This window comes from Ylistrum balloti, unplaced genomic scaffold, assembly GCF_031769215.1.
Source record: "Ylistrum balloti isolate Yb309-2 unplaced genomic scaffold, AGI_CSIRO_Ybal_v1 Utg370192, whole genome shotgun sequence".
NCBI lineage: Eukaryota > Metazoa > Mollusca > Bivalvia > Pectinida > Pectinidae > Ylistrum > Ylistrum balloti.
The window spans coordinates 287,957-360,045 of record NW_026782171.1 but is presented as its reverse complement, the minus strand read 5'-3'; the positions used below and the strand labels follow the sequence as shown (position 1 = coordinate 360,045).

At 35.0% G+C, this 72,089-nt stretch overlaps 4 protein-coding genes across 4 annotated transcripts in view; 1 reads left to right on the top strand and 3 right to left on the bottom strand.

Moving 5' to 3' along the window:
• LOC132551298 (transmembrane emp24 domain-containing protein 6-like) overlaps positions 1-2,379 on the top strand; it is a 12,511-nt gene extending 10,132 nt beyond the window's left edge. The window contains exons 3-4 of the mRNA XM_060215425.1: positions 1,402-1,547; positions 2,146-2,379. Of these exons, the coding sequence (XP_060071408.1) occupies positions 1,402-1,547; positions 2,146-2,379 (380 nt within the window). The remainder of the gene's footprint in view (positions 1-1,401; positions 1,548-2,145) is intronic.
• Positions 2,380-4,920: 2,541 nt separating this feature from the next.
• LOC132551297 (alkaline phosphatase-like) lies at positions 4,921-21,382 on the bottom strand. The gene is made up of 10 exons (XM_060215424.1): positions 21,253-21,382; positions 18,838-19,058; positions 14,955-15,129; positions 13,763-13,935; positions 10,618-10,725; positions 9,416-9,518; positions 8,093-8,245; positions 7,666-7,857; positions 6,198-6,356; positions 4,921-5,219 (listed from the first exon to the last, which is right to left on the bottom strand). The coding sequence occupies exons 1-10, from the start codon at positions 21,380-21,382 to the stop codon at positions 4,921-4,923; spliced, it is 1,713 nt and encodes a 570-aa protein (XP_060071407.1).
• Positions 21,383-46,871: 25,489 nt separating this feature from the next.
• On the bottom strand, positions 46,872-51,282 carry LOC132551308 (uncharacterized). Its single transcript, XM_060215434.1, has 5 exons — positions 51,083-51,282; positions 49,808-50,089; positions 49,233-49,248; positions 48,101-48,203; positions 46,872-47,447 (listed from the first exon to the last, which is right to left on the bottom strand). Exons 1-5 carry the CDS (start codon positions 51,204-51,206, stop codon positions 47,007-47,009), a joined length of 966 nt encoding a protein of 321 aa, XP_060071417.1. The 5' UTR covers positions 51,207-51,282; the 3' UTR covers positions 46,872-47,006.
• Positions 51,283-55,951: 4,669 nt separating this feature from the next.
• On the bottom strand, positions 55,952-68,985 carry LOC132551303 (arylsulfatase B-like). Its single transcript, XM_060215429.1, has 14 exons — positions 68,916-68,985; positions 68,007-68,118; positions 67,744-67,795; positions 66,728-66,831; positions 65,663-65,769; positions 65,284-65,348; positions 64,634-64,735; positions 63,697-63,760; positions 61,433-61,530; positions 60,423-60,559; positions 59,580-59,644; positions 58,914-59,040; positions 56,535-56,689; positions 55,952-56,124 (listed from the first exon to the last, which is right to left on the bottom strand). Exons 1-14 carry the CDS (start codon positions 68,980-68,982, stop codon positions 55,952-55,954), a joined length of 1,428 nt encoding a protein of 475 aa, XP_060071412.1. The 5' UTR covers positions 68,983-68,985.
• Positions 68,986-72,089: the final 3,104 nt, after the last annotated feature.

Below are 72,089 nucleotides of genomic sequence, written 5' to 3'. Positions count from 1 at the left end.
ATGTCTGTCTAAATATCAACACTAGAAGACTAACTTATAGATTGCATGGCTTCCTTTTGTTTTAGGTACTTAATAGTCACTCTGAGGAAGTCAATGTTTTTCTAAAAGACCCTGATGGTGGTATAAATGATTCAAGTAGTATATATGGTCAAAATAAAGGCAAGGTTTCGAGAAATGCTGAATATGAAGGTAACGTTTCAAAAATGCAGTATCTATTTTGATTTCGTTTTTATTTTAGCCGAATATTTCATCCCAGCCTTTTTAAAACATTTATTTAATGGTTCGGACTATTTTCCACTAACATATTTTCTATTGCTTAATTCTTTTTATAATCTTTACTCCAACAAATCCGTTTTATTTTTAGGAACCGTGAAAGCTGCTTATGTTAACAATCAGAAATCATTCTTTATTCGTATCGGAAAGTACTAAAGTACGACCATCCATCCCCCCACTCCCCTCCTTTGATTTGGATTTCATTTAGTGGACTCGATTTATACACTGGATTCTTTCTTATATAATATTCCTGATAAAGTATTTTTTCTTTATGTCCTCTTTACACACCTATTTCACCTCGTGGCATGCGTTAATTTTTTCATGTTTTCCTAAAACCTTATATATGCTTGCTTTTTGTGTTTTGTTGTGACTGGCTAGAAGTCGTTGAGGTGTTCTGTTCTAATTATCAGCTTATAGTAATGTTAACGGTTATGGAAACGTATTCTTCTTTTAGTTGGAAGGAAAACGTATTTATAATTAAAGAATGACATATTACAAAAATAGTATTTAAAGCTGTTAACGAAGTCGTAATTGCTCACCTTCCTGACGATATTGCTGCAGGAATTTAGCTCATTTCTCAGTCAAAGTAATAAAATTATACAACTATAAATATTTGTCAATTTCCAACAATATTTTATATGTTCTACTCTGTATATCAGGAAACTGAATTACTTACAGCCATAATACATCATATGTAAATCATTATATTTCGAAATAGAGTGATCCATAATAAGTTTATGTTAATGGCTTTTAAATTAATGGAATATACAATCATTAAATATGCTGAATTAGATTACAGGTTTCTGCTGAATATCTAAAACATATGTCATATTTTATCTAAAGAATATATGAATGTGTGGGAATTCAATTTCATTTGTTTATTTTTATTTTAACCAAATTTGCATAAGATTAGATCCTCACCATTTGTGATATTTGTAAACTTGGTTCTTTTGGAAATGATACTGAAAAATAACCTTCGGAACTACTTACGTTATCATCAACTGTACGTAAATATGTATCTTTCCGCGGTTTTCTGTATTATCTATAAGCACAAACGTCTCCTACTTTAGAATTCATATCATTTAACCACAAGATGATTAATTAATAAGTTTCTCGATATTTTTTCAGGTGTTTATACAATATGCGTGGATAACACGTTTAGCAGGATGGCCTCTAAATTAGTATATGTGTACATAATTACTTTTGTTCCTGCTGAGTGGACAAAGTACGTCCAGGAGATTGAAGACATGGATATGACTGTTTCCAACTTTACGGTTCGTCAATTTCATAATCAAAACATTGTGAAACTTTGTTGTTTAACATAAAAAAGTACAAAAATATAACGATAATTGTATTACACTGAGAAATGATTGGACGATTAAGACTTGACTTTTCGCTGATATTTTGCTATTGTGATGCTAATTGTACAAAGTTAGATAATTTTTAAGACAGTCTCGTGTCGACGTTGCTGGTTATTTTATGTTTAAAACACAATAATCTACTGGATATATCGTCGGCAAACATTTTCTCAAAATCTTAATGTATAATAATTAAAAACCTTTGGTAATCTTATACATTTTTCAGATATTATCATTAATGCCATGAAATACACATGTCATGGAAAAAATTGAATGTTATCTTCCCCATCAGAAGCGTTGTATTATTCAAAACCATTCCAAGACTCAAAAATTACAAATTTGGCCATTATCATCATAGAACAGTCCTAGAAGGACGAGAAACATTATTATTTAAGAGTGCTGTACATACACTTACAACTAATTTGTAGATAAATAATTTTAATGTTGTTTTTCGCCTTTATGTCATTATCAGCCTTTACCTTATTGTTTACCTGTTTTAACTGCTTTTTTGTAGCATTCTATATCTGAAGTACAGAAGTCGTTGGAGGAGGCCAAACTACATCAAGCCAGTAGCCGTATGAATGTTGTGAAAGACTGGTATTTGATAATGGGAAACAATAGTTACATAGTGAAATGGTCCATAGCTCAGATTTGTGTGGTTGTTTGTTCATCTGTATTTACTGTAATTTTCGTCCGTAGATTATTTAAAATTCCAAATGTGACACCATCTCAAAAACCACGAGCATAACATATTTATACTTAAAAAAGATATGTTGTTTTTTTGTTTTAGTTCATATGTATACATGTAGTTGGCATTCTGGCAATAATAAACACGGCTTCATCTCAAACATAATAATTTCTTTTGGCATTTTTACTAGAGGGCATTGTGGCAACCATGTACACATCAAAACGATTCATGAAAAAACGAATGTAGGTCAAAACATATTAAATCATAATGTTATAGTTCCAGTCGTCTAACAAATTTATATGTGCATTATGTGTCAGATGTAATCAAAGTTATTAAAAAAAAACCATAGGCGGATATATTTGTATTTTTGCGCGGTATGTTATTGGCAAACCATAAAACATATCATAATCATTCATTAACTAGTGATTCTATGTTAATTTTGTTTATGGTAGAATAAGCATGGTTTGCTTTGATATGTTTGCGATTTCTGTGAATGACGTCACAGTGTTTACAGCGGAGTTTCTGCATTGGTTGACATTTGACAATATTTTGTGTTTTTCATCGCATTTGCTTGTGTTATTATGTTGAAATTGAATAGATGATATTAAATATTACCATACAAAAACAGCACATGTTATTTTTTTCAAAATTGTTCGAAACATAATACATATTATCGGATTACATTGCATAAGAAACAATGAAATATACTAAACTTTATTTCAAAAGTCGGGATATCTTTCTTAAAATGTATATGATGTGTCGAGATATCGCAGTTGTTGGTATTACTGCGCATTATTAACACTGCAACATAGTTTTTTTTTAAATCTGAAAATGTACTGTATGTTTCTTCCGTTTAAATGCATCCCTAATTTGTATATCAAGTTTGTTTTGTCGAAAAATATCGTTAATCAGGTTTTCCGGCAAGGTTTAGAGACAAAGTGTTAAAGAAGTCTCACGCGACAGTCACATGACCAACTGAGTACATACGAACTGGTTCATACGCCTTGGTAGGAGTCAGTGCATCGTGTATTGTGGTAACACTATGGAAACAGTGCCGGGTTAAAAGAAATCATTGAAAGAATTACCATAATTTTCAAAATATGTTTATTTTCTGTGTTGAGTTTTGAAATAAAAAAGCATTACACATACGTGTCGATAAAGAGTTATAATGCACAAAGCCAATGATGCAAACGTATTAATCTTCTTATATTTTTAGGAGTCTGTATAAAAATCTTTCTTTGTTTATACTCTGCCTTAGTTTTCTAGCAGCAAACTTGCATAATTAGTATTATATATCTTATTGTAAATCAAACATTCCGATCATAACATCTAATGGCAGTATTAAAATCAAGAGTGCACAGATAATTGAATATTATAATACTACATTTACGTAAGCTCAACAATATCATATGTTTAATGCAACAAAACAAGTCATTCTTACAGATTTCATTAAATAGAAAATAAGAATTTTAATCTTATATTTTGGACAAAATTCAAATTTAAAAGAAGTTTTTGATGCTGTATCTAGATATGTCTTGAGTAAGAAAAGAGAGTAGCTAAAGAAAATTTTTGATAATTTTTCCTTTGCTTTATTTCAATGTTTTGCTAAATAACAATGCTTTCTACACATTCATGTATTGCCGTTGATCGGTATGTACTTTATCTCATTAGAAAATATTTGTCAGCATCACCTCCATCAACAGCTTTATCATTTCATCTAAATATATTATCCAATCTAGGTGTTAACTAGTTTACAACGTATTTTGAATGAATAACCTGTGAAAGTATAGCCCACTTTAAGTTTTCCCCGAAATCAACTCAATTTTGTATGAGGCAATATGAGCCCTCAATTATTTTTGTAGAAATTCTTCCACAAGAACTACAAAGTATTTAACTCCTGTTGCTAGAAAATGTCATGCATCCATACTCTGTTATGAACGGTTCCAAATGATAATTTCATGACTTCCTACATCAACATGCAGTCTTAAATGGGATTAGTTCTGAAAAAAATGCTTGGCAATTTCAACCAACTTGAAGTATACTTGAACTTATGCTTTCCTTACATACACATTTTCGAATCGTAGTAATTTGAAGAAATTAATTTCGTTTTTGCCAAATTTCGGCAAAATTAATCTTTATTATTGATCCAGTGTTCTATTGCCATATATTGCTTTCACTTTATAAAAACAAAATGACGTTTATACATGACGGGTACTTATTATCATAACATAGTGACATTGCCCTGTGTTTTCACAAGAGGAGTCTGAGCAGTAATACATGTAGAATTTGAGCTATATTTAATGTTTGGAAGTTAAGTACATTCTTAATCTATCTTGTTTCGTTACCATTTTAATGCCATTTCTTGAAATACTTTTTTGATAAATGACAACAAAAATAATTGTAAGATGTTATCACCAATTATATATTCTGTGGTTATAATACACAATGAGTTTCTTTGGTTTGTCTTTGTTCGTCTCTGTTTCTCATCAGTCTGTCTTCCATTCTTGTTTTACACTATATTTCAAACATATATCTACGGAATCGTATGAAATAGATATAAACATGACCCATTTTTTCATTTTGTATTTACAAGCAATAATTTCAAAGCAGTTCTAATAAAATTACAAAAAGGACTGTGCAAATATGAATCAAATGACCTCTCAATGATTCTGCGGCATTCACATCGGTATTTTCGCTAACCAGGGAAGCTGCGCAATTAGAATCGTCTCGGTAATCACCAACACAGGAAGCGAACGCCATAACGTGTGGAATATAGTGCTGTTCGTGTACTCCTTGAAAGAGATGTGACATCGGTCCTCTTGCGTATATACCGACATCTTCTCCCGCGTGAGTCTCGTAGTCTAGAGGGATTGCGGACTGTGTGGTAAAATCCTTAAATTCTGTTGGAGAAAAGGAAAAAAATGAGTTTATAGTAAAATGGGAATAAAATACGGAGAACACGTCCTTTACAGACGAATTTTAAACCTGAAGGAGAAAAAAGTCTTATATCAAAATATGAGAATCTGGTCGTACGTATATATTCTTGGAAGTAAAGTAGATGCAAGAAAGATCTCTCATATGAATATGTACAATTAATGTATCAGAAAACGCCAGATAGGAATGAGACAATGTAAGCATAGAAAACACAATTAACATGAAAGCAGTTTTGTTTCGCGGCGTTGAATATGCTTTCTTCGATATTGGCCAACCTTCCAATGCTCCGGTTTACTTTCATTTCCATCAAACTGTAATTTCGTTTGGTTTTATATTATTTGACGTCCTATTTACAGTTATGGTCATTTCAAGACGACCTATATATGTTTGTGAAGTGAGGGCATGCGTTAAGTGCGTATGTCTGGGATGCCCGATGTGTTTGCTTAAGACTTTTTATGATAGTGCAAGGCTGATGATGACATTATAGTGCTACCTGAAGTATCGAGGCGAAGGCTTCCAACAGGACCACCCGTACCGTCAAATTATATTGACGACAGTCAAATCAGTCGTTTGACAACCACAATACTGAAAGTTTTACAGGGAGTAAAACTAACATATTTAAACATCCTTGAATGACTCGGCCAGGAGACAGAACCTGAAGCCTTCCTCATTCTATCAGCATGTCAGTATCAGCAAAGTCAACTACCAAGTTGCAAAAGTTGCATCAATTACTTTTTCTTCTGTCAAAAGCGGGATGGAAATTAAATTATTTTTGTGAATCTGTTTGTATATGATATTTTTGCCGACTATACCATTACACAATCTAGTTACAATGAATATGTAGTATTTAAAATTTTCATCTGTCACATGATGTGATGTCATCTATCTTTGGCAGCTAATTGTAACCAAGACCTGTTTAACTCAATATTACTCTAAATACATACCAGTGTGAACAGCAGTGAGATTATGTCTTCCAGTATAAGTTTCATTCGCCATCAGCGACTGCATCTCCAGTCCTCCGGGTCCGTTTGTATACTGGAGAGTGGTATAGGGTTTGTTATCTTGTGCAAGTTTGACACCACCTTTCATGTCATCGACCAGACCTTCAGAGAAATTATTATAATGGTCATTCATAAACAAAACCTCTCCGATAACAGTAATGATTTCCTAAATGATGAAATATATCTGATACTTTTTTAGATATCCCGATGCAATTTGACATTGTATTTAGCAATAATTATCGGCAAGCAATCATACCGGCTACTCCAGTTGACAATAATTCTGGACATACAACATTTTGTCGTTATCATTCATTTATTCATTCGTTATATTCATTTAAAGTGAGCAACATGGAAAACTTCAGTTTGAAACCCTTTTTTGTTTATGTCCAGTTTAACGTTCCGTTGGAAGTGATGAATATAATGATAATTTCGTAGCATAGTACTGTGAACATTAAAATCATACCTTTATATTCCCTTCTGTCACCCGATGGTAATATTAGAATATTTGTCATTTGATTTTAGTGATGCTGGATCAATCAATGATTCTATTACCGCCCAAGCATGACGAAACAGTGAAATGGTTTATACTCATTAATAAAATACAATACAACATCCAATAGTCAGATATGAAAAAATTGCAAGAAAGTTACTCTTAATGAAACAAATTATAACTGGTGATAGTGCAACATCACTTCTAACTTTAGACTTCTAGAAACAATTTGGAGATTCACTACCATAGGTATGTGAGGAATTTTTACCAACTGGTGAACAGACCAATTGTTATTGTTCTGTTTCTAATCATTATTATTCTTCTTCCATGATTTTGTGGCGTCGAAATTTCGGAATCGGTAAGAGATATGTTTATAGTCTTTTTTAATTACAAAAATGAAATTCCACTATTGCCGATATGACGTCATATGTCAAACGTTCAAAACACTACTCACTCAATAAGTATTTACTGTCCGGGGTTAAATTTTATCATTCTTTTTATTTGAAAAAATTCTTTTTGTAGTCGACAGGGTATTCCATTCCGATGAAGTCTTCAGCTTGTTTTTGACAATAACCGTTAACATGGAACGCCATTTTGAAAATTTGAAAAAAATGGATCGTTTTTAGTTAAACTTTAAACGATCTCTTCCAAATAACCAAAAGGCCCAGACTACTGTTATTTGACCTTGACAATGTTAGAATGAAGGGCTACTTCGTTGGGTTGGGAATAATTATAATCGTACCACAGTGAATAACGAAGCACCACAAGCTACTCTAACAACCGTTCGATAACTGAACAATTTGGTTTTTTTTCTGTAACATATAAGGCAATGTGAGGCCGCTATTCATATGAATGATTGCCTCATGAGTTATGTGTCATTTGATAGGTATAGGACTATCTCGTTAAGTTAAATGTTCTCACCAAGTATCGGATTGCCTCTAGACGGGTATCCTGACAAAACAAACGTATGAGAGTGGTCGGCGGTGACTACGATCAGTGTGTCTTTCTCACTGGTAAGGTCCATTGCTGTTTGTACAGCTTTCTCTAATGCCAACACATCGTGCAATGCCCTGTCAGCAAGATTTTCGTGATGGGCGTGGTCAATTCGTCCTCCTGGAACAAGCATATGCTTTCATTTTACGATTTTCAAGCACCTGTTTACCTGGTGCTTAGGATATCCTTCATAATGAAATATCGGTTGAAGAAGACAGACATTTTAACACATTTGAAATTTGCTAAATATTCATTTTTCGACAATTGCATCAAGACCAAAATTACGCGATCGCATTCGTTTTGACAACGTAAGGTTGTATAATATAATGTTTACATTAAGCGTTGTAATCCTTACCCTCAACGAGTAAGAAAAAACCCTTCTTGGTGTTGCGTTGTAGTATCTGTATAGCCTTTCCCGTCATCTCCGCTAGAGAGGGCTCCCCTGCTGTCTCATACGCCGGATCCTCTCTGTCAACTTCATATTGCATATGGTCAGCTTCAAATAATCCTGAATTCATCAAAAGCACAACAAAGCGATCATGAAAAAAATCATCCGGAAGTATTTCATAATACGAAATTTAAAAAGTAATTGTCAAGATTTTTCATAATTCGATATTTCAATCTACAATAAAGCAAAAATATGTGTAGTCCGCGGTATCTCTCGGCACACAGATGCAAGTTTCTTGTCCTTTGAGCTATGTCTAATGAATAGGCATATTTTGAAGGCAAAATAAGGCCAAGATAAGCGTAACTTAAGACTGTTACTTTTTCTGTTTAGTAGACACGCTTACACACGACAGGCTTATATCATATGCGTTCAAAATCGCTTATACTAACACTTATGCTAAAACTATCGTAACGTTTACGTATCGTCTGTCAAAACACGCGATGGACATTAGTATTTAAAAACATAAAGGGAAAACAATTTTAAAATTAATTTTGTTTTTACGTCTTTAATGCTGTATTGTTACTGCATAACAAGTATTTTGTTAACGATACGAATATAGACACACATGCACATCATATGAAACTGAGTACGCACGACATCCTGTGTAAATACTTTTGTTAGAAACCAGTTTAATACTTCCGAAACTGACGAGCCGTAATAAAAAAAATCATTATTATCTGTATGACTTTATGCATAATCCACTTCCGGTGAAAAAACTTACCTGATGCAGTTTAATTTATTATCTGACTCTATCTAAATCTTATTTTTACGTTGATGACAAAGTAGGTCGGGTCAGTTAAAAACATCCACATGGTCCTTGTCGATCCATGAAAGGTCTTGCTTTTGTGCATTGAATACCGTATAGTCGGTTATTTTTGCAGGGCTATTTTCGCTACATATTCGGTACATAAGAGTGATCGCGAAAATTTGGTCCTTGAAATAATGAGACATTTATGTACAAGATATCGTTTATACATCCAGTGCCGCGAAGTTAAACTTTGTTAAAACTGTAATTCGGACGTTTTAAATGAAAATCACGAAAGATTTGACCCGCAAAAAATACCAGTTATACGGTATATTTTTCTCGTAATCATCACATGCATCAATCACATACCAAAAACTACATTTTGTGGGGAAAAAAAAAAACAAAAAACAAAAAAAAAAAAAAAAAAAAACAAAGAAAAAATAAATCAATTTAAAAAAAAAAAAAAAATATCGAAGTTTCCTTACCCAGTAAGTAGTCCGTTTTGGTTGGGTCGACAGAGTTGAATTCAGTCAGATTCCATACAAAACGATGGGAAAGTTTTCTTTCTTGTTTGTTATTAATCCACTCCTGTTGATATAATAAACTATCTATATTTATCACTTCAAAATATTCTTAATATATAATAAACGTATAAGTTTGTTAACAAGCTTTCTTTTTAGTTTGACTACATTCGTAGGGTCGAAACAATGCTTTTAAGCATATTGTATTGCATTATGAAATATCATATAATTATAAAAATTTGAAACCCTTCTTTGATAACTCTAAAGTATAAGCAAAATATTTGTCGAGTTACTTCCCTTATAATATTCTGATTTAGGCATCACATCTTAGCTGTTTAAGTTATAATCTTTAAAGAGAGCGGCTGGAATCATTTAAGAAAAATTGCTGAATCGATAATCAGTGTGAAAAGAGATTATCAGAATCTCTTCTAATATTTTAGATTAATTACGAAGGATTTAACGAGAATGCAACAAAGGGTGTTTCTAAATGTTCTGTTCCTTGCTTTGGTTTGTATAATCATTTATATTTATTTAAAAAAGAGTATTCCACAAGTAAAATGTCCTTTAAATGGTTGTATCCTATGATTGATACCGAAAGTGATTTACAAGTTTTGAATTGCAGAACATTGTCATTCACTTTTCGTCATATTTAAGTTACAAATGCTGCGGTCATTTTCAGTAATTAAAACGACTAACAGTTGCAACGATACCGAAAACTTGATAGATCAGAGTACACCTGTATCAAATTTTGTCTGATACCTTTAGAGATCAGAGTACACCTGTATCAAATTTTGTCTGATACCTTTAGAGATCAGAGTACACCTGTATCAAATTTTGTCTGATACCTTTAGAGATCAGAGTACACCTGTATCAAATTTTGTCCGATACGTTTAGAGATCAAAGTATACCTGTATCAAGTTTTGTCCGATACGTTTAGAGATCAGAGTACACCTGTATCAAATTTTGTCTGATACCTTTAGAGATCAGAGTACACCTGTATCACGTTTTGTCCGATACGTTTAGAGATCAGAGTATACCTGTATCAAGTTTTGTCCGATACATTTAGAGATCAGAGTATACTTGTATCAAATTTTGTCTGATACATTTAGAGATCAGAGTAGACCTGTATCAAATTTTGTCTGATACATTTAGAGATCAGAGTATACCTGTATCAAATTTCGTCCGTCCTTTCGTCCGTGCGTTGTAATGTTTCTGTTTTCCGGGTCCTTATCCGTGTTCCGTAATAAGAATTTCCTTCCTCCGCCCATTAAGACCTTAAAAATGAAACAGATTTCTATGATAAAATAGATATAATACTTCCAAAATTAGTTTGGAATATCTTCATTCATAGTTTATATAAATGAAATTCTATACGGTTGAAACATTTCCAATTATCACGATAACCATTGCTACGGGCTTATCTCACTTCTGCCGATGAAGTCAATTCGACCCATATATGTAATATGTTGTCTGTTATAGACTCTTTGGTCAAGCTGACCTTCGGGGAATAATCGTCTTAATGGTCTTAATCCTCAATATGTTTTTTTTTAATCTTTATTGTTGATATCTCTACTGGGTAAAATGCAGTTAGGGTTATGTGAGGACGGGGTCAAGAGGGAAACCAAGAATGGGAGATCGGAAAATAAGATCCAAAATATAGCAATGGGGCAGTAGATCAGGTTTGGTCTCCAGAATGTCCCCTTGGTACAAATGACAGAAGAAAACAATTCCAAATCCACTTGGCTACGTCTTCTACGATCATGAAGCAGTATAATACAGCAGACCATTTTTTGGCTCTCTGAAAAACAGCTGCGACTTCACCAGTCTTACAGGTAGAGGTGCCAGTATAGGCCATATTTTACGATATGCGAGGGGAAAGCAAATGAATCTCATGTTGTAAAATTCTTGTTCTTTTTTCATAGAATGTGACACTAACGTGTATTGCAAGCTATTGACATTTCTGCAGCCTGTATTATATCGACTGGCCCTATCACCAGTAAACATCGCATTTATATAACCCAAGCTGGTCTTCTACGTTAATTTTGTTTAACGATAATGAATAAATTGTGATTCATTCGAGATGTAAACGTGGAATTTTACTGATCATCGAAAATAATTTGAGACAGCATTACCACGATGTACCATCCGCAAATGTTTGTGCATTGTTAATAACATGGATGACCCTAACGAACATATCGCCAGAAGCTAAAGCCTCATTCTGCTAAATTCATATAATCAGAATCTAGTCAACGGTACGTCAGAAAAAATTGCAGCATTATAACTACGAAAAAGGGTTATATTAAAAAGTACGTATACAAAAATAAGGAAAAACCTTTTGTTTGTTTATAGGACCTTACGCCCTCATCACGGCCATAGACATTAGAGGATCATGGCACCACTGACACGTGCTTTACCTGGGCCAGAGTTCAAAGTTCAGCTTAGACATAAATAGATAAACTTTTATCTATTCAACAACAATTGCGAAACAATTTTTCCCAACTTATATTTATCACTCTTGTTAGCCCGGATGGAAGCGCGCGAGGGCGAGGGAGGAAACCGAAGTGCCCGGGGAAAACCACGTGGTCGGGTAGCTGACACCATACTGATTCTGGTAATCGAACCCCGTATGTCTGGATGAAAGTCGAGTGCGTTACCACGGCGCAATCCGACCACACTGGACGTGGTAGAATGATACCAGAACCGGTGATATAACACCGACAACGGTCTAACCAAGTATTTGAGTATAATTCAAGACTAAGCACAAACTACGGAGCCTAAATACCACCTCAATCACCTTGATACGGCTGCGGATAGAACCTCCTAGAAATGACCGAAAGCAAAGTAACATCAGCTGAGACATTGGGCAGCAATATGACTGTAAACAAGATAGTTATTCAGGCGCATTCGTCTTTAACGGTCATTCACTTTGGCAGCAAGCACAATTCTAAGATTTCTCGGTGGAAAAAACTCGGTGTTTCACGCGTTTTTTTAAAAAGTATTTTCTTGTTTTTAAATGTTGCACAATGATATTGCAAATAATTCTAAATATGAAATATAGATTCAGTATGCGAATGTGGGCGTATTTCCCGGCAGATGCAACCTTTGAAGTTCTATCAACAAGTAGGTTGATTTTAGGATGACCTTCCGGCGCATTCGAATGGAGTGTTTTTGCTCGTGTTTATCGGAAAGCTTTGATATGTTTGTTTAAGTCTAACTGTGATAGTGCGCAGCTGTTGTTATGAAGCGAAACAATATGAAACCAAAGTCATGGAATAAAATTTCATACACAGCGCACGAATGGTATTAACGCCATGAATTTGGATTAGTAGAATCTTTCACCCCCTTTGGGATAAGACAGGGGGATCTCGACCCTCGGGGGGATTATTAAGCTGTTAAAAAAATCTCACACCGGTAGAAACTGTGGATATCCCTGTCCGGGGTAAGAGAAAACCAGTTCTTAACATTAACATACTAAAAGTACATTTTTTGGTATGTTTCTTTCATGACACAGTCCCACAAACACTTTCGAATGTTCGGCGAAAAGGTCAAAGTGTTACCAACAGAGGCGTTTCAAGGAAAGCAAAATGACAATGAATTAGAAATAGGTGATTCATTTCAGTTGTCTTTAAATACAGGTGAGGACAGTAACGAAAACAAATGCATTGTTATTTGTCCTGGCTCGTCCGTTTAGATTCCACACAACAACTTCGACTGTTTTGTTCGACCATGCCCATACTTGGTAAACATGTCGCTTTGTTTATGAATATTCTATGTCGGATGTTGTTTCTTTATCGTCATATCACAAGTTATTGTCATCTAAAGATAACCACCTGATGTAAGTAAAGTGCATATTTTGAATACGTTTGTTTTTGGGAGATTGTAATATGTATATATAAACTTCCTTGTGATAGAGTGGAACTGATGCCGACTCCATAGTGCTACCACACTGAAGTATACTGCTTAAAGTACACTGCCGGACATTTCAGAGAGTCACATTATACTGAGAATAGGCATGTGATCATTTTCGGAATAAACGTAACACCAAGCAATTACTGCATATACGCTAATTTTCACGGGTCAAAAATTTACTTGTAAAATTGAAAGATAATATTCTAATTTCGCGATCTGTATGTAAAAACATATCTACTTAACTCGAGTCTCATTACGTCACAGATTAATTATTGGCGATCACAATAAGAATCGTCAAACACGTGAAAATATCATACCCGCGAATATAACCACCAATACGATTATCAAATTAACCAATATCGGTTGTAAGGGTATCAACCATAATGAGCTCGTGACTCTCACCTTAATGTCGGCGTTTTCCTCCACTAACTGTACGGCTATGTCTTTACAGCCTTTCCCAAATACTTTCCCCATGGGAGTATCCCCTTCCCAGTCCCGATCAGCTACGTTGGCGTATCCGGCGGCCGGAGTTGCGTGAGTGATACGTGTAGTAGTTACCACCCCAACTGCCTTTCCTGATAATAATTTTTTTTAATATAAAAAAGAATCCGATGATATCTTTGTCAGCACAAAATCGGAATCCAAGTCCAAGATCTCGGAACCATTTTATGTATTTAACAACAATATTTCAGCTTTTCACGCTGAAATATATTTAAATATTTGTATGGTGACTATGTAAAGAATAATTTTGATATGCTAATACCGCATGAGAGTCAAGGGTGCTTTAAAGTCCGTGACTGATTAGTGTACTCATAAAAAGATACATTGTTGCAAAGTCAGCATTCAAATGATGTCACATCTTTCCCGGGTATGTGCCACAAAACTTAACATTTGAATAGAATCTGCATACAAAATCATAAATAGGAATATATGTATGAGAAGGTTTAAAATTATCGGGTTAGTATGTATTATTTTTGTCTATTTTGTTGAAAATTTGCCCTTTAATACTGGAAATCTTCCTGATTGTGATATGAATAATAAACTTATCTACAGTGAATCTCAACTGCTCTTATATATAGATGTACTTTATCTTTAATAACTTACCAAGACAAATGAGGCCGTGTAATATACGGGAAAAGTTTCTGAACGGTCTTTATGTTGCTTTAATTCAAAGTCACGTGACCCAATTGAAGGCAACATAACTGCATTATGTTGTGTATACCAGCCTATATGTACCATAGTATGTTAAGCGAAAGATAATTTTGTGACGAGTGGACAAATAAATTGTCGAGAGAACTTGATTCATTTTACGTCAACATTTACACCTATGCGTCATCATTGCATCAATTTGCCAAAATAACGCGCTTAACCTGGATACCGGCAAATGTTATTCTAGTACGGAATGATAAAGGAAACAAGGTGTGATATGTTAACTGAATCCTGTCCCAATGATTAAGGAACATCTTAATTACGTTAAAATGCATTACGTTTGTTCTTTGTTGCTACGATAAACAAACTACAGTAGAACTTTTGTTATTATTCAAATATAATTTAAATGATATATGTTTAAAGTTAACTTATCATAAGGCGTTACCTTTTGCCATTGACCAGTCATAAATAGACGTTAGATGTGCATCCTTTGAGGCTTCACAGTCCCCTCTTGTGACCCGTGCCTCCAATCCAAGCATGCCCAAGTTAGATTTGACACCACATAGGTACTGAGTTCCAGTTCCAGCAGAATCCGGGGTAGTGTGGTCTTGATTATATGTCTAGAAACACGAGAATGATTTTTGGCACAGGTACAACAATGAAGGGCTAGCATGTTATACCACGAGAAAACATTGAATGAGTAATCTTTTGAGAATCATCATCGTACAGTTACTATAATATCATAAAGAGCATAGAGAGATTCCGTTGTTAATCTCACAACCAATCAGAGGACAAAGTAAAAAAAAAGTCGATAATGAATACTATGTATTGAAATATTTTTTCCGCGTGACACCCTGCATGACGTAATTATTACTGATTTATCACACTGCAATAAAATTTCCCCATTACTATGACAACGATTTTCTTAAAAATAAGAAAAAATTCAATATTTCATTATACAAAGAGCAAAGCACATAGCATGATTAAATGAACTCGAATAACGGGTGCTAACTCTTCAGAAGAAACAATTGAAGTGTTTTATTTTTTGTTAACTGTTAAGGTATTTAACGTCCTCGCAACAGCAAGGGTCATGTAAGAACGGGTGCCGGGAGCGACGTCAAGAATTGACATTACGGCCCATGAAGGAAGAGCATGATCGCAAAGAAATAGCAAGAATCCAAGTGTTGCAACCGAGCCAGCGTATCTATCTTGATCTCTCCAATGTTCACTTAGAAGACCCTGACGAAAACCCCGACTCTGCTGAGGTCCACTTTAATTACCCATCAGAATTTTGAAATCAAGTCACGACAGACTCTCCTACATCAGCCGCGTATTTCGATCCTTTACTACAACGAAACAAACATGGACAGCTTTCCACCAAGCTGTATGATAAGCTTGATGATTTCCCTTTTGTGAATTTTCAATTTCTCGTTAGAAACACACCTGCATCCCCAATCCATGGTGTTTACATGTCGCAGATGATTCGATATTCAAGGTTTGATACCATTATCACGATTTTCGAGGAAACTGACATAAAAACTCGTTTCAAAAGATGCAGGCTGGTGAAAAATTATGGGGAAGTTTTAATGTCGTTATAATCATCTCGTTGAGAAATATTTCATTTCTTTGTGCGATATGAAGCAGGCCGTGTTTGATGCTCGTTAGTTTGCCTTTTGGTTCCGTTGTTGAATGCATTATTTACCTGCAATGAATAATGTTTACATGGCAGGTGTCAACGACGAAGCCGAACATGCCTACTCTTCCGGAATACCTGGTCTTATTCGCCATGCACTTTTTTGTGGAGTCTCCATGCCAATCCTTTGTTCATTTTTTGACCTAGTTGTATTGAATTTAAGTTTGGATTATGAATATTTTGATATGTTTGTATTTTCTTATCGTTTTCCTCCTCCGAACATGTAGTGGAATACAGACAATATCCGTGAACCTTCCTATGTCCCCTTAAGTAGATGGCGTAAGAGAAGTAACCTCTGATCTGCAAGCAGTGACCAACATAGCCGTATTTTAAGACATGCTGCTAGATACAGCAGTCAAATTGATTCACAGTCATTTCCCCTGTTAGTCAACCGTCTGAACTTTTATAGAATTAAAGCACTTCGCTCGGGACATTTGTAAATTATCAATGAGTAGTTGTATTTCACTGTAGGTAGTTACTACTTTATATTCAGTCAGGTTTGAGACAAGGCCACATTTTATGTCAGCTGAGACAAAGTTTCATGGTGACCTATATTGCGACACCCTTTTGTCCGGCGTCATCCCTCGTGCGTCTGTACACTTTTTATACTTTTGACTTCTGGAAAATCCTTGATCTGATTTCAATGATACGTGACAGATATCTCACATGCCAAAAGGAAAAATAAAACTGTAAATTATATAGTGCGAATACCCCAGGGGCCTGAGAGACGAGGTCAAAAAGGGTTAAAATTCAAAAATTTTCTCAATACCCAACTACGGTAGAATCAAATACCCATTGACGGAAGGGTCTTAAGGGGCATTTCCAAAATTATAAATTACATGACATCATAATCTCACTACTCCTTCTTCGGAGGCGGGGGGGGGGAGGATTTTACTATAGTTTATTTAAGAAAATTACATTTTAGAACATAGTTTGTTTATTTTCTGTTGGAAATAGATCATACGTGGTTAGAAATATTAGAATAGGACAAGGGGCTGTGGGCGAGACAAAAAACCAATTGACTGAAATTTCATAAACTCGTCCCAATACCCAAATATGACCAAATCAAATAACATGCCCCTTGTGCAATTAGCGTGTTTTATTTTCTGTTCTATCTACTGTGCATTAATTCCAGTTGTGTCCGTTTGTGAGTTCACTAAGGCGACAATTTAGGACCTTGGGTCTCTTATTTACTGTATTAACACAACTTTTCATAATAACACTGTAATGTTAAAACTGCCCTCAATTATTACTCCATTATTTTGGATGCAGTTTCCAATTATTGGTCTAGTATAGTGACACATACTCGGGGAAAAAAGTTGCGCACAATTATCATTAATGCTGAAAAAATATTTTGGACCTCTTTTTCTGTCATTTGGATATTACAAAACCAGTACCGTTTTTGTTTCATTCCAACCACCGAATATAAAGTTATATATTTATACAACGTACATGAAGTTTAGTGGCAAATATGCAGTGTACTGGATAGTTTATGCTTAAATTGCATTTATTGGGGTACTGTCATACAAATATTATCAGAAAATGACATACACACAAATGACAAACACTCAAAGAAACTCGTTTGTAAGCCGATGCAAACTAAACACAGCGGGGTTAAACAACACGATGTCCTTTAAATGTTGACACTGTAAAACTGTATCTTTAATGTATATAATAATGACTCCTTGGAAAGGTGTTAACTCCCACGTGTTGATGAGAATTGTGTATACAAAGAGGTGCTCTCTTGTCTACATAAGCTGTTGTGTAAATTTGACTTCTGCACATGGCGCTTAACTTTTATTTGTTCTCGGGTTACTAACGACGTGATATTCTGGAGATAACAGACGGTTGCTAAGGTCTAAATCTAATCTACACGCGATCGTGCACTGTTCAGTATAATGCCAGAAACACCAACTATAACTTTTTATCAATTTATTTCGTATCATTTCTTTGCTGTGTACAATAGGCCATTTGATTTATTCCAATGAAACATATTATGTTTATATATACAAGGTCTAATACTCGAATTCTTGTTCCCTGTCGAAAAGATATTCACAGGAGCGAGGAAAGGAAACACTAGCTGTATATTGCTGCATTTTGTAGTATCAGGGATAGGGGAACCTATTAAGGGGATATCGGTGAGTTCAAGAATAAGGTGTTCTGCATTCCACGTGTGCCGTGTGCAGAACTGTGATTTTTTGTCTATTACACAAGACACATTAAGGATACCAAAACCGACGAGTTAGCCCCATTACAACATCTGGATTGATGACATTTCCCCTTCTTTTTTTCTGCAATTTGTTCTGCACTTCATGTGACCCAAACATTTATATATGTTTTCCGGAACATTTACAATCCATTTTGCCCGCTTTTGGATTGAAAATTAATTTACTGTTGATGGCAAGGACTGAGTGTTCTGTTGTTCATCAAATACCGAATGGGATCTAGGTATTGACAATTCATAGTGATTACATTATCCGTCAGTGACCCATGCATTAATATTAACAATTTTCAAAAGACCCTTGCTGTTGCGTGGACTGAAATCTTTAGACAAACTTTACAACTACTTCTTGTACATTTAGGTCGAATAATCAACAATTCACCCAGAAGCTCGTCTACTACTTAAAACACTGACCCTGCTTAATGCTGCATTAGGGAATTCATCCCAGGCCAGCTGTCCTTCCTCTCCAGTCCTGTTCTGCAGTTGGCCCTTCAGGATCCGTGCTGCGGTCACCGTGGATATACCCATTCCGTCTCCAAGAAAAAATATCACGTTTTTTGCAACGCCCACATTTGGTTTCCAGTTAATGCGCCTGTTCAGATCTTCCTTAGCTATGTTCCTCCAATGAAGTGGTGCTATGAGAAAAATATATATAGTTATCTAGAATATAAGCCGTCGACGCAAATAAACAACTCGTGATTTTAGAATATTTTCAGACAAAGAAATGCCAAAGATTAATATTCCAAGTATTTAATGGAAAATACTGCAAGCGTAAGCAATTTCCACGTTTATCGAATGAATTTTGTAAAATAAATAAGAAAAGTAGATCAATTAGAAATTAAAAAAGACATCACCAGAAAATATGTCCTTTCATGTAAACTTATTAGAGAAGAATATACTTCGATACTGAATATTTCTTTCTGGGTATATAGAATACTGCGTGATGGTGTTGGAATCACTCGTGATTGTTAAATGGACAACTGATAAATCTAAACAGTTGCTATTAGCACTAGTAGTATTACAGGGGTGGAGAAGATAAGAATTGAGTTGTAACACAAATAGGACAATAACTCGAACTTACCGGCGAACACCCATGATTATCGCGAAAATCAAAGGTGACAAAAATATCTAAATACCTTCGATACATAACATATTAGACATAAAATAAATAAAACGATTTCGCTCTTCAACACGGTCGTGCGGATAGTCATTTGATGGAGTCACAAATTCTGTAGGAACCTGTCTCACGTATGATCACGGTGGGCCCTTAAATGTGATAAGTTAACCCGATAATCACTTCTAAAACTAATAAGAAATACTTCACACGTGCCTTTATCGCAGGTTTCAGATAACTCGAGTTTTTGTCTTAAGCCATACCCTTGTATGTGGCAAATTCTTGCTGATTAATAACGTTCTATGATTTATAATATTGTTTACCGGATATTGACTGAATGAAATACTGTAAAATTATATTTGTTCGCGGGGTTAATATTTCGCGGTTTTCAAGAAATAAATTTGTCTTTGGCACTTGATTTCGCGGATAAATATTGCTCGCGAAATCCATCAGTATTAAATTCTATGTGGTCTTATTGTGGGATGAAACAGGAGTACCCTTGGAAAACCAACATGGTAGAGCAGGTGACCGCTTACTTTTCCATGTCCGTTCCGGGAATAGAACTCCGGACGGCTAAGTGAAAGACGAGGGCGTTACCACTGAGCTACCCGACCACCCATTTTCTATTAGTTTCTACTGAATAAAAGAACGAACAGAACCTTCAGATTTATAGACCACTTATAGCCAATTAAGTGACATCATGATCAAAAAACATTTACCTCAAGAAAATAACGTCATATTTCCAACAAAAAATGAAATTATCAAACAGGCTTAAAGAAAAAGACATGGAATATGGAAAGTGACGGGAAGATTCCGTTTTATACTTTCAATTTGATATTTTTTTTTGGTGAAAATGACGTCATATTTCCAACAAAAAATGAAATTATCAAACAGGCTTAAAGAAAAAGACATGGAATATGGAAAGTGACGGGAAGATTCCGTTTTATACTTTCAATTTGATATTTTTTTATGGTGAAAATGACGTCGAAGACTGAAAAATGACGTCACGATACCGCAATGTTATATGGTAATGTACAGAACCTTATTTCATTTGATTTAAATCAGATATATTTATTTAATGGGACAGGGACTTTTCAGCCGACGGGGAAAAGATGGTACAACGATCGATAAATCAGTTTAAAGAGGAAAAACTGAAATGACGGGATAATCGTTCGTACAATTTCTATGACAAATTTGAAATTATGAGTAAGGGAGTTTAAGGATTAAAAAGATTATATAAAAGACACACAAGTTAATAGCACATTTTCATACTTAATAGTAAAATACAGTAGAGTCAAACAATAAATTAAACTGCATCATACAGCTGTTTTTGTCCTTCTAGGACTCGTCAGTAATGTTAAGGGCCTAAATTTTGAAGGACAGGAGACGAGTAAGGAAAACACGAAGAGATCAATAGAAAAGTCAAGATCTAGAGGGGGAGGTGCAGCAGCCCAATAAATGTTATCATATCAAAGATGTGATAATTTAGAACAACGTCAAGTACATGTGTATTTTGAACCGTGTCACTAATCGAATGAATTAAAACGTGGCAAGCAGGTTACGCCAAATCTCATTGACTTAACGTCTACCAACTACTTAACTTATTTGTATGTACATCTTTATATTTTAAAATGATACCACACTCACATAGCTGTGTTTTAAAGATAAGATATTTACAGTGGTCTCAATTCCGTTACATTAAGATATATACTTACTTTCTTGGTTCCCACTGAAACGGCCATCAGTCATCTGTCCATTTTTGTCAATCGGTACCAGCATTCCATTACAACAGAAAAAAAACAAGAAAAAACTCGTGAAAATTTTCGTTAATTCAAGCATCGTCATTACTAGATGTTAAAGTTAGCCTTACTTCGTCAGCTGATTCTCCAATAATACCTGGAATATTCGCCGGGACGAGTTGTAGATACCCGAAGACCTGATACCACGTGACATAATACAAGCCTGGTGAGTAGGATATGTGGATCAAAATTAGCATACTTCTTTGTTATAGGGTTGTAAAAGGTGACGAATAGACATATATATCAGTCATTGTAAACACGATAACTTCTATAAGGGATCTTTATTGGAAATGGCATGAATTATTGACAATGAAAATAATAAGATATTGATTTCAGGACAGTTTGGTATTTATGATGTTGATTTTTCTAATCTTCAGTGAACAGTTACATCACTGTGTCCGTATTGGCATCCAAATTAACATTTAAAACACGATGCTATCTAACATAATGGCTTTATCTTTGATACAATCATATACAAAGTCATGGTAAAATGAAAAAAAAATTGGATGATTATTTGTAGATGACTGTATCAATTATAGACCTTTGATGAGGTTAATAAGTTGTTATATCAACTTAGTGGAGATATATTGACCGAGTGCAATATTTTTACCAGATTGACACAACAGCATTTTAACAGAAATCAGAACCCTTAATCAATACAATATATTTGTATCAAATGCATACATACATAATGATATATAATCGGGTTAAATTGTTTAAGAGAAAATCTAACAAACTCAGTGTTTTAGATACCTCCAAGTTTTTAATAAAAGCTGCCATTCACTAATTGAGATTAGACTATAACAAATGTTTCCTCTTTTCAACAGGTAGGGTATAAGAAATGTACCTGCTGTACCCTATTACATGATCGTAAGAGGCGACTAAACTTTGGAGTTTAGTATTTCCTCCCATTGCAAGTCTTAATGTCTCCCTTGAACTGCCCCTGTAAGGAGGCTTAGGATACTGTACCCAGGTCAAGACATACCAGTCTTTGAAAATGGTGTTAACAACTTACTGCGTAACATGGAGCATTGAGGTAACGTAAGAACTGGTTTGGCCGTTATCAGTAAACGTTTTTATCCATTGAAGTTAAAAAAAAAAAAAAGGGGGGGGGGGGGGGGGTTGGGTTGGGTTGGGGGGGGGGGGTGACAGTAAGGGTAATAGATAATAATTAATGTGTGCCGTAAAAAAGTTCGTTCCCGTTGAATTTTCGTCCATTGACTTGAAGAGCGAGAATTTAAGATGGAGGCAAACATCTGTTACACTTAAATAACCCTTTCATTTAAAGGGCGAAATAGGAAAAAGATTAAAGATAACTTGTGGTGAAAATACCCCGGAATACATTACCAGGTCCATAAGCTATTTACATGGTATGTTAGTAGAGAGCAAATATTATGTTTCCTTTGTCCTTATTCGGACATTACTATTTACGTGCAGACGTACTGGTCTGTCTTGGTTATTGATGGTGTAATATGGTTACCTGTCTACATATCATAACATTTCATAACAAGTGTTTTACGGAAATTATCATCATAACGTGTTCCTTTAACGCCTACAAATCAAATCCTTTTGTTTACTTTAAATTTAAAGTTCAGTGATATTTCCAATGCAACAAAAGCATGAGTCCCGACGTTCTAATGTATAGTTAGATTTAAGGATCAAACACTAAAAAAAAAAAAAATAAAATTTGTCAAGGCGTCTTAAAAGTATGTTATGTATGTATATGTTATGCTTGTCTTCGGAATATATATAGGAACTCGTAGCAGGCGACATAACTTTGTCATCTTTTTATTATTTTCATTTTCTTTATTAAAAATAAAATCACGTTTACGATTTATTCTTTAAGCTGTTTGTGAACAAATGCGTTGTTGCCCTGTCTGAAAGAGTTGTCTTTGCATGGCGATATACCTATGTAAGCGTAGTATACATGTCGGTGCATACAGGTTCAACATGGAATTCTGTATCACCAAGTATGTAGCAGAAGCTCAATTCAAAGTATATCTAGGGACACTTGGGCAACCCATACCGGGTTTGAAGCTTTTTTAAAATCTGTTGCTGTTATTTTGAAAGATACCTTGAAACTGCCGACGTGATTATATTGTATACAATAATATGGGACTTAATAATACCATGTACATGTAGCTGCTATTTTTCACGGGTGAAAATTTTCGCGATATATGGAGTTGTAATACGTACATGTGTCATTATTTCATGTATTATATTTTCACGACAATGTACCGCGAAAAAGCGAAGATATCAACCCCGAGAAAATAACCGACTGTACGATAAGTCGTCCAGGAAATCTGACCATACCGTGAGAGTTCCGATCACTAGTCTAATTACTGACTCTGACCATACAGTCTGACGGACTGACCATACAGTCTGACAGACAGAACATACAGTCTGACGGACTGACCATACAGTCTGACGGACTGACCATACAGTCTGACGGACTGACCATACAGTGTGACGAACGGACCACACACAACACAGTCTGACGGACTGACCAAACAGTCTGACGAACGGACTATACAGTCTGACGAACGGACGATACTATCTGACGGACGGAATATAAAACAATAGCTCGTGAATTTGAAGTATAATATAGTCATGATATAGCCGATTCAGTTGCATACATAATCAAGTAATGTTATGAGACAATACTAAAAAAGTCACATCTAGTGTCCTAGCCCTCTTTCCGTCAGTCTGTGGCATTAACATAATAAAACATGACGCTGCAATCAACAACATGTATATTTTAATAGCATAAGACGTCCTTAGGACCGGGAACCGTTTTCTAAAATAATTTTATTTCTACACTGCAGCACAGACGGTTCGAACCAATGGAAGGGATGCAGGTCGCGCCTCATGTTGCTAGAACACTGATGATAGTTATCTAGACAACAATATGTTATATGTATTCATACAGAACCAACCTGATATGTCCTGATTATAGGTAAGACGTTTATGTTATATGACATACAGAGATTTCTCAAGACGATTGCCTTTTCTAAAATAATTCTAGGCTTCAAAATTAATGCTCTCAGCATCACTGACGAATCCTAAAGGACGAAGCAGCTGTATGATGCAATTTAATTTATTGTTTGGCTCTACTATGACTAATTCTGAAAGGTCCTATTCACCTCTGTGTCTTTTGTAAAATCTCGGATAATGTTTTCTGGTTATCAGCATGTTTGGCAAGTTTAACGAGAAGCGAGGAAAACTTTTCGTGCGACAAAAATGAACATATATAGACTTTACTTTTCAATAAAAACCACTCGCGATGCGTTTCTCATTTGATACAAATATAAAATGAAATGGATTATCCTATGTTTGTCTTAGTCCTGCACTTAACGTTTGAATAGTATTGAGTATTAAATCTAACAGATGACAACAGTATCATAAGCGCTCTACATCGAAACCGAAAGTTCTGTATACCTGTGAGCACACTCTGTGCGACCTTCAATCACTGATAACGGGCGATCACGTCATGTCCAGTGTCAGTGCACATGCACCAATCCAAAGGTATGGTAGTTTACCGAAATGTCACCGCTGAGTCACCGAGTCCTAAATTGACAGACTCCGTACGTTTCGCACCAGCCCGAAAACCAATCAGTGGTATTGTTACGGTGGCTCATTCGAGACATCGTAATATCGCTTTGTTAAATGGAACGCGATATTGCGAGTCTAAGATATCGCAAAGCGAGACTCTAACTCAGGGCGGCAGCCCTACTCGCTTCGCGGTATGGCAGTCTCGAAATATCTCATTCCATTTAACAAAGCGATATTATCGTAGACTACCATAACGCGAAGCGAGTAGGGCCCTCGCCCTCGAGTTAGTCTCGCTTGGCGGTATCGTAGTCTCGCTTCGACGTATCGTGGTCTCGTTAAGCCTGTTTCACATCAGCCGTGCGATTTTTTCGTCGTATGATTTCCGCCGCAAACACAATCGCTACCTTGTCGCACCCGTCGCACATACTTCAAATTTGCAAAGCGATTTCCGTACGTTGGTGGCACGGTTAACTCACGAACCGTACAGTGTTCGCAGGTTGAACGTACGAAAAAAACAAAGCGACGTGTTCGCATGGCTGTCATGCGGTTATCGTTAGGCGGCTGCACAAATTCTGAAGGCACCCGCAAGACTGCCATAAGAATCCGCAAAGTTCCTTACGACCACCGCACGGCAAGCACGAATTTGCAAGACAGCTGTTCGGTGTTCGTGCGATCGCCATTAGGAGATTTGGATATATATACAATGGTATGCGGCAACAGTATCATTCTGCTATCCAATGATCTTTTCTGCTGTGAACAGAAATAAAAATGAATACATTATACCAAGGATTATATCACATTTTGGCTATCATTGTGGAAAAAATGACACGAAACAAATCGATACATATATAGTACAACTACTTATTTTGCGTTAAAGTCTCTAGATACATTCGAACATGAAATCAACGTAGACACACATCTTTGTTTTGGAGGTATGACCTCTTCCTGAGATCTCGACAGCGACTGATGACTGATGACGAACAAGACAGACAAGGACAGAAAGAGGAGGGATGACGCTAACTTTTCGCAAGACATTTGCGGGGCAGCAGTTCCAATTTATGCGTTGTTCATACGTTCCGCAGCAGTCTATAGACATAATTTTCACCAGACGCAAGGCATTCGCAAGTCAGCCGCAAGATATTCGTACGATCACCGTGCAGCCTTCGCAGGACAATCGCAAGTATAAAATCGTACGATTGACGTGCGATGGTCTCAAGGTAGCTGTACGGCTGCCGTGTGGTAACCGCACAGTGCCGTACGAACTCCAAAAATCGCAAAGAAATCGCAAAGAAAATGAGCATGTTGAAAAATTTGTACGGCAGTGGTGCGGAGTCCGCACGAAGTCCTGCGAATTGCCAAACATGTTCCCGTACGGCTGTCGTAAGGCTGATGTGAAACAGGCTTTACGCTGTATCGTAGTACCGAAATATCGCGATCCATTAAAAACTCATACTCATCCTGATTACAACGAAGCATGGATACCGTGTCTGGTAGACAATGTGAGACGTGTCCTGGTGATCGTAAAATAGTTTCCTAGCTACATCAAGTGTTTCTTATCACGCTTGCATAACCCAACGTCCCCAATAATGACAGAAATATATGGTACATAAACATTTGTTCACTAATAAACAAACAAATGTTTGTATTCGACTGTCCAATATCAATTCAAACGCGAAACGACATGTTACATTTTGTACTAATTTTATACAATGCATTATATCATTTTCATTATCGAGTAGTCACTCCAACGGGATAGATAAATATAAAAAGCGTAACGATAGCAGTTTGTTTGTTTACCAATCGAAAAAAGCTTATCATACTTCAAAGTATATTTCGGTGGGAAAATATTTTCATCATTTCTTTACAAAATGTTTAAGTATACACTACAGAAAGGTACAAGAGCACAGCGACAACACAACGGTTTGGACGATACCTGACTACATATAATTAATATACGGGAAACAGAATAAGATTGTGCAAAAGCACACAAGATACGATTTATTTATTGCAGTAATACTAGAGAGTGTTTGTGTGTTAAGGGTTTAACAGCTGCGCAACAGCCAAGGTCATACATGTACATATTGTATGAGTACAGGTTTCCAGATTGGGCGGGGGGGGGAGGGGGAACAGAAGATAGAGGGAGATCTTGTTTACATCCCAACAGTTAAAATTGGGTTGGTAGGTAAATTTTATTGCCTTTGATGTCCCCTGAAAATGAGATAAATGCATAGAAGTGGCCCGCGATTCACCTTGTACTGTTTACAGTGTTATACAAATGTACCTGTACATCCCGGTCAGAGTAAAATAAGACGTAAAAATGGCCTGATTGAAAATGTATCGTCAGTGCTGTTGAAGCTTTGCACTGAAAGATGAAAATAAGAAAAACGATTCCGATATCTCTGGGGAGACTTCAAATAAATGTTAAATGCCATGTTTACATTCACTTATCAGCAGCCGCTGAGTGCAGATAAAATGGCGTCTACATGTACACCCGTATTATTTCGATGAGGAACAGATAAAGAACAAACGATTGCATGTTGACCTACCACGATACAATGTAATGTTACGTTAAGGAACACAAGCAGTCTATTGCCCTTCTTAAAATGCACCCCTGCAAGTCCGATGTTTATCTGTATTGTTTTTACGACTGCTAGAAAATGAGTATTCCGTTTCGTGTAATACTTACAAATATGTAACTATTTTGATCGAAAAATAAATTTAAACATAAAATGTAAAGACAGTTAGATTAACCTTTAGATGGTGGTTCAAGTTTGAGAATGAAAACAGAAACGCGTCGAGAAAACGAGGCTGCTTACCAGAGCATACAGCATAAATCGAAATAAATGTGTATGCATTTCGGAGTCGCGTAAACTCATCTTGAGAGCCAACGTGCAACATTTAATGGTTTGTATAAACAAATAGGGCAGGTTTGTTTGTAGTTTCAGGTTTCCCCAAAGCCAATGTCATATTGATACGATGTTGGGTCCATAAATGGTTTTGCTAGTGTCATCATACTGAAATGTCGTTAACTGGACACGGTAGCCAGTTAACCCACCCGGTCACAATATATTGACTAGAGGCTAACGCTTACCTGTCCTTGTGCCTCTATAATCAGCCTTGGGTGACAAAGAAGGGACTACCATGACTGATGCAACTCTGAAAATGAACTCAAATCCATTTTTACTTCGGCGGACGTTAATCCTGGTTACGGTCTTCTCATGGTGCTCCGTACAGAAGGCCAGACACGCACTGTACAAATGTATATATCAAATACATATGTAGTCATGATCTTGTCTCGCAGATAATAAGATTGAGATTGCACAGCTGTTTTGAGCTCAAACCCTCATTTCACTTGATATTAACATTAGGAATCGCCATTTCGGCTCCTTCGTTGGCTACCAAACGGACGTTCTGCAAAACGGGCTAAAGTGAGGTAGTAAAAGAGGCATTTGAGTGATAATAGAAAAGAGAGGAAATAACAATTGGGACGGAAAGTGATTAAGACTATTCTGATGCCTCATGTTTCTAATAATCTGCCATAAAAGACAGAAATTCGAGGCAAATCATTGAATAACACTAAACTATCATCACTTAATAACTTTTTATATAGACACTATTTTAATACTCTGTACATGTGATTATTAAAAATTGATGACGATAATACACGAAATACATGTAATATGAAATAATTTTGTATAATCATATGTTTGCTCTAACCCAGTGATTTTCATTTAAGACAAATATTTTTTTCTTCGAAACGGCCATTTTCTGTATAAAATCCCCTTAGTCATTGTCTCACTTTTGGCCTGAAGGTGAACGTTCGCTCCGGTTAGAAAGTCTAAGGTATTCCTCCCTGGCCGAGACAAACCGGATGTTTCATATATAGTATTATAGGTGCTGCTTCTTTCTTAAAGCTAACCATTGTGGTAGTGTAAAGCTAGTGTTCCCTTGTCTATATATTGTGACCATGTCCAATGTCATGCTGGTTGCTGTAACTTCATTTTTAAAAACTGCTCTAGACTTTCGAACGTCTCCGGGACTACTCAATCGGAACAATATATACTTATATTCAGACACACATATATATACACTATGCAACATATCCCTTTCTTATTTAGTCCAGGGAACAGCGAGGACAACAGTACGTTTCCGAGAGATTTGATTCCTCTGATGTAATAAAAAAAAGGTACCATGAAACCATTGTAGCAATAATAATACCGTATCATAGGGGTTCCACCGCCTGGTTCACTGCAGATAGTGTTGAGTCTCTGAGCTCTTTTGCTACCATTCTGTTACAGCCTTGACTAACCATTCTTGAACGTTGCGATCAAAAACACTTTCGGTCATGATTCACAACCGTCACTGCATTCAATAAGCAGTCGCGATATACGCAGGGCGATGATAGCTCAATATTAACACCAGACCCCTTCCTTGTAGGTTAGTTTTTAACACGTTCAGGTAATCGTGCACCTACATGTACTTCAATACTATAGTCCCCCTCCATGTTTCACTGACTGATGTTGCGAACTGTCCTGGCCGTCTGTAAGAATCGCTTCCTCAATTTTTCCCATGTAACAATTAAGGTCAACTGGTGGAACCCTCCATCGAGGTCTACCGATGGTTTGCCTCCTTTCCTTACGTCAGCTTATTAGCTGTGTAGTCAGTCTGGTGATTCACATCGTGATATTCAGCCTGTTGCATTAGATATTAATTCCACTGTTCTGTGGATCGGATGAAACATCTGACAGCGTCCATTAGCGTCCTGATGTAACTCTCTACCTTGCCTTAATCTAACGCTAGATAAGCTGATAAGCTATGGGGCGGCCCTTGTGTATGTGTAAAACCTCGAAAATTGTCTAGAAGAGTTTACGTTCGAAATTCCTTCACTGGTCAGGAAGGATCTGGATGGGCTAACAGAACCTAGGCAAGAACTAGTTTACTGAAGCTTGGGCGTTGGCCTTCGCAGTCTGTGACTATAGAGGTATACATTCAACCCATATCGAAAACTGGTCCGTTATCATGAGGATGAATTCTTTCTCACGAGCAGTTCACGGCAAAGACCTCAGGAAATGAAGATCATCACATTCCATTGGTTCCCCAGCGTGATATAACGTCAGCGGATACCGAACGTTTCCTTGTTGGTTTAATGTTTCGGGTGCATACTTTGTAAGAAAATTCTGTCTACCGCCAACCGATACAAGTTTTGTTTTCTCCGCACCTTCTCCTCTGTTCTGTTTAACCCTTGGTAACAAATTGCTGGTATGCTATGACAGAAGGCTATCGATTTCTCCCTTTGATCTGGTAGCAAAATATGTTCACCACTTGACCTTCAGGTTTTGACACAAAGACACCCTCTTTGTCCAAGTAATAATGCTCACGGTTTATCCTGTAATACATAACGGCCTTATCGAAAAGGAATACATCTATTTCTGACGTTTTTTCTTTTTGCAATTCGATAGCCAGTCATGTAACAAAAATCAACAGGAAATACGAACATGTCATCATAATCATTCAAACTCAAAACAAGGTAAAATAAAAACAAAGGAAAAACTTACAAGGAGACTCCTGAACATATACAAGGAGAATATTACCAGATGTTCCGGAAGTTTGGAAATTATGTCTCGATATTCGCAGGCAACACGTGTAAACTTCTATAATTCCTCTGTTTTCAAGCGATCCCCCTGGCATCCTTAATAAGTGCTTCTGCATTTCTGGGTATACCATTCCTGATTTCCCTTTCAGTGGAAATTTCGCACACAGATACTTTTTGGTTTTCCGACTCTGTGCTGATGTGTTTCTCAACTCCTAATGCGTTCGCAATTTCCATCTCACGTTTGATGATAACATAAGTAATATTTATGCAACAGATGTGTCACTCTTTAGCAGATTTGTGTGAAGTTCTAGGAATGAGTATCTTCCGTTCATCAGTTGGTTTCACTATGAATTCTGACGTTCAACCACTGTGATTTAATTTGCACGTTAACCTTTGTACACCGTCCTTTTTTCTACGCTATTTCAACACCTTTAGTAGCTGCTCTTTCAGTGTGCAGATCCCCTTAATGTAAATTTAACGTTGGGCGTTCTTTCTAAAAATATGCCTTAGTGGTCATTAAAAGGTCTAACCCATTTCATGAAAAAAAGAAATGACATTTACCTATAATCTAGATCTAACTTGTCACTGTATAGAATTGACTTTAAAAGTTGTTTGTTGTGGAAATTGTTTATATTTCATTGGATATGCCAACTTTGAACGGTGTACATGTTAATATACAATTTGTATGTGAAATATTAAAATCGATTCTACTTTTTATTAACACCAAATTTCAGGTGAGCGATGCAGACCCATTGCGCCTCTTGTTTTCTTTCTTCTTTTTTCACGACTCCTTATGTACAAAGATTGCGGATGAGGGTTCCATCTTCAATATACAGCCTGCTCCGAATATTTAAACCAAAATTTTGATTTGTTATATACATGTGCGGTGCTCGTGACGACAGTGTTATGCTAATACATGTGTACATTTGTATGAGCTCTAGCACTTCTTTCTTACATGGGAATATTCTGTCAACCTTTGACCTCGATAAAATTATGTACTTCCAATTCTGGAATGTTTTCTCTATTTAAGGGACAGAATGAGGTTTCTTGCTTCCTACGGATATCTCCCGAATGTTCCGAACGTCTCCTGGACTGTTCATTCGGAACATACCTACTTATATACACAGGAACACACACATAAACGTTATAAAACACAACAGTGGGCTTAATTGTAGTAGCATAACAAAGTCAACATTTGTTCCGTGCTATTTTAAGTAGGAAATTTCTGTCCCTCTTACTATAGTAGTCTTGACTTGATGTTTAACTGAGATTTAGATAATTAACTGGCCCCACTTGTATAAAACATCTCAACTTGAGATTTCCTCAAGTCGAGATTTTCCTCAGCTGATATCTCCTCAAATGTTGAGATGTTTTATACAAGTGGGGCCTGGTTATCTAGCGGTGAGTGCAACCTGCCGGAAGGACGTCATGTCCTGTACAGTATAGTATTTCACTGCCATGACATTACTATGTTCACGGATTTCTCCCAGATGTAGTTCAAATTCGGAGGAGTAGGGCAAAATATCAACAAAATGTTCTTCTAAGAACACAAGAATACTTATCTTCGACCACATGCCGCAAATGTGTGGAAAACTTTCATTTAAAAAGTCATATTTCCTGTGTATTTGTGATCTAATGAGTCTTTATATGGTTAACTCGTCCCCCACAGTTCAGAAACAGAGAAAACATGACGAACATCACGTTTGTTATACACACACCCCACGTGTTAATAAGCGACTTATTCTGAAATTAAAAGAAAAAAAGCCAACGGTGAGTTTACTTGATATTGGTCTTGATAATTGCTGTAAAATTCACGAGGCTCACCTTGATAACAATATTAGAATGATAATATTAGACCGAATTGTTATACAATTACAATATTCTCGTTTATTATTCTGTCATTGATATTTACAGTTCACCAATGATACTCATTTTAGATCTGAACGGAGGTGTTCCCAAAGGTGGTAGAAACGCAGACACCATTGATGCGGTGAATTAAAGAATTATTCCCGCAACGTACCTAGAAATCATGGTTTCATTTCAAAGCAACAATAGTTTATTTGTCTCTATAACCATTTCAGACCTATTCTAAACCCCATTTCAGTGGGGTTTTTTTTTTATCTCACTCTCTCCGTCTCTACTGAGAAACTCAATTGCACTGTCATTTATCAAAATGGGCAGTATGGGACTGTGTCAGGTAGTAATTAGCAGTTCCCAACGATTCCAGCCTGTAATTAGTATAACCGTTTGTCAGATTTTTTGATGTTTGTTTCAATATAGTAGGGGTTATCTAGGCCACTATAAGTTGATGATTGGCGGTCATGCTGATGTTTTTTTTTCCGTTGACAGACGACAACATCATGAATGCTCTTGTAAAGTTTTGTCCGATGTCAAAGTTCAAAGATTAACCATTTAAAAATGGAGGTCAGAGACGACCAATTGGAAGTTTTGAAAGTGTTTGCACACCAAGGAGTGTACAAAAAGTAATACACTGCTAAAGTTCCGTATCACACAAACGGTTTCACGATGCGGATGTGCGCACGATGTCTGCTCGAGGTACGCACGGTAGGAAAATTGGACAATAAGTGTGGGATCGGGTTTATTTATTTTCTGAATATACAAGAATACAACTAAAATTATTGATTAACTGAGACATTAATATATAGGTTGAACACTTGTATACATATCAAGTACACACCGAATAGTTAGTTTCACTCGTAATCTTAAGTGTTTTGCAAAGAGTCACAAGTGACCAGCCTTAGTGTATGGACACGTATTATATATACTTTATATATGTAAACATTCAATGTACGTTTTTTATGTCACAGCAATGAATCATTTAAAATCTGATGCCGTTAGACAGGAAATTTCATTTTCATTACTTCTTTATTACTTTCATTTTTCATTCAAAAACAGAAAGTAGATGCTCATGTAAATCTTAAGTGTTGTGTTTGTTACATGGGCGACCTATCCTATACCCGTATACAGGTAATTTTTTGCTGCCAGTTTCACATCACAGAAAGTGATAAGTAGTGACTCGCCACTTTCTGAAGTGTAAACCTATATACGATCAGATTAATCCATACAGGTTCAGTGTTATTTCGAAAACTGTCTAATTGAAACGTACTTTTATAATCATTGATCAATTTTAATGTTCTTTTGCTCGCTTTTTATCAATGATTTACGAATTTTCTGTTTATTTTTCAATGTGTAATATTTGTCAACTATTTTTACCAAACAGCACAAAATGTGCGATCCTATCGCACAGTTGTGCGCACAATAGTGCATCGTGCGTGTGGGTGTAGGATGTATGCACGATGTGCGCACGAAGGTTTTGGTGCGTTGTGCGTTACCACAACTGTACAAAGATTATCACCTGGCATACCCATATATGAAACAGACGTAGTTGTGGATCAAGTGAAAATGAAAGCCGCGCGATTTATACATGTTCATTTCATGGAGGACGTTTTAATAACGATAAATAACGCTTCTAAAGGGCAACTAAACTTAGGTCGTAAAGTAGGACCAGGAATCAGTAACGGTCTCTCCATAAAAAAGAGACAAGTTATTAAGATAAAGAATCCATGTGTTAAATTGCTTATCCGCGAGAGGAGAGGCACGACACACTAATTGTGACAAACAAACGTTTCATTGCTAATAAAATAGAAGATATCATATTCATTTTCATTGTTCATGAAAAGAGTCATTAAATCAAATGTAAATTGGTTTGGATAAGTTATTCTGTTGTTCATATTTTGAGTTTCTGAGCGATGATAAGTCTTTGGTACATCCTCCGGTTCCAACCATCATTCCATTGGGATTTTAAATCTATAAAGCTGTTTTAGTTTATTGTTTTTTTTCGTCATTTTGACAGTCAGGGTCATTTAAAAATTTGTTTGGTGTGGTTGGTAGAGGAAATCCGGTGTCCCGGAGAAAAAACCGCCGACCTGTAAACCAGTACCTGGCGACTGCCATGAGGGTTAATGATATAGACACTCAGATGCCTTAAGTAACCGCTCGGCCACCGCGGCCTTCTTTGTGTCTGTACCTGATTTATTCTAGTTGCATAACATTGTGTATATTCTATTCAACATGTGCAGGCACTCTGTATAGATCAATTTCGTTCGTTATAGTAAATGGCGACTCAACTTATTTATCATTATAAGTATACCAGGTGTGACGATGATATGTTAGAGTTATGATATCAAGGTAACGAGACTATAAAAAAACGCGCGCTACTGACCGCGCCATCGGTAGACAATATCTTGATATGACCCCAACTATTACAAGCACCTAAATACCAAACAAATAATTATCTAAGTCATGGGGTACACCTATCTTTTCCTGAACAGTTTGGATCACTGCTTTCAGAAACAATTCAATTGAACAATGTATGGACCATGAACGGTATTGTTAATGTGATAATAATAAAAATAGCGGTTGTCGCCTTTTTTCTAGTCTTTAAATAAGACGTTTTATTTTTTTCTATTCCAGTTGCGTAAATATAGTTTTTATTTATTCAGATTGGCTTAAAGTATAATTAATTTAAAATAAAGTATTCATTAATCATAAACGTTTGACGCAGTCGGAACAAATCATCTCATCTTATCAAAAGTTTTAGAATTTGATGATCGATTATTCTGTTAACAAATTGTAATCACAATCTCATTTTTTATCTACACAATGCTGATGTAATCCATGTGCATGTTGCAGAGAGAGTTGCCTTAACAGTAATCATTTACCGTAATCTATAACAGCAATCAATTACAGTAATTAATAACAGTAGTCAATTACAGTAATCAATTACACCAATCAATTACAGCAATCAATGACAGAAATCAATTACAGCAATCAATTACAGCAATCAATTACAGTAATCAATTACAGCAATCAATTACTGCAATCAATTACAGAAATCAATTACAGTAATTAATAACAGTAAGCAATAAAAGTAATCAATAACAGCAATCAATTACAGTAATTAATAACAGTAAGCAATTACAGTAATCAATTACAGCAATCAATAACAGCAATCAATTACAGTAATCAATAACAGTAGTCAATTACAGCAATCAATTACAGCAATCAATTACAGCAATCAATTACATAAGTCAATTACAGTAATTAATAACAGTAAGCAATTACAGTAGTCTATTACAGCAATCAATTACAGTAATTAATAACAGTAATCAATTACAGCAATCAATAACAGCAATCAATTACAGTAATCAATTACAGCAATCAATAACAGCAATCAATTACAGTAATAAATTACAGTAGTCAATTACAGTAATAAATTACAGCAATCAATTACAGCAATCAATTACAGAAGTCAATTACAGCAATCAATTACAGCAATCGATAACAGTAATCGAGTAAAGATGTGGCCAAGTGTCAGTAAACATGTGAGGGCTGGAGGTTGTAAATATGTGGGTTGGTGGCAGTAAACGTGTGTTGGCTGGTGTCAGTAATGATGTGGCCTGGTGTAAGTAAACGTGTGGGCGATGTCTGAAAACATCTGTTGGCTGGTGGCATTAAACATTTGTGGGCTGGTAGTAGTAAACATGTGTGGGCTGTTGTCAGTAATCATGTGGGCTGGTGGCAGTAAACATGTAGCCTGGTGTAAGTAAACATGTGTGACCTTGTATTATCAGTCAACATGTGATCTAGTGTCCGTAAACATGTGGGCTGGTGACAGTAAATATGTGTGGGCAGGTGTCAGTAAACATGTTGATTGGTGTCAGTAAACAGGTAGATTGTAGGCAGTAAGCATGTGTGGGTTCGTGTCCGTAAACATGTGGGCTGGTGTCAGTAAATATGTGTGGGCTGGTGACAGTAAACATGTGTGGGTTGGTGGCAGCAAACATGTGACCTGGTGTCAGTAAACAGGTAAATTGGTGATAGTAAGCATGTGTGGGTTGGTGTCAGAAAACATGTTTGGGGTGGTGGCAGTAAACATGTTTGGGCTGGTGGCAGTAAACATGTATTGGCTGGTGGCAGTAATCATGTGTAGGCTGGTGACAGTAAACATGTGAATTTGTGTCAGTTATGATGTGAGCTGATGTAAGTAAAGATGTTGGCTTGTGTTCGTAAACATGGGGTCTGGTGACAGTAAACATGTGACCAGGTGGCAGTAAACATGCGAGTTGCCAGTAAACATGCGAGTTGCCAGTGTCAGTAAAGATGTGGGCTGATGTAAGTAAACATGTGGGCTGGTGTCCGTAAACATGTGTTTGCTGGTGTCATTAAACATTTGGCCTGGTGTCAGTGAACAGGTAGATTGGTGGCAGTAAGCATGTATGGGTTGGTGGCAGTAAAGATGTGGGCTGGTGGCAGTAAACATGTGTGGGATTGGTGGCAGTAAACATGTGACTTGGTGTATGATAACATGTTGGCTGGTGTCAGTAAACATGCGAATTGGTGTCATTAATGATGTGAGCTGATGTCAATGTTAATGGAAGTTAGTGCAAGTAGATTCCAAACGTGCTAATCTAGATAATAAGGCATGTATTGCGTGTAACATTTTACGACAACCGTGTATCATTTTACTGTGATGATGTCACATAAAAATGCTACAAAAGCAGAATGATTCCAAAAAATAAAACATAATGAAATTGACTGGCTTTGTTTTTTATCATTATTTTATAATCCTCATATAACCATGTCACCAAGGTTATATTTCACGTATGTACAATTAAATTGCTGGCAATTTCAGAAGAAGGAAACATTATCTCCTCTGGAATATGGTTTCGATTAACGCATGCCTTTACAGAAGTGAACAGAAAACATTTACAAACGTCAAAAACTGAAAATATGAATGATGCGACACATCAAAAAACAAATTCAATTTGTCATTGTCTATATTTTTTTAATATTTTAAAGGTCAATTTGACCGAAATAGGTAGTCACATTTTCTTTAGTCATGGACCGGATGTGACATAATGATTAGGAGACCACCAAACCTTCTCTATACAATTATACAAACCTCGATTCAGTCCCGGGAATGCGACACAGATCTATCAGAGAGGGACTGTTACGTTAATCAACAAAAGGCGTCTTTTATAGTCCTACTCATTAAACAGTACTCGTCTTATGTTGTACATAACATAACATAACATTCGCCTGTTGTGATATACTTAATTTTTCAGTACGATAGTCGTGTGTTGTGTTATACTTAATTTTTCAGTACGATAGTCGTGTGTTGTGTTATACTTAATACATTAGTACGATAGTCGTGTGTTGTGTCATATTTAATACATTAGTATGATAGTCGTGTGTTGTGTTATACTAAATAAATTAGTATGATAGTCGTGTGTTGTGTTATAATTAATACATTAGTATGATAGTCGTGTGTTGTGTCATACTTAATACATTAGTACGATAGTCGTGTGTTGTGTCATATTTAATACATTAGTATGATAGTCGTGTGTTGTGTTATACTAAATACATTAGTATGATAGTCGTGCGTGTGTTGTGTTATATTTAATACATCAGTACGATAGTCGTGTGTTGTGTTATACTTGTACACTAGTTTGATAATCGTGTGTTGTGTTATACTTAAACCATTAGTATGATAGTCGTGTGTTGTGTTATACTTGTACACTAGTACGATAGTCGTATGTTGTGTTATACTTAATACATTAGTATGATAGTCGTGTGTTGTGTTATACTTGTACACTAGTACGATAGTCGTGTGTTGTGTTATATTAAATACACTAGTACGATAGTCGTGTGTTGTGTTATACTTGTACACTAGTACGATAGTCGTGTGTTGTGTTATACTTGTACACTAGTACGATATTCGTGTGTTGTGTTATACTTGTACACTAGTACGATAGTCGTGTGTTGTGTTATACTTGTACACTAGTACGATAGTCGTGTGTTTTGTCATACTTAATACATTAGTACGATAGTCGTGTGTTGTGTTATACTTGTACACTAGTACGATAGTCGTGTGTTGTGTTATACTTGTACACTAGTACGATAGTCTGTGTTGTGTTATACTTGGACACTAGTACGATAGTCGTGTGTTGTGTCATACTTAATACATTAGTACGATAGTCGTGTGTTGTGTTATATTTAATACATTAGTACAATAGTCGTGTGTTGTGTTATACTTGTACACTAGTTTGATAATCGTGTGTTGTGTTATACTTCAACTATTAGTATCATAGTCGTGTGTTGTGTTATACTTGTACACTAGTACGATAATCGTGTGTTGTGTTATACTTAAACCATTAGTATGATAATCGTGTGTTGTGTTATACTTAAACCATTAGTATGATAATCGTGTGTTGTGTTATACTTAAACCATTAGTATGATAGTCGTGTGTTGTGTTATACTTGTACACTAGTACGATAGTCGTGTGTTGTGTTATACTTGTACACTAATTTGATAATCGTGTGTTGTGTTATACTTAAACCATTAGTACGATAATCGCATGTTGTGTTAGACGTAAAACATTAGTATGATAGTCGTGTGTTGTGTTATATTAAATACACTAGTACGATAGTCGTGTGTTGTGTTATACTTGTACACTAGTACGATAGTCGTGTGTTGTGTTATACTTGTACACTAGTACGATAGTTGTGTGTTGTGTCATACTTAATACATTAGTACGATAGTCGTGTGTTGTGTTATACTTGTACACTAGTACGATAGTCGTGTGTTGTGTTATATTAAATACACTAGTACGATAGTCGTGTGTTGTGTTATACTTGTACACTAGTACGATAGTCGTGTGTTGTGTTATACTTGTACACTAGTACGATAGTTGTGTGTTGTGTCATACTTAATACATTAGTACGATAGTCATGTGTTGTGTTATACTTGTACACTAGTACGATAGTCGTGTGTTGTGTTATATTAAATACACTAGTACGATAGTCGTGTGTTGTGTTATACTTGTACACTAGTACGATAGTCGTGTGTTGTGTTATACTTGTACACTAGTACGATATTCGTGTGTTGTGTTATACTTGTACACTAGTACGATAGTCGTGTGTTGTGTTATACTTGTACACTAGTACGATAGTCGTGTGTTGTGTCATACTTAATACATAAGTACGATAGTCGTGTGTTGTGTTATACTTGTACACTAGTACGATAGTCGTGTGTTGTGTCATACTTAATACATAAGTACGATAGTCGTGTGTTGTGTTATACTTGTACACTAGTACGATAGTCGTGTGTTGTGTTATACTTAAACTTTATTATGATAGTCGTGTGTTGTGTTATACTTAAACCATTAGTATGATAATCGTGTGTTGTGTTATACTTGTACTTTATTATGATAGTCGTGTGTTGTGTTATACTTAAACCATTAGTATGATAATCGTGTGTTGTGTTATACTTGTACACTAGTACGATAGTCGTGTGTTGTGTTATACTTGTACACTAGTACGATATTCGTGTGTTGTGTTATACTTGTACACTAGTACGATAGTCGTGTGTTGTGTTATACTTGTACACTAGTACGATAGTCGTGTGTTGTGTCATACTTGTACACTAGTACGATAGTCGTGTGTTGTGTTATACTTGTACACTAGTACGATAGTTGTGTGTTGTGTCATACTTAATACATTAGTACGATAGTCGTGTGTTGTGTTATACTTGTACACTAATACGATAGTCGTGTGATGTGTTATACTTGTACACTAATACGATAGTCTGTGTTGTGTTATACTTGTACACTAGTACGATAGTCTTGTGATGTGTCATACTTAATACACTAGTACGATAGTCGTGTGCTGTGTTATATTAAATACACTAGTACGATAGTCGTGTGTTGTGTTATACTTGTACACTAGTACGATAGTCGTGTGTTGTGTTATACTTGTACACTAGTACGATAGTCGTGTGTTGTGTTATATTTTATACTTTATTATGATAATGTTATATATTCTCCGCTGATTATATGAATGACAGAACGAATATATAAGAATAATTGTCTGATAGATATTAATATGTACAATTTATGGAAACAAGTAAACAAATTTACATAAACACAATTTCATGCATGCAATATGATACAGCTCTCCTCAGTTACTAAGTTTAAAAAAACTCAACCATCCAACGGTATTTTGATGCAATGCTTAATTCAAAATTGATGCCGACATGATTTGGTTCATTTCAATTTTTCATCAAGTTTTATGTCTTCCATTAATGTCTCTCATTGTTTATTAAACCACCATGTGGTTTTAAATCAAAGAGTTCTTTTAATTTCAATTAGATGTACTCTTTTAAAATAGATAATGTTTCCTCATTTAAAGACTGTAGACTTTTAACCATTGAAGCCGTAATAATGCTACATGGCATCTGTGTGACTAAAAAGTTAATTTATTCTTAGCGGCCATGTCACTGATTGGATAGACATTGCGATCCATGTCCGTATTCCTTAGGTCAGTTATGCTCCAGCTACAGGCTTTTGTGTTTGTTTAGAGTCATATCGGATGCATGGTATTCTTCAAGCTCTGTAAACAAATCGCATACCCAATTCCACTTGACGATTCACAATGAGAACTACACAACAGAGCCCATCGTCGAGACATCAGATCTTCACACACTGAACATAGTAGACGACAAAATCCACGACGCACTCGTTTTTTGCGTACTTTTTCGCCGATGTCTTTTTCTGGCATTTCGTTGTGCTCGGACTTTAAGAATGCTGAAACTGGATGGACGGAGCTAGCTGAACGTACTACCAATTTTTCCTTTTGAGTTGCCGCAAAAGTATCTTTTATTGTATTTTCGTTGACAATAGCCCTTTGGCTTGCACCTGTAGTGCTAAACAATGGCACCAGCATAACAATTCCCATAGTTATTGCAAATGTCTTCATTCTGAAAAAAAGCAATGAAATGACAATTATCAACAAAATTCCTAAGTTATGCTCCAATGCTGAAATGTTTATCTATTTTCGTTGTTTATACCTCTAATAATAACAAATATACAAAGACGTTTCCATGATTTGAATAGAAGGAATGTGTTTCGCAGAAATATGAAAATTGTTTACTGTACAATAGCATAAAAAATGTCTACCCGAAATATCGTTTTATTTGAGGACAGAGCGTCTACAAGTTTTTCGTTGCTTACATTGACTGATGAAAGGGAAGTTAATCTCGTGTACGTGACGTGAACTGCGACGGAACGTGAAAATAATATCAAACGTGAAAATGTAATAGCAAACGTGAATATATGATACTAAACCACATATTAAATGCTTCTCTTGGAAGTTTTAAAATCGGAAGTGCATTTCATAGTTGTTCATGCATATTGTAACTGATTAAATAGAAACAATATCTAAAAGTAAAAAACATACATGTCCAAGATTTCAAAATATCCACTGGTCAAATTTGGTTACTCGCGTCTTTCGATCCATTGTAGAATTCTCGACATCGTAAAACATATATCAAAGGAGGTGTTTGTATAGTTATACAGTTCGCTCGGCAATTCCATAAAATGGGTTCTCGAGAAATTTCTAGCTTAAATTTCAAAAGAGCAATATTTTCGCGATCAAAAATCGAAATTACTCTGTTTTATCGTGAATTTGCATTTGAAGACTTTCTATAAACGAAAGACATGACCATTTAGTTAAACATACACATAAAATCCGTCTATGCAACAACTGTTCAGTTGTTCACTCAAATGTTACTGTAAATAATTCAATTTTAGCGTTCTATTTATTTTTCCGATCGCAACACAGAGCTAAAACAGTTAAAGTGGCAAATGGTTCAAAATATCAGATGAAATAAATAAAATTGGACATTTCTTAAGATTAAGCTATAGATAAAGTACTTTACGAAAATATCTCTTTGTGGGGGTTAATTGTTGCAGACGTTATGTTTTGTAGTGATTGTAAACGTTTTTAGAAACAAAAGAAATATTTGGTTTACAGTATCTCGCGATAATTTTTTTTAAAATGTGTCTAAAGCTTCGAATATGGCGATGGAGGTGACATAAACGCAATAATAAAATCAAATAGAACTGCAAAGTTTCGAGAAAAGTACACAAAGACATTTTTGTCTACTGCTGGTGTAATTTCGTGAAAACGAAGTCCTGCGGTATGGATCGAGGGACAGTAGTAACGTGCGTAAGTCGGAAAGTCAAAATATCGCCACTAATTGCAATTGTCTAACAACTCTGTTGGCATAAAATATTACTTTAAATATTTCATTAAGTCACGCACAAGATAAAAATATGAGAATAATGAAAATATATTTTGAAAATTTAGCAAAATTTTATGAAGATCTTAGAAATGTCTCGGTCTGAAGAACAGATTCGACACCATTGCTAGATATAGATATATTTAAAGTGATTGATAACAATATGACATGTAATTGATTTTGAGAATTATATATTCTAATTTACATGTTAGACAAATTAAGCGCTTGTCCGTGTTAATATCACCAACAGAAAACATTTCATAATTTAAACATAATTGAAGAAAATAATTTATATTTATTGATTTTTGATGATGTCTGCGTAATATAAACAACAACCTGAACTGATTATTGAAAATAGTTACTCATATTTATTTAAGAAAATAAGAAAAAGAGGGAAGCAATTTTACATTCATAGATCCAGAGCTAAAACTACATCAAAAAATTGAAAGAAAAACTCATGGAATGGCGTCTGAGAAACGTTCAAAATATTAATTTACATAAATCACTCAGTGGTAAGGATAAGACTGCAAACGAAGTTAAAATTTATCAATAAATTATATCTATCTTTTGGTAAAGATTAAATTCATCTATAGGTATGAAACTAGATTTAGCTGTTGATATAGAATTGGATACATGGAGTCAAACTTCCATGTTTCGAAGTTCAAGGGACTACCAAAATAACCTTTGATACATCGAGACTTCGAATCATTCGTGGTGGGTTATATCAACAAATACCAAAACAGAAGTTAAAAGGAAAAGGTGTACTTCTATTTTAAAACAAAACATTCATGAAAAAATAAAAACATAACTTTGAATGGAAGTAAACGAGAAAAGAACAATGCGTGCTAACGTTACATTCTTGCCTTCAGGTCATACAGTAGATGTATTTTACGGATCAATTTTAAATGAAACGACGCGCAATATTTAAGTGGTCTTCACATGTTACATAAATTATTTTAAGACTGATACATAAACGCTATAGGAATTAATGAAATTAACAAAAACAAATGAATACCGTAATATATTCTGTCCAGGAACGACAGCACTAACACCACACATCCTCGGTCGTACAAATTACAATAGTGTTTGTCGATATTCAGACAACGTCGAGTTTGAATCAATAGGAGAGCGCATGCTTGACAGATTAATCACAGTGTTTACATGTTGTTATGCTTAAAACTGTAATATGACACTTTAGGAATGAGAGAAATCGTTACACAAGTGGTATGATTTCCGCCAATTGTTTTCACAATTCCGTTAATTAGTACTAACTAAATGTCATTAGCGTAATGGCGGCGCCGAACGTCACGCCATATCCCTCCATCTTTGATTAAATATCAAGGTTTGTAAGTCAGCAATAAAACTTTTATTTGTGTCCAGTCATTAATTAACATTAGAACACCGAGCCGATGATAGCGCGGTGTCGTAATCCCATATCTGGTGGGAAGGTGTTGAAATATGCCACGAGGCAAAAATGTTTGTGTTCGAATCATGGGGTGGCAATGACTATATTATCATAGCTAACGGTCCGTGGTATAGAATTAGATACACATGTATCTATATGTATATAATATATTTATATATTAGGTATGAAATTATATTTATCTATATGTATATAATATATTTATATATAGGTATGAAATTATATTTATCTATAGGTACCAAATTATATAGATAAATTTATCTATAGGTACCAAATTATATAGATAAATTTATCTATAGGTACAAAATTGTATTTATCTACAGGTATGAAATTATACAGATAGATTTATCTCTATGTACAAAATTATATTTATCTATAGACATAAAATTTTATTTATCTATAGATATGAAATTGTATAGATAAATTTATCTATAGGTACAAAATTATATCTTTCTATAGGTACAAAATTTTGTTTATCTATAGTTATTAAATCATATCTTTCTATAGGTACAAGTTTTTTTTATCTATAGGTATTACATTATATTTATCTATGTGTTTACAATCATATTAATCTATATGTATAAAAGTATATTAATCTATATGTATAAGATAGGTTAATTTTACCAATAATACAGGTAGACTTGATACATGATTTAATAATATTGCGTACCATACTCCATGTCAGTGTAAATCTGTCACAGAAATTTTATTCAATTTAAAGAGTTAATAAATATCATTCTCGCTTTCGAATAAAAAAACTTCTGAACCATGCGGCATTATAAAACTTCCTATAGAGAAATTAAAAAAAATCGTTATTTACCTTCACAACTTTTCGACAGCAATGGCTCAGATGGACAGCAACGCAGTTGAAATTGTGTTGGTCAACTGTTGTTTGAAATCATATTCTCGTTCTTTTAACTATTTCAAGTGACCGCCCCTGTCAGTAGAGAAACGCGTGATGGAAGCAGCGATATTAACACTGAATAAGTAGCTATCAAGCTAAGCATAGATATGTAACCTTTATTGACAAAAAAAATCAGACTCATTTCATTGACAAGAGGCTATGTGTTTGCCACACGTATTCGAAGCTAGCAGACATTTATTAGCTCTGATGTAAGGTCATCGCGTGTTATCTAATTGGTCAACTCTGATGGAAAATAATAACCCTCAAATAAAGCGAATCCGGCTTTAGTGACAGGCCATTAAAATCGATCTTTAATTAATGGCGAGGCAATGAACACGTCACTTTACACAAGGAAAGCATCTGAAAATATTACACGGAACGCATTATTTTCCAGGAAATTCGTTGCTACATTTGCCTGATCGGAAGTCATCATTTTTTGGTCATGAACTACAGTGTAAGGATAAATGTCTTTTTACAAGAAGGGATTCGCATCAAATCGTCACCCACGCCAAAAAAGAAAATTAAGCAAATAGCTCGTTATTAAAGACACATGAAAATGAGGTGAGGAAATCTGACATTGCTAGTTAATCAGTAAATTATTTTTGTTATATATGTTTTTGTTTACTTCTTTAAGAAGCGATTTAAACATTACATGTAGCAACAATATGAAACCTTTAAAGTATTTCGTAAAAGTGATGTTATGGCTCGGCGAGAAAAAAAAATTAATTTGAATATTTTCAACGAAAACTCTCAGTGAAATTACCCATTGCTACCAATGAATAAGAACATATCTATTAAACCATAGTTAAATCCTCGTGGCAATCGACCCGATTATTTTTGTATCTATTAGATATTTTGAGATTTGGGTTGTAAATGTACGTGTAGTAATTACACAACAGTATTTGAAGTAAGCAGTTAAACATTGCGTTATCATTTTAAATTATCATGATATTGACTAACACCAAGTAACCTACCTGTGTCAGTCGTAGTAACTAATTAAGTCTGTCAACAAGCAGTCAGTGCCGATATAAAACAATATCAATGATTATCCCTGAACAAAAGATATATCATACAGTGTACAAAAACATTACTGATGGCTACAAACATTTCTAACGACCAATTAGCAATACTGATCCACATTTCAAAACTTGATTTGAAAAGTGAAATGATTTTAATACATGAAAAATATATTTAAAGAAATATGTGAATTATATTTTTCAAAAATCAAATAGAATTTACAATTCATTGGTTATTTTTTCCCACCCCTCTTCATCAGACTTTATGGTATAGTAATCTAAAAGAGAGATACTTATTGTATTTGCTAATTTCACGATTTAACAGGCCAGTATTAACTTGCAATAGTCGTTGTCATCTGTATGTTGTATATTCTACAGGCTTTTCTGCTAGTTATGATCCTCTCAGCTGACCATGTTGTTTCTAGAATATCCTAACACAGTTTGAATATGTTTTTCTCCCGATATTCCAGATATATATGAGACAGATTGACAAAAATAAACACTTCAGACAGAATTTTATTATTTTATTTGTAGAGAAATGTTTATAGTCAAACATGAGACTTTAAAATGTACATGTATATCTAAATTATTATCAGTAATGACTTCCCACTATCCGTGCGAAATTTCCTCAATTTATTTTCGTCCATAATTAAGATAATCTGTTAGAATAATAAGCGTTATTGTACATCTTTCATTTCCAATTTGATTTGGTAATGTTTTAGCATCCGCAATATGATGTGCCATGGTTGTATTCAATATCCATACATCAGGACAGATGGTTTTAACCTTTGAAGGGGACGCACTTTGCCTCCTCACTTCGCCAGAACACCAATGTTTGTCGATGAAACAAATGTACAACACATTGGGATAGAATGAGTCATGTAACCAGCCATTAAAACCAATCTTTGTTGCAAGAAGGGGAGGGGCAATTTGAGGGTCAAAATCACAGGAAACATGTGATGTTGTCAAATGATACTTATATCTCTATATATAGAGTCTAGAGCTTGTTAAAACATATATCAATCTTCTTTTGTTTTCTCCCACCATTTAACAACAGGTTCCTTATTATGTAATGGTCGGACTATGTCCCAAGCAACAGGCCTAAAAAGAGATGTTGGGATTTCATACTCCCTTCCAGCGTCTCGAAATGCAATTCGGATCTTATCACGAACTGATTTTGGTTCGTCCCAGTTCGTATGTGGAGTGTCAGGTGGCAGATTATGTAAAGCAAAACTTATTTCAGGTTGAAGTAGAATAAAGCAGCCTTGAGCGCCGAACGAATACCTCGAATTCGTGTCGGGATAAAAAGGAGCAAAAGTCGTTATAAAATATGTGACGTCATGAAACTGGAACACCCAACCTCTTTGATTTTTTGTTCCGATTGTATCCATACATCTGGCGCCTTTCGGATCCAAATCGGAAAGAACTTGCAGAACTCGACGTACGCTGTTAGAAAAACACTGGAAATAAAAAAGAAAGTGTGATTATTAAAACTTAGTGATTTAAGCTAAACTTGCAGTATGTACGTGTCGATGATGTTGTACATGTTGCCTGCTGTAGATATAATTTCAAAGCTGAAAGGTGGGTTTTCCTTTTTATGGGTAATATAAATTTCGCATTGGTCTTGAACCGCAACAACATTCGGTAAATATTAACAAATAGTGTACAATTACAGGTTTCCACTAATCATCTTTTCGTTTTTGTTTCATCAGGATTCACTAGTAATTTCCATAAATATATCATCTTTTCAACTTTAAAAATCTCAGTTTAGTTATATTGTATCGATAGAAGAGAGAGAGAGAGAGAGAGAGAGAGAGAGAGAGAGAGAGAGAGAGAGAGAGAGAGAGAGAGAGAGAGAGAGAGAGAGAGAGAGAGAGAGAGAGAGAGAGAGAGAGAGAGATCGAGAGAGAGAGAGAGAGAGAGATCGAGAGAGAGATCGAGAGAGAGAGAGAGAGAGAGAGAGAGAGAGAGAGAGAGAGCAACAAGGAGTTTATAATGAATTATGATAAAACATGTATAAAGCATAGACCTGAACATATACCGGAAGTGAGTTCAAACGCGTTAGGTGTAAATATTAACTTCCGGTTTGTTGGTCCCGTATGTAAATACTGACCTCCAAATCAAAGGCATACGTCTCCTGAGGTATCTCTATTAGAAATCCGTCTAAGCGATGTTGTCTACACATCATAGAAAACATCAAAAAAGTTGGAGACAACCTGCAACATTTGTAGGACATTATAAATAGTTTAATTCAATATATATGTTTATATATGAAATAAAGGTATTTCCAAAACACATAGAACATAATACATAGAAAGCTTGGATAATACTGTAGATGAAAATGTTTTCGTAAATGTAAATTCATATCAGGATATAACATATAGACCTCCTAGTACATACATACAAAAACATTAAACCGAATTTTTCTTTAACATTCTTCACTGACATCGCAACTCGTCAGTCTTATCTGTACAAGATCGAATTTATACCATACGGCATTATCTAGTGTTCCTTAATACAAGAAGATTGTCTGTTCCTATTCCACTGGCTGTCTATAGGCATACCAGTTTTGATCATTATAATCGTTTCCACGGATACTTCAAAAGTCCGCCATGTTTTTTCTGATATTTTACCAATAAAATAAATGCATTTGTACAATATTTAAGCAAAGGCGGCATGACTTTCTATGCTATTTTGAGCCTGTACAGAAGTTGTGATTACACTTGATGTATGTCATTAATTAACCCCCAACACCATCCCTCTTTCTCAGACAGAACTGGGCCAATCCCTTCTACTCCTCTGACCAGACGCACTTATCGCACCGAAAGTGATATATTCAGATGCCTTAATATAGAACTCAGTTTTTTCCGTTAAAATTGCGGTTATCTTTTACTGTCACTCTCAGAAGGTAAAACCAACAAGTTTGAATTAAATTTTTTGTTTAAACATTTGTGCATTTTTCTGTTTTGTGTCATTGACACCATTCTCCTGCGACTCTCGCTTATGCGATGACACCACACAAAAATAAAGCAAACTATCTTTTTCAAGAAAATTGTCGATCTGTATTGAATTTTATAAATTAGGAATGCATCATTTCTGTGCACTAAACAATACCAATTTGCAGTTTACAGAAGTGATGAAAGCAATTTGAGTAAGGTGAACAGGTACTTGACGTGAAATCCACTAATATAGGATCGTTAAGGATTAGTGGTGATGCGATGTCAACGGAATGCACATTTACATACCTGTGAATGTTCTCTTCTGTATCGGCCATTTGAAAAAGAAACAAAATAATATCGCAATTAAAAGCAGTAGTAATCATAAAGATGAAACTGTGAAATTGAGAGTTTTCTTTGCTCATATTGACGGCATGTCGTTATCTAGATTGTCGATTTTTGTTACTCGAAAAAATGCTAAATATAGCTGTCAAATTTACCAAGATCGAACGTATAAAGATTTCCTTCATTGGTTATGCAATTTTGCATTTTCGGGAATCAGTCAAACATAGTATTCAATCACGGATGTAGAAACAATCTCAAATATGTAGTTCGTTCAATTCTATCAAGAAAATCGACATTTTTTCGCGGCGTCCACCTGTAAGCAATTATAGATATATGACAATATTTACATAGGCTTCACTATACACATTTACTGTCAACTTTGAATGCAAATCGTATCGTCTGTTTTCGACTTTTACAACCATTCAACGATATCTGACAAAAATTAGATGGTTATTTCTGTCCGTAAAACAAAGTAAAATAGATAACTAAATTATTCGGACCTTGGGATATATCCACATATAGTATGTTCGATAACTTACCCAGACTCAGTTCTCGTGTCCATTCTTTAGATCCCCATAATTTCGATTTCTTGGCAAATATGCATTCAGTATTTTGTCTGACGACGTCAAAGTTCTCCAGACTGCTGACGTGTTCTGCGTCATACGTGACGAGTGCAGTCACTGAAGCGGCTACATCTTGTTGGAGAACTTCCGGTTTTACAACAGGATAGAGTTCGTCAACGATCTGCTTAGTGGTTAATACTTTACGTGGTGTTCTGAATTCTATTAAAGCCTTGACGATCCTCGGTATGTAAATGGAAGCTAAAAAAATATGATAAAAACGTTAAACTGACTTCAGTAGTGATCATTCTACAATTTATTTTCATGCGTCCTTTTCCACTTTATAGCTAGCATCAGTTGGTCCCACGATGTAAAATTCATGTATTTCCAGAAATTCTGCGATTCCCATAAAAAAACTTTGAATACAGAAATCGGGACTCACACGTAGATTGATCGATGCCTCGAAATATAGTAAGTAATAATTGAAAGCAGGGAACATAAAACAAGTTTATTATATACCAAAAATTATCATTTTAAGTGCAAATTCAAAAATATATCTTTTTAGTTTTAAACTAAAACTGTATCTACTGAAAATCAAGAAAGAAAAAAAGCTTTGTTGACGTATTTGTATTCTAAGGCAAGACACGTTTTTCTTGATTGTCGCGGTTGAATGGCATGCTACAAGTCAAACAAAGTATTGGAATACTATATACATATACGTACAAGTGTTATATCGGCCTAAATCTAAATCACCTTATTCGAACTTCTTTGAACTGTTACTAAATCCCAAATGTCATTTCTGACAATAATATATGTTTTAAGTACAGAAGTCATAAAAATAAAAATAGAAAATTATATTAAGCTTTGATAGGGATATATTCTCAAACGGTACATATCATCAGATAATACTGACAACGACTAGAACTTAATTACATTATGAATAAGCATAAAGTTTTTTTTTATCATTTACATCATCAGAAAATCAATAACTACATGATGTATAAATCAGAATTTATTTCTATAACGACTATTTGTAATACGCAAAGAAATATGTGACATACAGCAATAACATTCTATTTTACAGCGTTTAATCATGATGTTAGGTACATCGGTCAAATCAATGATTTGTGTGTGTTGCCCTTTGAACCTAAAAGTACACGTGTATTTATGTTTATGCAAGAAAGACAACTCTTACATATGTGAATATCACAACTGAACACAAATAATGACAAGAATCTTGCTTTAAATACTTACCAATGAAAAGAAGGAAGGTAAGAATAGCTGATAAAGTAATATGAACTGTTAAAAAAGAGTATAGGAACAGACCAGCACAGCAGACTCGGACGAATATCACTAATGTCACCACTGTTGATTCCATTCCGAATTTGTAAACACCACCGACTCACTCGTGTTTTACTGTCATACACACTTACATGTAGCAGTGTTCACTCAAAATATGGTTGAGAAATATGTACTAAACACATGAGTGAGTGTACACATGTGACGTGTTTCCGACAACGTGGATAAAGACACATACTTCTGTAAATTCTACAGTGTTTACGTTTCTACGGAATTCACTTCCGTATGCCGTAAACTAGTCATACAAGACGGTATTGTCGTAAAAGAACAATTTACCCATATATTTCGGACGTATGATTGAATAAGCGGGAAAATGAACGAAAATGATTGATTTCATTACTTTTTTATCAGCATATTTTCTGTACACATCTGCTGCATTCCACAATTCAATTTCTAGCACACACAGTTGTGTGTCTCATAAAAAATATTCAGTTGAAGTCATGATCCATGTCTTGAAAATTACTTCCAGTTTCTCTACACAAACAATGTAGGGGATAAATCTGAAACAACAATTATGAAAACGTTTATTCTAAGATTTATTTACACATACATTATCATCCTAGCCAATCAAATAATGTATATATGGTATGATTACTACTTCAATAAAATATTTTTGAAAATAAAAAAAACTAAAAATGCTGTATCTTTAAATACCCAGAATTACGATAGAATTATTTTTACTAACTTACGACTTCAAATGAGCTTTCATTTCATCTGAGAATTTATAAAACGTGTCTTCAAACCTCAGCGAGCATAAATAAAAAAGGAGACTAGTTTCATTAAATTTCATATCAAATAAAAAATACAAGAACTTTTTTTACATAACTTCAGAAAAGGTACATGTTTTAAAGTCAATATTTTGAGGAAATAATCACACGGAATAGATTCTTTTTGAACGTTTTTCAATTCATGACGTAACGTCGTTGTCCTTATTGCGTCAGAGTCTAATTCTAACTGGAGCAGCAAATGAAACATGCCCCGTGTTATGCTTCACTGATTTTATCGGTTACTTTTTCTCTAGCTGTAATACATACAAGGAATATTTTTTATCATTACTCAGGAAGATCCGAAACATCTCAAACCAGGCTATTAAAAAAACTAGGAAAAGTGTTCATTTAGGGCTTCCGAACCATATGTCGGCAAAACTTTGAAGATTGCAAACTCCTTTTTCGGTAATGCTTGATATTAATATTATTATTTCTGATATCAAATGTTAAATAGCTTTGATAAACAGCATCCCGGGTCAATATTTTTGCATGAAATGTTTGATGAAGTTCTTTTGAAGGATTTTGTATACACAGTCGAGATATTGTTTTTCGTTATAGGAATGTCATACAGAAATGTCTTCTAGATGAACGACACATCTGTAAAATAAATTTACAAATTAATAAAAGTGAAAAATAAAAAAAATCTTGTTCAAAGTATTTTTCTCCAGTCTAGTAATCGTGATCAAAGTACGTGACTTACATTTATTTATGTGTAAATATCGAATGGAATTGAGAAACACCTTTTAAGTACTCTACCTGGAGAAATGAAGATAGAGAAGATACTGCTCCTATATTAATACTCGGGATTTGCAGTTTATTTTCTGTCAAGATTTTGAGAGATGCAGGTTGGTGACTGTACTGCCCATCAGATTAAACGTAGCTGTATCGTAATTCTCTTCCACACTACACCATACACAACTTTCAGCGATATATTTTTTTCTTACCAGATAATTGTCAAAGTATATGATGTTATTAAGACATTCTTTCAATAATGAAAAGAAAGGGAAAAGAAGGCAATCCTTACTTATATTTGAAAAAAGGAATTGACACGCTCAACAAAAATACCATGTTCAATTCATAAGAATGTCACTCACTGAGTAGGTAATTACATGTAAAGTAAAAACAATAAAATACTGAAATATTGACAAAAATCGCACAAAGGACCGCGAAATATATATCGGAACCTAGTCATCGTAAGAGGCCCTATGATGACGATACAAGAACAGCAAAGATACTTTTTAATGCGATGTTCAATTGACTTTGCTGTGATCCTTCGTGCGTCGCCAGCAGAACCAGCACTTAAAGCACGAGTCGATTGAAACCTTTACCGTTGAAAAGACCAACGAGTCGTGGTGTTTAGTCTATGTCATGTTTTGCGGAGACTGGCATGCGATGGGACTAAAGAGACAAACAGTTTTGTATGCCTTCAGCGAGTTTGTGGTGTATGAAAAGGCTAGCAAAATCCACAAACTAAACCTTTGGAACTTCAGTTTGGTACCTCTCAACATGTTACAGTAAACTTCAGGATCATTTTCGATTTGGAAATGAATTGCGTTGCTGTGTTTCCAGTTGTACAATTATGCTTTTTGAAGTCGTTCAAGAATTGTTACGACTTTACTAGGAAATCCACATGGCCACTTTTATTTTTCTTTTCGAGATTGAGACAGAACATTGGTCATTTGCGAATATTCTATAAAATTCAAACGATCCTTTTTATATTTGTGAGGTTGAGACAAAACAAAGGATATATCTATTTTCATATCCTTATCACCGCATGGACTTTGATTTCCAGTAAAACGCACAAAACCAAAATTTGATAATTTAGCAATTTATTTTATATATCAGAAATAGTTAATTTCTGTTCATTTTGATACTTTTTTTAAAATACAAATTAGAAATATCTATACATCAAAATGTGGCGATATTAGCAATGCTTATGACATTTCACTGTTGAAAGGTTAACTTAATATAACTTCATATATATAATATGTGACCTTAAATGTAAAAGAGGAGCGCCAACTCCTGCAGCCAGGTATGTCAATACTGTATTCTACTGTCTTTTGCTGGTTGTTAGTGCGGTTTTTTTTTATCTATTAAGCTATTTTACTACCTTTTAGAGACCTCTGTTTACTACTAAGTATCAGCCTGAAGCCTAGAAGATGAAACTCCCCACTTATACTTATAGAATTAGCAGAATGCTGGTTCTTTGGAAAATTTTCCAATTGCAGATTTTTTTGTCTGCATAGTAAAAACATAGATGTACCGTGATTTCTTTGTGGTAGCCTTTCCCGGCTTATTCAGGCAAAGGAGTATTTTCTTGGCCTTAGAGCAAATTGTTTTCAACATCATTTCGTGTGAAATAAACAAATCTTTGATAATGATTTATGTTTTTATGTTACCTGTAACCTGGTCACATTTGAACAAAGTACTTAAGGGTATGGCCTTGAACAGATATATCAATGGATTTGCCCGTCGTCCGTCCGTGTCGGTATTTTATGAAATCCTCAACATTTCTGACCTATATTTACATTATAACATCACAAAATTCTTCGTCCTCAATCAGTTCAGATGCCAAAGGTCACAACTGACCACTATTGAAATAAAAAAGACTTCTATTGTATGTACAAAGTATTGAAATAGCGTGGTGATATACTGTACAATATCCATGTATCTACGAGCCTTTTCTTCCTTTGATACATACTGAAATGAAACTAGTCAAACGACAGCTAAATAATACAGATTTGACTTCAACATATGAAATTAATGATATTTTGTTATTGTAAATATCATTTTTACAATACATGAGAGTAGCGTTACAATTTGAGTATTTGTAATGCGTACATTGATATTTTGCATGTATGGAGTAAACATATTTTGGAAAAGCATATATTCAAATTTGAAATCAGAAGTAAATAAAAAAACTCTAAAAACAAACAAGAAAACAAACAAATGTATTTAAATTCTTTTGAGTTATTGTGAATTTAAATAGGTTTAGTTCTATCAGGTCTATAAATAAGTTTACAAAATATAGATAACAAAACACAAAAGGAAAGCGACTGTGATTGCAATGAGAAGATAAGATGTTTACTTTTTAAAGTGAAATAAAGCACAACCCCGAAATCAAAATCTTTTTTTGAAATAAAAGAAATATCAGACATCGAAAATTTGAATTTTTTATTTTATTTCAGATGAAGATTTCAAGGAAAGCCTATCAGTAAAAAACATTGGTAAGCGCGAACATTTCTGATTCAGATAGATTCACTGTAATAGGAGAAAAATCACATCACGGAATTTTCAGAAAGTATTTGCGTTAATGCTATAGCATATACGTCCAGGTCATACTAACTTGTTATATTATTTTTTAAACGAAATAATTTGAAAATTAAATTAAAAAGGGAAAGGGATTCACAAGTTTAACATTCTACACCCACGGAGGTATGACGTCATCTTGCTTGATTTGATATCAAAAGTAATTTCAATTGGCGTGTGTGTCAAAAAGAAAGGTGATAATGAATCCATGGCTATTTTTGATGATGTAAAACAATAAATTTTTATTTTTAGTCATTCTGTATTCCCGTATACTGAATTCCTGCTAATGAAATCATGTCACAAGTTAGATCACCTAAAAGCATTTCGTAATATTCATCTTTATTTTTAATAAAGACATAATATACTGTACTTGTTAATAGATATTATGAAGATATAGAGATTACGCAACGTGCAAACCAATAAAACAATTAACACACGAAGCTTGTTTTCGACAGTTCAAGAGAACATGACATGCGTTCTGTCAACAGGCATACTATCAGACATCTTTACCAATGTCATAGAAAAGGACAACTTCATCTGTGTAACATAATAATATCAGAACTTCAATATCAAAATAATTCAATATCGAAACAATATGCAGTCGACAGGATTATTTTTATCCCTCGAATATCTTAACATTATCTTTTTTACACGTTTAAGTGTCATACTACTACGACAAGTTCAACGTTCAACACCACCCCGGTGACCATGCTCCGCCGTGAAGTTTTGGACTGCTGAAAGGGTTGGGTAAAGGATAGTTCGCCGGTACCATTGTGTCATGGTAGTATTTTAGTCTTGCGGCTAGCTTGCTAACAATATCTGGTTCCTTAGAAGACAGGTCGTTATGCTCTGTCGGATCGTCTGCAAAAACAGTTATATAGAAAAAAATGAGATCTTCATCTTTCAACGAAAGGATGGAGTTCTTGAATCTGGAAATATAATCTCCCTTACCAAAATTGATGTAAGCTTTACAACGTAATCCGCTATTTTGCCATTCAATAATAATTATGACGCTTCATAATTTGTTATATGCAAGATCGTATATATATATTTACATAAATACCAACCTTTTAAATTGTAAAGTTGATATCTGTACCCTTGACAACTTGGTTGCTGGCCATTTAACACTGTCAAAATGCATTACTGTATATGATAACTATCAAAATATTTTTTTTAAAATGCCGCAATCATTTTATTATATGAAGTCCGTATACTTTTATATTCAGTTTCTTATTCAAAGTCTGGATAGCCTAAGCATGAACCACATTCACCTTTCAGGTTATAAAGCTGATATTTGCTCGCCAGGTTTCGTTCGAACTGCTCGGCATCGATTTCGGATATGCTATAGTCGCTCTCCTCTGTCTGCGGTTTGTACCAATCAGGGTAGAGGCCTGGGTATCCGTCAATCAGCTTGTAATTTCCCACTCTAACAAACCATGACAAGTATGCACGTGTATATAAAGGCGGGGTTTAAAAATGGCCTGAGGTGCAAATACGACGGTTTGTAGGTGGCATTGGTAGCTTCTGTAGTCGTACATTTACAAACAGGCATTTAAGTCCAAACATATACATACGCATGAATAAAAACGCCCTTTTTGTGCCAAAAATGAAAAAAAAAATAACATCAATGAAATAGTTGAAGTTGTGTTTTGAAAAAAAACAACTGTTACTTGAAGCGGTCGTGAGATGACTCAACTACCATCTTGATTTACTTATTGATCTATCAAGGTTAGCTTGCAAGTCGCCATGTTGAGTGTGTCAAGGTTTGAGATAAGACGGCATGTTTGTTGTCAAACTACGTGATTCCAAATCTGGCAAAACACCCCTAAACCCTCTATTAACAACGACGTAGTCATCTTTTATCAGCCAGGAGAGACTATTAATGATGGCTTTAATAATCTTCGCATCATCATCGTTCGTCTATGTCCAGAATGTAACCATCAAGCAAGACTATGCTCATGAAATGCTTCTCTGAAGCTGATGATCAGAAATTTTAGGAATAAAGCAAGTATGGCAGTCGCCCGCTAGCCAGTAAATGCTTATGAAAATAATGTTGTGCTCCAGAGTATTTTCTACAAAGGAACAATGGTTGTTTCTAACGCTTTTGCTATGAAATGAAATATTTTGGATATACTGGATATTGACACTGTTTCCATATGTTAATCTTAAGTGTATGCTGTTGGTTTGGAGTGTAAATACCAGTGCCAATAGAGAAAGAACAATCAGAAAGAATATTTAGAAATTGTGTCCTCGTCCAACCAGTCAAGGCTTTACAGGCTGGATTGTACCTGGGAAGCAAATATTTCATTTCATCAGTGCAGATTTAAACGATAAGGATAACATCTTTCCCTATCAGATGATGTGAACTAATACGTGAGGACGAATGACACTACAGCTTTTGATGAAAGATGAGTTGGTGTTTTGCGCGCTTGGGCAATATGGTCTAGTTTTGATTGAAACTTTACATACATAGTGTGCATTTTGCTTGGGAAGACTAATGATACTTAAAAGAACTTAGCACACATACCAATCTCTTGATCATTAGTTAAGTTATTGCCATCTGCTTTCAAAGCATCAAACAACTAATTGTTTTGGGGAAGTCTTATATTGCTAGCAGATTTCTTGGTTTTAATGTCTCTCCTAAAGACACCATTACAACATGCACATACACATCTACCTCTCATTGTGAGAATGGTACTGTATTAGGCGTTTACGGTCTCCGTCTAAGTAGAAAATGTAGAAAATAATGTCAAAAAATAATTGGTAATATTGGGGTATATGGGGTAAATAAAATATTCTTAGAAGATTTGTATAGTGACATTCGATACAATGAAACATTGTATTTAACGTCCTAATTATAATTGACCGATATAGTTATTCAAGGAGATGTCGGCATTACTTGTATAAATGCTAGGGGTTGTTATATATCAGGAAAGGCACACGTGTACATGGAGGTTTGGAGTGTAACAGGGTGGTCTCCTATGTCCACTATCGTTCAAGAAGTCGTTGGGGATATAAAAAAATCAAAGCCAAAAATCAACACTTTGCTCCAATGGTGACGTTTCGATCTTTGGGCAGGGTTAGGGTAAGAGATAAAGCTATCGATATGCTAAATAATTTTGAATGGACTGAATACAGAAGACATTAAAAATGTCATTTGTGCACAACAAGTTGACGTTTTTCTCACGAACTGCTTGAAAATCACTAATATTGATGGTATACTTATTGTTTTAGTATTTTGTTATTTAATTTATAGGTCGAACTTTCCTATTCCATTAAAATAATCAAATATTTTCCCTCTGTTTTGTGACCATCGGTGTTCGTAGTTATCTAATTATGTAATAATTTAATTAGGCTAGTGCGTTATTGATTAAATTGGATAAAGCCAAGGGAACCAACTTTGATGGCACAAAGCAATGTATAGGTGAATGGTCCAGAAGGGTGAAATATTTACAGGCCGATCTCTATGTGAAATTAGCACATTTTCATGTTTTTACCACTGAACGCAAAAAGAGCGTTTTCTTCGAGGAGCAATAGGTTCTTCATTAATTATATTTTCATGGTATATTTTCCTCTGTCTTATTTTACCCTCGTAAAAGTAGAAAAAATAGAACAAGAAAATTTTTAATATTGGCAGTATCATTTCTCACCTTATTGCCGCATGTCCCTCCTCATATGGAAATAAGTCGTCAATATTATACACTAGTTCTGTCCTAGGCGACGTGGAGAGCTGACTCAGGGCGGGCCACATGTTCACACCGTCTCCTTTATAGCCCGCTAAAATTAAAAAAAACGACTTTGATAAATCTATTGATACAATAAAAGACAATCAGCTTTCAAAAATATTTAATTTCCTACTTAATTTTCTTCAATTATTGATTTTTATATCCAAAAATTTTATATTGTGAAAATAGTCTATATTTTCGTCATTTTTTCCCGTTTTTCTCTGATATCGTTTTTTCTGTAATCAATTATACGAACTGTTTACAGGAAACGCATATTGCAATATACAACGCACAGCACGTGCTCCTTTAAATGCTATCGACGTAGAATATGTATCAGGGATAATAATGCTTTAAATTAAAAACCTTTCCTTTGTTTACTTAGTATTTAATCTTTGAATTATGAAACTAAATTGATCTTGTCAATATTTTTGGAAACGTTATTTCAAATGATTTCTTAGACATAATCAAATGATAATTATTTGTATTAATGTTATCGCAAGATCAGTCACTTGATATTTTCCTTGATCTCTTGGAATTGTTGTAGCATAATTCTGCCGTATCGTGATTAATGCCACATTCCATCGTACTTACCCGGAGGTGAACTCCCTCCTCCAACTGATACCAGAGTAGGTAGCCAGTCAACTGCATGCATCAAACTAGTGTTAGAGAGAACGCGAATAAAACACATCAGTATTAACAGAAAATTACCAATATCAACCGAGTGAATATGCAATTGTTGACCTCTTATATGTTAAGGACTTGTCAACCTTCGAAATGTGATTTTCCCCCTCGACCACTAGGCATTTAAGACGCCTAGATTATAACTCAAGATAAGTTTCAAACTAAAAAGAAGTTATTCTAGGCGTAGTTATCAATTTGCAACGATAACCTCGTGTCATAGGAATTCCCTGTTACTAATTTTAGACTGGGTATCAATTTAGGATGATAATTTCCAGTGCAAAAATTCTCAGTTTCAGGCATTTTGTCAAAACCTAATGAAGTCTTCTTGCCCAATCTCAGAGATCGGATTTTCTCAGTCACACAACAAAAATATTCCCACATGATTGCCTTGATATTCAGTGAATATATCCATGCTATATTTCTGCATGACTTGAAGATGTACGTAGTGTTACGTAAAAAAGTTCGTTTCTTCCTGAATAATCGATACTGTGATAAAAATAATCCTAAATTCGTTTCCATTTGATATCAGAATAATGCAACTCGTCAGTTTTTTTTTTCATTTTTATCTCGCCGAAATGAAAAAAATCCTTAAACTCGTTTTCTCCACCAAATACGGAAACTCGTACATATCAGTAGACTATCAGACAAGATGAAACTTTAAGAACAAATGTTTAAAACAAAAATGAAAAAAATATTTCGTGTACGATTTTAGATCTTGTCGTAAATGTCTGTTACATATACATTTAAACATACCCGTCGAACCGTTTGCCAGTGACGTTTAATCCTGGCCCTCGTACAAACCCTGCTGCTCTAGTACCGCCCTCGTATATCGTAAACTTGGCTCCTCTTAGTGGGTAGTTGTTTCCATAGTATAGTGGCCATCCACCATTCTGAAGTGAAACATTTTTTCTGAGTTGAATATTGATAAATAATAAGATTGATATGATTATAACATTGAAAATTCATGAAATTAATCATTTTTCCAAACACAGCATCCATCTCACGAAAAAATCCACAACTTTGTACTTCCTTCCTTCGTTCCTTCTTCCTTCCTTACTTTTTTCTTTCTTTTTTTTTCTTTGATGGATATATATTTTTAACGTTTTGAAATCATATCATATTTGAAAATTCTGCAATTTAATGACTCGTACACTTGTACAGCATCCCCCCACCCCGTCTATAATTTTCTTGTAATTTCTTTCAAGCAATTATGGATTTCTCAGTAGCCCTAGAGTTTAAACTTTGCAGTCTCTGAGTATCACAAATAAGTCTCACAATGATTAGGATCTATTTACGTCTTATTAGCAACTTTACTTATATAAGGATGACTACGTGTGTATGCGTGGGAGAATGTGATATGTTTGTGAGACACCCTTTTGAGCGCGCGAAGCAGATGTCAATCTTATAATGTTAATATTGTTGGGGCAACCAGCGGTCACATATGTTGACAAATGACAAACTGATTGATCAGGGTAAAATGAAAGGCCTTGAAAAGTGTTGATACAGATAAGATCTGTCCAAAATTAAGAATCCTCTTATGAATCAATCATAATGATAATATATACAGCTTTTTATGTTCATCATTCGGTTCTTCTTGATAATGAATCAGTACAGAAAGGCGTCATTCACATGTGTGTCAGTAGTCGACCCGTCCATGGTTGAAAAAAAAATTAAAAAATACTTTATAGTATATTTCTTAATATTCTATTTCAATATTGAATTAGATAAAACATGGCCAAGCAATTAATTAAACGAAAACTTACGTCAGCAGTAAACACAAATAGAGTATCGTCCATCATGCCCTTCTGTGCTAATTTGTTCGTAATGTTTCCCACTGCTTCGTCCAGAGCTGTGACCATACCTGTATGAATACAATTCTCTGAAGAGTTTAAGTGCTGAACAAAATATGTAGACGTAGACCGTTTTACCCCTTTCCTCATGAGGAGCTGCATGTTGCCTGTTCACATAATAACAACAAATTATCGGTTTATGTTACTGTAAACATATTCATTTTTGCGGGAGATTTATTTTCGTTGACTTTCAGTGTATACTTAGTACATGAATTCATATGTCCGCGAGCTGTTATAATTGCTATTAGAATTAGTACAAATATATTTATGAGGCTATATTTGTCCATGAAGTCAAATGTCGATAAAATAGTGATTTTCATTTAAAAAAAAAAAGGTTTTTAGGAGGTAACCAGAGTAACTGGGAAAACCCCTTGTGGTCATGGAATCGAACCCCGAACGTCTCGATGAAAGGTGAGTTTGTTACCACTGCACCACCCACCACCGTAAAATGAAGAATTACGGGTCAGAAAACCAGTAACTTACCCGATTCTTCTCAAATAAAATGATAATATTTATCTCTACATTATTTCATGTAAGAAAAGAAAACAATACAAAATTCTATAGATTGTACAAAATTTCACATGAATTTAGAGTGCAAAAGTATAGCGCTAACCGATGAATTTAACTTCATTCGTCCTTCCAAGACTCCTCTGTGATGCTAAGGGTCTAGGAGGCGACTGAGGAAAATCCAAAGTGGTCGATTAGGACGTCCCTTAGCCTTATAATTAAATAAATTATGCAGCTTGATAATATTTGATAATTTTAGAAGGACGTCATGCTTATATGTGTATTAATGTACATATTCTGAACCACAATTCGAATGAATTTTTAAAAAGTGGCATGAGATTAAGGCAAACATTGGGGACTTAAAAGTTCACCAGCAGTGGTTTCCACCTGCAAATTCGAAGATTTTACAAAAGACACAAAGCAAAATAGCATTTTAATTATAATTCCAGAGTAAGATATACAAGGTTAGTAAATGATATTCTATTCAAAGATTTTAATTAATATCGATAAGTTTGTTGACAATTTTTTTCTTAGTACTGTGAGCATTGTTGTCAGAGAGAGAAGTAAATTTATATATGTATTTGATATGTCTGAAAAGGTTTAATTTTTGTAAGCCTTGCCAAGCAAAAAGTAAAACGTCGCGACTCATATGACTCAGAAACGTTTTAAAGTAAAAATATAGAGGACAATAGGAATCGGAGGCAATCATATCGTTGAGCCATTTTCAATTCATGACGTTACGCCAATACCAATATTATGACATCTTAAACGAATTTCTGATAGGCGCAGGCAATGTGAAAACATCCCAGGGTTTATTACACTAGTGATAAAAAATGTTACACGAGTGAATTCACTTGATATCAGGCTGCTTATGTAAATGTAGAAAATGACTTGCTGATGTTGTGATGATGCCCTTAATATGTTATGATAAGTAATTGTTATGAAAATTGAATCTTCAGCTAACTTAGAAACAAGTTTTGAATTATACCATACATCAATGAAAATTATGGGGACATTTTACGGTCGTCATAGTAAACTCAATGAGAAATATTGTATTTCTTTCTGCTATACGAAGTTCGTGGTGTTTGGTGCTCATTGTTTATTAGTTCCGTTGTTGTTTTCATTTTAGAAGGTGACATTACTTACCTAAATTGACCAATATTTATATGGCGGATGTAGTCTATGAAGCAGAAGACGCTTACTCTTCCGGAACGCCTGACAAAGCTCCCTTGGTTACCGTGCACAGCAGAGCACGTTCTCAGAAAGTTTGATGAATACAAATTTTGAGTACGTTCTCATCGGGGTGCAGACTTGAGTATGAGCACAAAAGTGCAAGAGTCTCCACTTTCGTTCATATGCCGTCCTAGTTTTATTGAATTTGTGTTTAAGTATAATGGTCTCATGTTGATACTTTCTTGTTGTTTTAATACCTTTCCAATGATGTAAAGATTGTATGATTCAGTTTCACTTGATGTTTAACTAACACTGTATCTTATTCTAAATAATAAGCTGCTATTTATTGATGTATCTGTTGAACAATGATTGACAAAGGGCAATAATTTTATAATAGATATATTTCACCTTTACTGCTATGAAATGATTAAAACATGAATGACAATATGAACACAATATCAACAAGTTTAAGCCATGATGGTACGTTTACATCTTACCTGAAAATTTACGCCGACCTTCATTCTGAATATCGGGATACATATCCTCGAATTTCTTGGGCACCTGAATCAAAATCAACCACAAAGCAAAATCCAATTATCTTATATAATTATAAAACATTTTACTGTGTATCCATCTAATATAAGTCATGTTTAACTTAGCAACAGAAATATATGAATAAATTATCTTTAATACTTCTCTCCTGTTTTTATTTGAGTGAATATTTATTGAAAGGTAAATTTCACTTATTTCCGCTTAATATGACATTTAATCCTTAACACTGTTAAAAAAGCCCAACTAAAACAGTAATTTTCATTGATGTTTTGGACCCGCTGTTCAATACAATACAAGAGCCTTATATGCTGTCATGGTTGTTATTTTCTACTTTTCATATTTGTTTTGGAGGTCGATTGAAATTAGGAAAAAGTTTATAAAAGAATGAAAATAATAGAGCCTATTTTACAAAACGAACATATTTGTTTTTTACTTTTGCGAGATATTCAACCTTTTTACTACAAGCTTTAGTCAAACTATGTATACGCAAGAAAAAATATTCATAAATGACAACCATTATCGTTGATTACCAGGAAGCTTTACGATCAACATAATGATCTCACTAGGACACAATCTTTTTGCACGATATGAAGGAAATCATGTTTGATACTCTTTAGTGTAATGCTTCCGTTGTTGTTAACATTGCTCTCAGTTGAGAACGTGATATTCCTTACTTGGATTGACTACGTTTTACATGGTGGGTGTCGTTGATGAATCAGACGATACTGAACACTTTCGAAACACAGGGTCTTATTCTTCTTGAACTTTTTCAGAAGTCTCCTTGTAAATCAACTAATTTTAGTTTGCATTTCCAATTAGATGTCAGTATTTTGTTTCATGCTTTAAAAACTCTGATTAGCAATTAAAACACTGTTTCCTTACCTCTATTGGGTCATGAACGTTTTGAAATGCCATATATAAGAATAAAGGTTGGCTGGCATTGTGTTTCAGGATGATATCAGCGGCTGCTTTGTCGTATGAATACTATAACACAGAAGTATCAGTAGAGATAAATCACTATGAAACATCACCTGTTGACACATGAGCAATGATAAAGGCGTTTTGAACAGTATTCTGAAATTCAATTTATTGTAAAAAATATCGTTTTAAAGGCGCTTAAATTGTAATGAATCGAAAAAGCAAAGCAGTGCAGCAAACCCGAGATAAACAAAACCCGATCAGTATATATATCTACCTCTCATAATGAATAATTTCAAAACTTGTGTGTATGAAAAGGACAAATGTGAATGTACATGCACAAGTGGTATAGGTAGCATTGAAAATTATCATTTTGTTATGCACACTAACTAGGGTAACCATATAAATATTATATGGAAGTATTGATTTTAAACAAATTTTATCTATCTGCTTATTATTTTGCACAGAAAATAATGAATATTTCATTTCTTTATTATTTTGCACAGACGTTAATAAAAATCTTATTTATTTATTCATCTATTATATAGTACAGAAAATAATAAACTGCTTGTGATAAAATATACACTTCCTGACATGATCTATTTTATACTTACAAGGGAATATGTTCCATTAAATTCTGTAGCGAGGCGTTCATTTTGTCTTAAATCATAGCCACCTTCTGTAAATCATTTTTTATGAAAAACAAGCTAATAATAAGTTAATAACTGATAGATGACGTACTTTCCTAAACTGCCGTAAAATACATCGTTATTTTATTAAAAATACCAATTATTATACTCTTATTACACGATTTTATATGTACACAAAATGTTGAAATTGGTATACATAGATAATCTTTTTTCTAAAAATGACAAACATTTTGCTCCGCGAAAATACGTGATTTCACAGTTATTCGCAGTGTTAAAAATTGTATCAAAAACATATCGCCATTCTCTTTGTTAATATATTCTTTAAAATGCTTTTGGTCGTTACCCCAATCATGAGTGTAATAATCCTCTTGCGCATTGTAGTAACCAAAAAAGGAATCGAACCCACGATGTGTCGGAGTGCACTCCCATTTACAGAACCCTAGATGCCACCTGAAACATAAATGGATACGAATTATCTTCATAAGTAACTCAAAGATCCCTTCCATATGTTGATAAACCGTTCTATACTAGCATGATTTTCATTTGAAAATAATGTCATTTTTTTTTATATTTTCGTGTGCATTCATTCAAAATCATATTTTAAACATCAAGTGAAATACTTTTTGTTTGCCTTCAATGGAAACAAGAAAAAATATCGAACAGTATCTTAATTCAAACACAAATTTGATACAACTGCAACATATGGACAACAGAAAGATGTATACAAAACGTTCACCGAAAATATGACAAAGTGTTCTCCCGGCTCCATCGCCGATACCCATCATTCGAAGAAGATAATGCCACGTTCTCAAACATAACACATCCCTATAGTATCAAATCTACATATTTCGAAAACGTGTTGTGAATCTCTTTTTGCTGTCAACATCTTTCACCGAAATAATCACGGCAATAAAGAAGAGCAGGAGATATATCCTGACCGAAATATCCTCATATCATGGTCAAAAGTTCAGGAAAATATTTTAACATGATATTATCATGAACTAATATCTTGACTTCAATAAATTGCTTGCAGCTGTTGTTACATTAACGTTTGCCTTCAATTTTACACCACTGAGAAACATTCTTATATCCCCTTACATGTTCCAAACTCGTTGGTTGGTCATTTGTTTTCATTGTATATTGCATATATTATGTTTCATAGCAAGATAACTTGATATTATATCCGGATTTCTTTTATCAACAGTGATGTATATATATGTAGATGAAATGATATATATTCAGTTTACAGCGGAACCTCGTTATCGAGAATTTGTATAACTCGAAAAACCCCTTTGATTCGAATATTTCGTCTGTTCCGGCCAAACATTTCATTAAACATTCGATCTCACTTAAATCGAATATTCAATTATTCCACTGTATTAATTATTTTAAATAAATTACCACTTACTTTCCCACCATATGGGTAGCATACCCTAGCTCTTTCAAGTACTTTGGGAGGAACTGCATATTCAGAGGAGAGCATACGGCCTGTCCCGGCATGATAACACGGTGCTGGAAGATAGATTATATTAATCTAGTGTGTATGTGAGATTAAGATGGTTTCTTTCTTTTGCTATACTTTTATGTTTACAGTACATTATCAGAGAAATCAATAAATTAGATTTCGAAATTTCTAATCAGTAGTAATAAAGGTAAACAATTACAAATTGTAATTGTAATGGAGGCGGCAGTTAATGTGATGATGATGTGGTAATCGTTAATAGTGTAAGGGCATGTGTTGCTGTTATAATTGAATTTGTGTTTGTAATAATGAAAGTGTTGCTTGTATTTGTGGTGATGGCGATGATGGGTTGTGTGTGTGGTGATGGCGGTGATGGTTGTGTTTGTGGTGATGGCGATGTTGGTTGTGTTTGTGGTGATGGTGGTAAAGGTTGTGTTTGTGGTGATTGCGAAGTTGCTTGTGTTTGTGGTAATGGCGGCGTTGCTTGTGTTTGTGGTGATGGAGGTGTTGGTTGTGTTTGTGGTGATGGCGGTGAAGGTTTTTGTTTGTGATGATGGAGGTGTTGCTTGTGTTTGTGGTGATGGAGGTGTTGCTTGTGTTTGTGGTGATGGCGATGTTGGTTATGTTTGTGGTGATGGCGGTGTTGGTTGTCTTTGTGGTGATGGAGGTGTTGCTTGTGTTGGTGGCGGTGCTGGTTGTCTTTGTGGTGATGGAGGTGTTGGTTAGGTTTATGATGATGGCGGTGTTAGTTGTGTTGGTGATCGTAGTGTTGGTAGCGTAGTATTGAATCTGACAGTGACGGTACTGATCACCATGATGGTGTACACGGATATGACTATAAACATGACGGTAACATCTTCAAACTACAATATATTACCGACAATAAACACTCTTCTGTGTATATCTAAATGTTGTATGACTGGAGGAATAGTTCCTCGTTATACAAATATGAATTATCATACCTGAAGGCCTGCATGAAATGGATAGTAGCCGGTCATAAAGGAATGGCGAGATCTGTAACAAATTTAGTAAAAACCATAAAGGAATATTTAACAATATGATATGTTACAAAAATATTATAATATTAGATATATGTCAAGGTGAAAACTTTTTTGTAAAATTTCCTAGTATAATGCAGTAAGGTTTAATGTTGAACAGAACACGTTCTATGTCAGATGTTCAAATTAGTGACACTGTAGGTTGAAATGAAATTTTATATACGTACGGACTACAGAGTGGCTGGACATAGGACTGATTCAGTATAACGCCTTCCCCTGCTAGTTTATCAATGTGCGGTGTTATCATATGCGGATTGTTAAAACCAACATCATTCCAACCTGTGGTAGAAAAGAAGAAAAAGACGTTCCCATTGAGTTTGTGTGTGTCCTTTTCATGCATGACAATAAAGAATAAGAAAGGGTAGGCATCCCCTGTTTCATCGACAACACTAGCAAAGGTTTATCCAACATACAATATACCTATATGTAACAACGGAACGGTCATGCATACTAACGATAATCGGACACAACCTAATCTGAAATCGCTCACGAAGATAAGAACACCAATCTGAAGATGGAAGACAATATTCAGTAAAACGCTACCAGATTATTGATCCTTTGACCAAACCTGCTGAAAATGAGTAATCCCCAACGAAACATGCACAATATACATAATGATGGTATACAACTTTGTTCAGAAATGGTCACTTTGAATTATGTGTTTATTACATTGTAGATATGACGTATAATTCCTGGCTTTCCAAAGACTATAAGTAAAAGAAATTCTAACTTTTTTGCAGTTTGTAGCATTATACATCTTAGTGGTCTTGTTATTGAATCAAGCCTATTACAAGGTATTGAGTTTCACAAAATACATAACGATAATCGACTTGGTAATAATTTCATTACAAATCATCATTTATATTAGAATTTTATGAAGAGAGAATGGCGCAGTTTCTGATTTGCATACTAAGTTTATGACATCTATATTTCGACTGTGTTATATATATGGTGTAATAACACAACATCTGTATCTTTGTAAACAAATTTATGAAACCTAAGGTTTGTCACACTAGGATAACCTTATCTATCACCATCATAAACATTATGTTTGGTTGTTATCAAATCATATTTACCCAGATCATCAGCCACGATGAAAACAATGTGTGGTGGTTTAGAATTTACTGCCGAAATAATTCCCATCAGCAGGAGCCATCGTGTAAGGAACTCCGCCATCACTAACCTGTCAGTTAAGGGGTAGACAAATACATGTAGGTAGTATAACATCTATCTCAAGATCAGTTCTGATAACGTATATATAGTGACACGAGAGTCACAGCTTTTGACCCGGTTGGATACAGGTTATAGCTTATGGTTACAGGTGTTCGCCAAACGCTTTGGTAAAATATGATTAATTGAAAAGACAGTTTTTGTTTTTGTTGTGAAGGGTCAAATGCTGTCTTGTATCTTAAAATATTTGATAAACAATTTTCTTACCATTTAGATTAAGATTTTACGGTAGAATACATCAGAGATCTATTTTTCTCGCATCCACAGCTATATTTTCGCAGGTCTAAACCTCGAAATCACTAAAGACTTCTTCCACGCTTGAGGGCAAAACGGCTGCACTATGTAGTTTGTTAAAATGAGTACACTGCATGGATCATTCCAACTCTGCCAACTTGAAAGGAAGGTGTTTATATAGGGAATCCTTTGAAGCTAAGGTTATAATCTGTTTCAACTGAGAATGTCAACTTATTTTGTATATAGGATACTTACATATCAATAGTGAAATAGATCAAGTTTCCATTTGTTTTAATTAATTGTAACACAATTTTAGCATATTAAAGTATCATAAAATAGCTATAAAATATTAATATTTAATATTATTATTCATTATTTAATTATTATCATATGAGATTATGTTTAATTAATAAATAGAATTCATTAAGTCACATTGATATACTGATGTAGCAATTAAATTGAATTTAAATTTATGCATGTAATAGTGAATCAATATGTGCATTTTAACACTAAAATGAAGCTGAATTAGCACTGACCCGTTTATCTATAACAATACATTTTCCACTTTATCTAGATAATATGTCCTTTTGCAACCTTTTATAGGCAATTACAAGATAAGTCTCTTCTAGAAAACACAAAACACTCTAATCCAAGATGGAGAATCTCGGATGCTGAATCAGCATAGCTCATCAGGTCAATCGTCCCAGTCTGATAACGGTCCATCAAGGTGGCCAGGCGTCTGTCAATGTTGGCGTATTTCTTCTTCCAAGGTTGAATAGTGCCTCATGCATCTCTCTTAATCCGGCTGATAACATTCATGTTCTGTATGTCCTTATGCGTCTGGATAATGGTGTAGATGTTGGGGTGGGCATGCAGTACCTTCTCCTTCAGTTTACCGCAAAATCGACGAAGGCTGTAGTGGGTCAGAATGGAATCTGGAAGTGTATCATGTGATCCTGTAGTAGCGTGAAGAAACGGTTGTAGATAACCTGGCTCTTTCCGGGAAGTACTGCATATACAACTGGGGTCATGATGCCTTCTGTACATGGATGCTGTAAATCTGGTGAAACATGGTTGGACAGGTGTAAAATGTGCAATCATAGAAGAATGTGCTAGATGCTGCAAGTTCAGCCAGGTTTTCTGATGTAGCGAATGCGATCATCCTGTTGTTCTGTTCACCGTCGTCAAAGAGGAGAATTGGTTCGCCTGTAGATGTTTCTGCCCATCTTCCATCCAAGGGGATGGCCGCCAAAGTATTTGGTAGTGGAGGAGTCTGCTTACGGCGAGCACGGTAGAGAGATAATTTGGCTGTGTAGAATGTTGGCAGTCGCTGGACCACGGCCTTTGAAGTGTCATCACAGTCGTTGTCTCAGAGTTGGTTGAGCTCCTCCTTAAAGATGGACGGAATGGGTAGGAAAGATTCTACGCATTTGTTGGTGATCTGGTTCATGATCTGTTTGGCTACAACACTGGCTGGGTCTGAGGTGTGGTTGTGTTGATTTCTTCCAGAGTTAGCTGGTATGTTTTCTACTGTCGAGAGGGATGCTGAACAGCCTGAGGTCGAACACCTCCAGAATGTCCTGTTGCCGTTCCTTCAAATCTGTCTGTAGATGAAACCCATTATGCGAAAGGTTCTGTCGGCCTCTTTTGTTGGTGATGAACTTAACGTTGATCTGAGCGTTAGCCATCCAGTACTTGTACCAAACAACACAGATAATAATATCACTCAAATTAAACACACTTAACACTAAGCTGAAAACGTACAAGATTAAATAACATATATGACAAAAGTTAAGTAATGAATCAAGCAATAAAGCAATAAGAAACTGATGCTACAAAATGCAGATTTAAATATAATTCTCCAAAATGTACTGGGCTTTTATACATTTCCCAGTGAACAGCATGGGATTAGAACAGTAGATAACAAATATATATTCCTTTATTTTACAGTTATTAACAGTTCTCAGAACTTGATTATATGATTTACCTGTACAATTCTGCACCAGACTATAACTCACTATCATCACAACTGACCTCCTATGTAAACATGTTGTCATAGGCAGAGTTGATGTTCAGGGAAGACCCCAACTGCATCTATCATTAACTGATTTCAAGTTATTCATGCCTTTATTACGATCCTTAGAAATAGTCTTTAAGCATTCATTTTTATACACAATCATTCCTTCATGGTTATTTTGAAATCACTTGTTATCTTCATTTTAAACCAAAGCTCAAATAATTGGCAGTTTGTTTTGAAATCCCGTTCACTTATCTTCTATGTTGTGGTTTCCATATTGGCATTGACTATGTAAAGATATATTTCAAAGATGAGGTCCATGGGCCCTGTATCGCTCACCTTCTTTACATATATTTAGTTGAAAATGCTTTAACCAAATTAAAAGTAAAGAAATTCTGAAGAATTATATCTTTATTCCCATTGCCCATTAGAGATCAAGGAAACCATTTACACAAATTCCACTTTTTGGTGCCTAAAACCACAAGGGGCCAAAAAACGCACAATGGATACAAAATGGGATTTCCTTCTCTCTAGGGGTGTTCAAACCAAACTGGGACAGAATCTTGACATTCTTACAGAAGAAGAAGACTTTTACAGAATTGAGACCCATCGTTTTCACAAAATGAGTTCCCTTTACGTAAGAATATTTCAGACCAAATTTGAACAAGCATTCCTAAAGAAGAATTTTTTTGTAAATGTTCAATTTCCCACTTTGGATATGGCTGCTCAGGCCCCAGGGTGTCAAACTCACCATTTACAAAATAAATGA

What these genes read in the sequence shown, in the direction of transcription:
- LOC132551297 (XM_060215424.1), bottom strand. Translation starts at nt 21,382, where the DNA reads ATGACGATGCTTGAATTAACGAAAATTTTCACGAGTTTTTTCTTGTTT. An exon ending in TAGAGGCAATCCGATACTTG is followed by an intron (nt 6,357 to 7,665) that starts GTGAGAACATTT and finishes ATTTCTCTGAAG; the next exon opens with GTCTGGTCGATGACATGAAA. An exon ending in TCTCACTGCTGTTCACACTG is followed by an intron (nt 5,220 to 6,197) that starts GTATGTATTTAG and finishes TTTCTCCAACAG; the next exon opens with AATTTAAGGATTTTACCACA.
- LOC132551308 (XM_060215434.1), bottom strand. Translation starts at nt 51,206, where the DNA reads ATGGAATCAACAGTGGTGACATTAGTGATATTCGTCCGAGTCTGCTGT. An exon ending in TACCTTCCTTCTTTTCATTG is followed by an intron (nt 50,090 to 51,082) that starts GTAAGTATTTAA and finishes ATATTTTTTTAG; the next exon opens with CTTCCATTTACATACCGAGG. An exon ending in CGTATGCCTTTGATTTGGAG is followed by an intron (nt 47,448 to 48,100) that starts GTCAGTATTTAC and finishes TTTTATTTCCAG; the next exon opens with TGTTTTTCTAACAGCGTACG.
- LOC132551303 (XM_060215429.1), bottom strand. Translation starts at nt 68,982, where the DNA reads ATGGGAATTATTTCGGCAGTAAATTCTAAACCACCACACATTGTTTTC. An exon ending in CATTTCATGCAGGCCTTCAG is followed by an intron (nt 66,832 to 67,743) that starts GTATGATAATTC and finishes TCTATCTTCCAG; the next exon opens with CACCGTGTTATCATGCCGGG. An exon ending in GCTACCCATATGGTGGGAAA is followed by an intron (nt 65,770 to 66,727) that starts GTAAGTGGTAAT and finishes TTTATGTTTCAG; the next exon opens with GTGGCATCTAGGGTTCTGTA.